The sequence below is a fragment of the Mercenaria mercenaria genome, chromosome 14 (genome assembly GCF_021730395.1).
Source record: "Mercenaria mercenaria strain notata chromosome 14, MADL_Memer_1, whole genome shotgun sequence".
In the NCBI taxonomy this organism is placed as follows: Eukaryota; Metazoa; Mollusca; class Bivalvia; order Venerida; family Veneridae; genus Mercenaria; species Mercenaria mercenaria.
This window is the reverse complement of record NC_069374.1, coordinates 50,438,934-50,511,022: the sequence shown is the minus strand read 5'-3', so window position 1 is coordinate 50,511,022 and position 72,089 is coordinate 50,438,934. Positions and strand designations below refer to the sequence as shown.

Here is a 72,089-nt window from a genome sequence, read left to right as displayed (position 1 = left end):
AATCTGTGACATTCGTTCGCTTACAGCTGTAGATCGCGATCCCTGTCTGGATAGAAAACTTCTGGACATCGAAACGCGTAAAATTGACGATCTTTCAGATGTGCACAGTTATCCAGCAAGAACACAAATTCGCCGAAGATCAACAATGCGTACACAGTCCACACACCCGCCTGGTTTTGGGGCTCAGTCTCCATTTGGACGCACGGGCAGTCGAATGTCTAGGCGTAAATGAATTGAAAATACAATGTCTAACATTCATTAAGTTCAACAATGAGAGACTTATTTTATTGTAGAAATGCTGTATATTTATTTAGGAAAGATAAAACAGTTCCCCTACAAATCTCAACATACTTTTGTCGTTTCAGTTGCAACTGGGATCACAACAATGATTGTTTATATAGAACTTTAAATCAAATTTCATTAATTTCCGTGAAGTCTTATTTAAGTCATAGTAAATCAAATGAAAAGGAACTGTTACAGTAGATATAAATCTTTCATAATTTATATTACAAAGTATGGAAACCAAAAAACAACTGCGTTATTTAACTTGTTTTATCTCCACAACAACAAAAATTCATATTGTTACGTTTTATGGCTAAGTCATATTTCAAATTCACACAAAGGAATATATTTGATACACATTTGAAACTCACTTGATTGAGATATTTTTGATTTTGTTGTAGAATTAGGTGTTTGTTCTATTTTATTCACTACCTTTTCATCCAGACAAAGGAAGCGAACTGTAAGCTAGCCGCTAATTACTGCCCGTTTTATCAGTCTGTGATTTCGTGTGTACTAAGTCACAAAAGCAAATTTTGATTATTGCTTCTATACAATTTTACCTACATTTGTTATTTTAATATTTTACAAGCATATATGTGATATAATGTTTGGTTTTGATGCTGCAGTGATACAAAAGTAGTTAGTGTTTTTCTTTTAAGCAAAGACAATTTCTATCATAAGACTCTTGTAGCAATAAGTTATAAATTTATTATCTTCATATTACATGAATTGTTTATTATAAAGTTTTTGTAGTTTTGAAAAAGATGGAATTTCAATAAAAATCTTCATTCAGAGATTGCCAAAATAGCAGAAGAATACATCATTGGCCCAATATTTCCATGTTATCTGGTCTATATCAAATAACTGACTTAGACCTAATTTGTTCTGCTGTCTGGTTTGCAAATGTATCTTTGAAAATGGCAAAATGTAATATATATAGTTGCAAAAATGAAACTTGCTTGTGTCACATTTATTTATTGCACACATGCAGCCTGTCGGAGATACAAACTTGTATAATGACCAAAAAGTGGATAAATGTTTCACAAACATAACAGTTTTGCAATGTCATGCATTAATCTGAATGTGATAATCATATAAACTGTGATATGGAGTTAAAAATTGTTTTTATTTTCTTTGCTTCTGTATAATGCACATTGAATTTATTACAACCACCTGTTAATACAGAGTTAATGGCCTTGGTAAAATCATCTTGAGATAATTATTGGCACAAATACGATCTTCCTGGTGAGGTCAGTTCTTTGCCAATGAAAGACTGAAGAATTTAAATTTTTGTTCCCAAGTAAATGTCTAAGGGGTCAAAGTTCTGGAGACCAGTCAAACATGATATACCATCTGATTGGCTGATCCTTTGCATGATGTTTGAAATTAACCAATGGCAAGCAAAGCTGCATTGTTATACTGGTCTTCAAACTTAGCAAAGTCTCAGTATTTCTGTTTAACATTAGATTGCTGACGAATGCTTAATAAGTAGAATTTCTAATAATCAAATTAAGGTATTGAAGCTAAAAAGCTTTTTTATGCAATAAGATGATATAAGTTTTGCATTGATCATTTACAAAATTTATATTGCTGAATATAGTGGAAAGTTGTAGACAAGATGAGCTATAGGTCCAGCTACAGTATTTTACTAGACAGCAAAGCATCCCATTGACCTAGACTTTTTTTGCCCGTGTGCTTTATGTTCATTCCAACCCACTGATTCAGAATAGTTCTCATGCTGATATTCCGTCCAAAAAATGGCTGCCATGATACAAAAAGGGGAACAAAATAAGCGAGCAACACTCTTTGGGAGACGCAGATATTGACCTCAGTTGAGAGGTTGTTTTTCTATAGAGGTTAAATTGATAGTAAATTTCAGCTATGGGAAATTTTGATGATGCTGTTGTGGAGAGGTTTTTGTTGTAGGTTGTAGAGAGGGCCGCTCTGTAGATGTTGCACTGTATATATATAACCGTGTTTGATTTAAAAGAAATATTTATTTTTTATACAGTGTACTGATAGTGTGCTAATTGTATGTTTCTTATATTAAAAAAAACAATTTTTGTTTTTACTGTTTATGTCAAAGTTTAAACTGTATGTTGTGTTGTTTTAGGTACTTGAATTCAATTTTAGACTGGCAGGGTTGGATAATGTGTAACTGAGTGTTTTATAATTGTATGATTTGACTGGAATACTTATTGCCTAGTCACAAGACTGGCCATCTTTAATATATAGTAAATGTAGATGTGATTGCATCAGAATTAGCACTGTTGTTTTCTTTGATATACGGTATTGCATACACATTTACTGATCTGAGCAGAAATATGATATAAGTTTTGACGGCATGACCTTCCGAAGATTTCCCGTAATTGTTCACAAATTGAAATAAAAAAGCCCTAATTGCTTTATGAATATTGTTTAAAGAATTAGACACAAGTTTTATAGAAATCATTTACCGGACACCTCAGGGATTTATTTATTTGAAGCTAGATCTATATGTATGAAAGTTAATAAGATTTTAAGCGAACTGCCTTATACTGATGATATACTTTTTTAAAAAGATTTTATCGGTAATTGTGTAGAAGTACAATATTACCCCACCCATATATTTACAAAGTTTGGTGTGTTCGTGTGGATCACTAATTAAAAAAACAATGCTCTTAGGTTTTAGTAATTGTCTTTTTTGTATCTTATATATTGTTTTTTCTCTTTCAAACTTTGCAGCCTATTTTGACTTGGAAGCAAACTTGTCTCACAGTTCTGATTAGAAACTATCTATATATTTTTTACATTTTATCTATTTTTAGAAAGTCATAGAAAGCCGCCCCTTTGTATTTTCTTTCTGATAAAATTTCTTTTAGTTTCGTTATTATCCATTATGAGTTACACTGTGTACTCCTCAATTCAAACCAGGAATAAAGTGTGTTTAATGTAGAATAGTATGTGTCTTTTGTTTTTGAAATACTCTCCCATCGTATTCTTAGCTCACCTGAGGGTGAGCTATTCTGATCACTCACCGTCGGGCGTCCGGCGTCCGTCAGTAAACTTTTGTTTTAAACGACATATCCTCATAAACCGCTAGGCCAATTTTATCTAAACTTCAAAGGAATGATCCTTGGGTGAAGCTCTACAAAAGTAGTTCAAAGAATTGAATTGCCATGGCAACCGAAAGGAAAAACTTTAAAAATCTTCTTTTCAAAAATCAGAAGCCCTAGAGGTTAGATATTTGGTGTGAAGCATTGTCTAGTGGACCTCTACCAAATTTTTGGAAGATTTTCCGATGTACAATCAAGTATCCCCTGGGGCTCGGCCAATTTTACCTCGGGTATCATGATTTGAACACAGTTTGTAAAAGTCTACTAGGCAATGTTACATATCAAATATCTAAGATTTAGGCCTTCTGGTTTATTTTTAGCAAATTTAAGAAGATTTCCTTTTGTACAATCAAGTAACCCCTGGGGCGGGGTCAATTTGACCCTGGGGGTCAAGATTTAAACAAATTTTATAGAGGTCTACTAGGTCATGCTACATGTCAAATATCTAAGCTCTATGCCTTCTGGTTTATTTTTAGAAAATTTTGAAGATTTTTCTATGTACAATCAAGAAACCCCATGAGGCGGGGTCAATTTGACCCCGGGGGTCATGAGTTAAATAAATTGTAGAAGTCTACTAGGCAACGCTACATGTCAAATATCTAAGATCTAGGCCTTCTGGTTTATTTATAGAAACAATTTGAAGATTTTCCTATGTTAAATCAAGTGACCCATAGGGCGTGGTCAATTTTGACCCCGGGGGTCATGTTTGAATAAATATTGTGGAGGTCTACAAGGCAATGCTACATGTGAAACATCTAAGCTCTAGGCCTTCTGGTTTATTTTTAGAAAAATTTTGAAGATTTTCTATGTAAAATCAAGTGACCCCTCAGGCGGGGTTCAATTTTGAACCCGGGGGTCATGATTTGAACAAATTTTGAGGTCTACTAGGCAATTTTAAGCCAACTGTGAAGGAAGTTCTAAAATTTATATTAATCACTTTCGACACCTCAATCCTGACGGAATCCATCGCCATGATGGTATGAGAGAAGAGGCCAGTTTCCCTTTTAATGTTGAGCACCAAGCAAGGGAGCTACTGGTACCATTTTTCACGTCTTTGATATGACACGGCCGAGGATCGAACCCACAACCACCCGCACTCGAAGCGGACGCTCTACCACAAAGCTTTCGAGGCGGTTTATGCGTAAGAGGCTGTAATTTTGTAAGTTTTGTAAGAATGATAACTTCAACAAAATCTAGGCAAAGTTCGAAAATGGGTCAGCTGGGTTCAAAATCAAAGAAAAACCTCGTACATGCAATAGAGACTGTATTTTTCAACTGAAATTCATGGAATTTTGTAAGATTAAATACCTTGATTAAATCTAGGCCAAATCCAAAAATGGGCCATCTGGGGTCGAAAGCTAGGACACTAGGTCAAATCAAAGAAAAACCTTGTGTATGTGATAGAGGCTGTATTTTTCAACTGATTTTCATGAAATTTAGTCAGAATTAGAGTATAAGAGAAGAAGAATAAGATTTGGACAAAATCTAAGTCAAGTTTGAATATGGGTCATCTGGGGTAAAAAGGTCGGTCACTACGTTTAATCAAAGAAAATCATTGTGTATGCGATAGAGGCTGTTTGTTTCAATTGATCCTGATGAAATTCTGTCAAAATGATTGTGTTAATGAAAGTCAGGCTTAATTCGAATATGGGTCATCTCGGGTCAAAAACTAGATCACTAGGTCAAATCAAAGAAAAAACATTGTGTATGCTATAGAAGATTTATTTTTCAATTTGGTTGATTGCCTTGAAAGAATCTAGGTTATGTTAGAATATAAGTTATCTGGAGTTAAAACTAGGTCAATACAGACTATAATTCAAATATAATAAAACCTGTATATGCCGTGGAGACTGAAGTTTTCAATTGATCTTCATAACATTTTATATCAGAATGATTGCCTTGATGAAATCTAGGTCAGATTATGGTCATCGGAGGTAAAAAACTAGGTCACTATGTCAAATCAAAGAAAAACCTTGTGTATGATATAGAGACTGTATTTTTTAATTGGTCTTCAAGAAATTTGGTCAAAATGATTGCCTTTATGAAGTCTAGCTAAGTTTGAATACGGGTCATCTGAGGTCCAAAACTAGGTCACTAGGTCAAATCAAAGAAAAACCAATTGTATGCCATAGAGGATGTTTGTTTCAATTGATCGTCATAAGATTTTAGGTCAGAATGATTGTCTTGATGAAATCTAGGTCGAGTTTGAATATGGGTTACCTGATGTTAAAAACAAGGTCACTAGGTCAAATCAAAGAAAAACCTTGTGTATGCTATAGATGCTGTATTTTTCATTTGGTCTTCATGAAATTGAATCAGAATGATTCCCTTGATGAAGTCTAGGTCGAATTTGAATATGGGTCACCTGAGGTCAAAAAGTAGGTCATTAGGTCAAATCAAAGAAAAGACCTGTATGCGAAAGAGACTGTAGTTTTCAATTGATCTTCATGAAATGTAATCAGAATGATTGCCTTGATAAAATCTAGGTCAAGTTCGAATATATGTTATCTGGTGTCAAAAACTGGGTAACTAGGTCATTTATAAGAAAAAAAAAACTTGTTTAACCTCCGGAGACCAAATTTTTGGTCCAATCTTCATGAAAATTTGTCAAAATCTTTGTTTCCATAAAATCACTAGGTCAAACTAGTTACCACCGTTATGGTGGGTTTCTCAGGTGAGCCACCTAGGGTCATATTGGCTCTCTTGTGTGCCAGATCCTCGCAGATGAAAAGCTAAAAGTCACTACGGAAGATACAGTATATAGCATAACTTGTTGTGTAACAGAGAGTTTTACCACGGGCTATTTATCAATTCAGGTGAGCTTGTTCTGGATTAATGATGAAACGTCAATGGAAGTCTATTCTGCAAGAGGCCGTCATGAAGCCGCTTTAAGCATTATATTTCAGACCTATGCAGATCTTTTAGCGTATTGATGACAGAGATATAAACACTCGAGGAATACCTACACATAATCGTCAAAGATAGGAAGTGTGGTAAGTAGAAGAAAACAAAGAATGGCACATGTCATAAGTTACCAAGAAGGGGCCTCCGTGGCCGAGATGTTATGGTCACTTGCCCCTCGCCGGTGTGGATTCGAGCCTCCCACTGGGCATTCGAGCCGCAGCCATCCAGCTGGCCTACGGAGGTCGATTTTTCTATCCTGGTTCCCGCGCGTGATGAAATAATGAACGGATTGGCACCTGGGGTCTTTTTCTAACATTAAAGCTGGAATGTCGACATATAATATGACCAATAATTGTGTCAGATCGATGTTGAACTCAACAAAAAATAACAGTTAGCCTGGGGAAATATACTGCCGCATTATCCATGGATCCAGAGGTGTTTTCTAAAACCATCGGCAGATTGCCAACTGCATTTCGGCCAAATGGACTCCTTTCAGCCAGTCCAGAATATACTATAACGTGGTACATTATCTAATATCATATTTGTTGTAAGCTTATTTATAGTCACCATCGGTTACCCATATGGCGAATCCTCCAGAAGACTGCTCATAATGTCTAGACCACAATCAATTGAATGGTGTGTCCGGAAATCAAGGTCGGTTTCATTTATAGAGGACTGAAGAGTGAATTTAGCTAAGATGTATAGAAAATGTTATCTGTATAAAATGAAAATTCAGGCATTTTTCTAGATATCTTAAATACAATTTTTCTTTTTAGGTACAAGAGAAAGATACGGTGGCATAGAGAGGACATAGGAAATACTTATATAATCATGTGCGCACGTGTTAGCTAACACGAGCGAACGTGTTAATTAACATGTGCGCACGTGATAACTATCACGTTCCCACGTGTTAGCTATCACATTCGCGCGTGGTTGTTAACACGTTCGGCACGTTCGAACGTGATAGCTTTCATGTTCGCTTTAGAAATATTTTATTTATCACGTCCGCACGTGTAAGCTACCACTTATTAATTACACGTTCGCACACGTGTTAGCTAACACGTGCGCACGTGATAAATAAAATATTTCCTATGTCCCCTGTATGCCACCGTAGAAAGAAAATATATTTTTGTTATCACTGGAAACTTTATTTTTAATTTCAAGTAGCAAATTTGCGCTAATGACTCGGACAGAATAATAGTGCATTTTCTTCCTTTGCTGTTGCTGCCCCTTCTAAACAAAATTTATGCAAAATAAAATAACATATAATTACTTTTTTTACAACAAGTGCTTAATATAAAATCGAAATGACTGTAAGATATTGCATTCTCTTGCACTTTGCACTTTGTTGCCGATAGTCTAGACTTATTCAAACCTTAAATGTCACCACATAAAGGTCAGTTCAGGTGAGGTCATTAAGGTTAAATTCAGGAGAGGTCACAGACGTCTAAAAATGTCTTTTTCGATCACCTTCCAGTTTAGGTCAAATCCTATTATTCTAAAATAATACAGTGCAAAATATCTAGCAATATGTCAATATCTTAAAGGTATGGTCGTGGGGGGTGGGGGGGGGGGGGGGGGGGGTGTTAAAGGTGAAAAGATCAAAAATAGTTTGAAATGTGCATTTTCATACCACTTATAACTTGTTAATTTAAACTCGATTTTACTTAAACTCAACTTGAAATATATAATACTTAAACATAGCTTACGTACATATCACAGCATTGTTGTGTGCTTGAAAGCGGCACCACAAAATAATTGTATTCTTTTGTGTTTCCATGATGATAATTTTTAGACATGCTTTGCATGGAGAAATGAGAAATTACAAGCATGTATTGTGCTATTTAATTGACTTGTCAAAACATGTTCCCGGCTTTCATGTTAATTTTATATAGGCTCGAACAGAATATAATAAAAGCCGGGTCCATTTTTTTGACAGGTCAAATAAATTGGACAATAGTTACAAATTGATAGTAACATATATAAGGCCAAGACAATTTGTTTAATGTCTTAACGTTTTATTGAATTAACGTCGGTGTATTTAGTTACATTTTAATCACATTTTGTTCCTACAGTGTGAGACATATTCATCTATATTCTTAAAACTATGCTGAAAAGAGATTGACTGAATAAGTTTGCACTTTAGGTTGTGAAAATACCTTTATTCAGGAAGGGCCTAATTTTCCACGTGAAAACTTGTAGTATAGTTGTATCATAAGAATGATTTTCAGCGAAAAAGGTATGCCACTAGGTCGATGTGAGTCTTTAAAGATTCACCCCGACCTAGTGGCATACCTTTTCACTCATAAAAACTTCATGAAAGTCATACTTGAAATACAGGTAATATACAGTTATACTACAAGTTTTCATGTGAAAAATTTAGGCCATTCCTGAATAAATGTGTTTGACAACTTTATCTGCAAACGTATTCAGTCAATCTCTTTTTAGCATTGTTTCTAAAACATAGATGAACAAGTGAATGAAGTATTACCATGCAATACAAAGTCCCCTACTGGAAGGCACATAATTTTCTCTACTGCAGTATAACATAATGAACTGATATCTGTCAATGATGTATAAACAATATTGTACTACATATACAATATGTTATAACAACACATTTGGATTAAAATGTGCATATATAAAAACCCACAGTTGTTTTCATATTGAATTTTTTTTGGCTGATTATAAAAATGTTATCATGTATGTTATTTATAGTAACAACAAAGGGAAATTAACCTTTAAAAAAAAATCTTTATAATGTAAGTCCACAAGAAACTCTTTACCAGGTAGAGATAGGTCAAAATACACCTAAAAATTGGATGTAACATGCATGCTGTACCACAGAAAAGTGGTCTCGATTTTTCTCTACCGCCAGTAATAAAAAAGTTACAATAAAATCTATTTATAGTAAAAACAAAGGGACGTAATTCTAAAAACAAGGGTGCCTCATGGTGCTGAACATTTGGTCCAAGTTACATCAAAATCCCTCCATGCATGAAGAAGAAATGTTCCGTACAAAGTCATTCTTGAATTTGACCTTTGACCTCTAAATATGACCTTGACCTTAGACCTAGGGACCTGGTTCTTGCGCATGACATGTTCTCCAGGGGAATATTTGTGCCAACTGATATCTAAATCCTGCTTTGCATGACAAAGTTATAGACCGGACAGGAAAAAACTCCTCTTGACCTTTGATCTCAAAGTGTGACATTGACCTTTAAGCTAGGGTACTGGGTGTTGCGCATGACACGTCGTCTCATCATGGGGAACATTTATGCCAAGTAATATTGTACTCCCTTGATGGATGACGGAGTTCTGGATCGGACAGGGAAAAAACCGTATTGACCTTTGACCTCCAATTGTAACCTTGACCTTTGAGCTCAGGGTCTGGGCTTTGCGCATGACATGCTGTCTCATCATGGGGAACATTTGTGCCAAGTAATATTAAAATCCCTTCATGGATGGCAGAGTTATTTCAACAGTATTTTCAACAGTATTTCAGTCATGTAACGGCGGACAGTTAATCTAACCAGTGTACCTGGATTCTGTACCAGTACAAACCTGTTCTCCGAAAGTAACTGCCAACTTCCCCACATGAATCAGAGGTGGAGGACTAATCATTTCAGACACAATGTCGTTTATCAAATAGTCACGGAGAACATACGCCCCGCCCGAGGTTCGAACTCGCGACCCCGAGATCCGTAGACCAACGCTCTTACCTACTGAGCTAAGCGGGCGGGCCGCGAATCATGTTTATTTAAGCATTCACATGTATAGTGGGTGTATGTGTATACACAGTATAGCATTATAAAATTAATAGTAATAATAATACTAACTTTATTTTCTGAAGGTTACATTATAGTTTACATACTTAGTGTACAAATACAAGTACTAAGTATTACACAGTATTGCATTCAATTAAATTGCATATACATTCACACAAGTACACATACAATCAATTCATAATTATACATTTATACAGAAATGCACGTATTAGAACTACTTTTTTTCCGACAAAATAGGCCTCGAATTATAGAAGCCTTAAATAAACATGATACATACAAATTATAAGTATAACAATAACTATCTTTAAAAAAAATATACCATGCGTCACAATTATTAATTCACGACAATTAAGATGTGCAAAAAGTCTGTCTAATGAAATAATATACATGTTCCAGATTTGGATAATAAGATGACTAATAATTATTATTGTTAACCGAATAATTCAACATTCAACATTCATGCTCATTTGGAAGCTTTGAAAGCGGACAGCATGGGTCCTGACCAGATTGTGCGGATCCATGCTGGTCGCAAAGACACTATGTTGGTTTTCTCATGGAGCGGCTCATTAATAACATTAAGTCAACAAAATTCTTGTTAAGGTTTAGCAGTATATCACAAAACAACAATTTTTTTAACGAATGAACAACAACTTGACACACAACTTACCTGTCTAATACATGTTTTACTGTTCTGTCTCACAGAGTTGGATATTTAAAATATTCTTAATGAGTTGTCCCCCTTTAAATAAAAATGCCATTTGTAACGAAATAAATGTAAACAATTGTCTAAAACGATGTTTTACCTAGTTATGTAAAGTTTAAACACTCGCATGATGTTGCAAATGCATCAAAACGAAGACGGGTACAACAGCTTTTAAAAACGATGAGTTTTTAAAGGCGCTGAACTGCCCAGAAGCGTGGCCCCTTTATGCAGTCCCTTTCCAGAATTCAATACATATTTCAGTAAATTGACAATGGCTTTGTAGAATAATTTAAATGTTTTATACGCTGTTAAATTTTCGTGTAAAACAATGCTTTCTTTCTATGATTTGATGAAGTTCGAACTTTTTTCTCCGAAACATGGACCTATAGCTAAATTCATGTAACTGAAGATGGCTAGGCAAAAGGGCGTTTTATTTTCTCCTTATGAGAAAGAAGTTTTTATAAAGCGTTTAAAGAACAATAAGATCATAGAATGCGGAAATATTGTTTCAGAAGAAGGGGACTTTGACGGGGATGGTAACATTATTTTTATAATATTGCTATATTTAAACTCTTTAAAGTTCCTCACATATATCCAGTGGGGTATCATGCCACGTGTCTACGGGGTGATATTCCATTGAGGCAGCACTATAAAGCTGGGCATTGTGCTTACTGCTATAAGTAGACACCGTCGTTTATATGACTGAAAATTATTGAAAAAGACGTTAAACCCGAACACACACACACGCACACACTGTTACTCAAGAAGGCGTTTCATGCAACCCGTTTGATCGGCGGATCATAATAGTTATCGCTCAAATCTAGCTTATAGTTGTCTTGCAACCGGCCATGTATGTGGTCGCATTTTTGATGCGGTCGCATTCGTTGTTTGACCACCAGTATTTGTCAAAAAAATCACCTTGACCTGTTCTCTGGTGGTATATCACACTTTACTCAGTAAACAAGGTAGCCCAAAGTGTAGAATAGAAAAAATCTGGCAATAGCAAATTCTCGCATACATTTCATTGTAATATAGTTAACTTAATTTGTGAATTACATTCGTAGGTCTGGCTAAATGCGTGGTCAAATTCGTGTGCCTTCCCCCAGCATCTGTTACAGGTCGCCTTGATCTGTTCTCTGGTGGTATAACAACTTAACAAAGAAGATATTCAAAAGTGTAAACCAGAAAAAAATCAGGCAATAGCGAATCGTCGAATACATTTCATTGTAATATAGGTAACTTAATTTTTGAATAACATTCGTAGGTCTGACTAAATGTCACATTCGTAATCCTACCCCCAGCGCCATAATCTGATCTCTTACACTTAACTAACAAGATATTCTAAAGTCTAAACCAGAAATAACCTGGCAATAGCGAATCGTCGCATACACTCCATGGTAATATAGTTCGTAGGTCTGACCAAATGCGTTGTCACATTCCTGTTCCGTCCACAAACATATTTTACAGGTCGCTTTGACATGTTCTCTGGTGGTATACCATACCTTACTAAAAAGATATTCGAAAGTGTAAACCAGAAAACATCTGGCAATAGCAAATCGTCGCATACATTCTACGGTTATATAGTTAAGTTAATTTCTGAATTACATTCGTAGGTCTGACTAAATGTGTGGTCATATTCGTGTTCTGTCCCCCTGCGCCACAACCTGTTCTCTCGTGGTATACCACATTTAACTAACAAGATACTCCAAAGTTTGAACCATAAAAATAACTGGCAATAACGAATCGTCGCATATATTCCATAGTAATACAGTTAATTACATTCGTTGGTCTGACAAACTGCGTGATGACATTCGTGTGCCGTCCCCCAGTATTTGTTTTGTGACCTGTTTTGTGGTGGTATACACTTTACTAACAAGATATTCCATAGTGTTAACCAGAAAATATCTGGCAATAACGAATGGTCGCATACATTCCAGGGTTATACTGTTAAGTTATCCTTTCGATAACATCCGTAGGTCTAAACGCGCGGTTACATTCATGTTCCGAACACAAGTCGCTTGGACCTTTTCTTTTGTAGTATACCACACTTTAGTAACGATGTATTCTAAAGTGTAGGTCACGAAAACACTGGCAATAGCAAATCGTTACGTACATTCCATTGTTATCTAGAGAAGTTGAATTATCATAGCACAAAAATGTCGTGTAGGCAAACTAATACTAGGATCTCTACAAGAAGATTGGGTCGATCCTGTTTTCTGTTTTTCTTATATAGTATCTCTCATGTCACAACTAAGTTATATCAAAGAGATATATAGTATGATTTTTTTTTTGGTAATTGTTGTCATCATTATTGGTAAGCATATTGACGCAGCAAGCTGTAGTTGTCTGGTTTTGCCTGCAAGGAGTAAGTGATCTATCCCGTCTCAGGTACCAAATGTAGTGTTTGACTTCTGAGCTGGTTTCGTGCTTTCGTGGCAATACATCGCGGGCTTAGTGCAAAACGATTGTAACTGACATTTTCTTTACAAAAATCACGTTTTTACACTTTTCAACCTATTTTGCATGTCTACATAGTCCTGTCAAATATTAGGTTTGAATGCTGAAAATTTATTTGTTATTTTAATTTTCTTTGCCAAAAGGTTGTAGGTTTGCAGGTGCGGTTTTGTTTATGTGCAAAACGGTTGTAACTGCCAGTAAATGTATTATAAACAAACAAGTAAAAAGGGAACTAAATTATATTGATGACATCACTAGTGACATCGTTCGTTTTGTTTGTGTGGTGGGTGTTAGAGGGGGTCCAATTAATATGTAATATATAATATATAATATTGGAAATATTACAATGTATTATAGCTGGGTTCATTGCACCTTATTAATTATATTCCTGTTTAGTTGTTAACAGTTTAGCGAAACATTGATGCAGAACAAAAGTTAATAAAATATGACATTGGAAACAGAATTCCACATAGCTTTCTACTGTAAAGATATCTCCTACTCCATAAATCTATATTCAAGATGTGGTAGCATCATAGTAAATACAAGGGCGTATCAATGGGGACGTGATCACACACACCACCCTTTTTTCAGCAAAGTTTGCATTTTTTACTTCCACATTTATGTACAATAAAACAGTTAGATATTATAAAATACAGAGCGGTGGTCTAGTGGATAAGTTGTCGTCTGCTTAATCCATCGGTCATGGGTTTGAGCCCAACTGGGGTCATGACCATGACTTCTCATATGACACCAGTACCTGTTTGCGCAGGAAGCGGACTCGAGAGTGGTGCAAATAAGCTTGAAGCTTTCATCACACTCGAGCTAAAACAAATTAGTATAAGTTAGAATACAGAAGTTCAAGAGGGGGTACATGTAGAGGTCAATTTAGGAGACCATTTGAATAATTTACAGGTACTGTCTGTAGCAATCACAATTAATGTTCAGATATTTTTACAAACATTTCACACTGTACCAAATTGTTACTCGTTTAAAAATGTTGTTCGGTGCAGTGGCAGCCGTGGAGGAGCTATGGCTCTCATACATAAATCAGAATTTACTTTTCCTGTTATTGCATCTACTTGCGACAAAGATTTTAAAGTTTTAATTTAACTCATGATTTGTAATTTGAGTATCAATGAATTTTCTGCACAAGTGACAGTGATATATAGGTCACCACCAATGAAACAAAATAATTTACAAACTTGTATGTTTCTGTAAGAAGAAAGGCATGCTTTCATAGGCAGATATGCTATCGTTGATAAAGATGTCATTATTGTTGGACAAATGAATTTCCATCTTGATATTCTATCAGATATAGATGTTGTCAGATTTACCAGTGTACTTCAGTCATGTGGTATGCATCAACGTGTGAATGGACCTACCCATGCTCATGGCCATACATTAGATGTTGTTATAACAAGGGATAGCAACAGAATAATATTTGGTGTCAAGTTCATCGATCCAGGTCTTTGTGACGATACTGGTAATACGGTTGGACCTGTGTCAGAATGGTATCTTTACATCTCTTGACAAAAAATCTAAGAATTATGTCTTTGTGCTACTTATCTGTCTACAGCTTTCGACACGAATGACCATCACACCCTGTTACACAGACTTGAATATCAATCTGGAGTCACCGACAAAGTCACAGACAAAGCATATGCATGGATGTCAGCATATCTAAGAGACACTATCAAACTGTGTGTGTTGATTCTGAGTATTTGATGCCTTTGATGATGAAGTATAGTGTGCCCAATGATCAGTACCTTTTCAGATAACTTACATAACTTTTTGATTTAACAATTCTTCTGGGGGAGGCCCCCCATACTCCAACACCTACCCCGCACATTGTTTCGCACCTCCTACTCATATCCACTTCCAGACATTTTAGGAAATACAGCCAGGATTTATCTAAAGGGTGCCGACTTTCGAGTTTGTTATATTGCAGATGAAGGTTTTCAACAGAAAAAAAATCCCTATATTCTTGAAAATGATCTACTTGCATTTTGTTGTTTCAAATATTGTATAAAAATAAACCATTATGTTGATTTAAAACAGCTGATTCAATATCAAATTGCATTGAAGTATTAATGCGATTATTGGACCCTTCCATCCTAATACATTCAATAAGTCCATTCGCATCTAAGTTATTTTTATCTTTGTCAAATGTAGCTTTTTCTATAGGAACAGTGTAGATCCTGATTACACACCACATTCTTTGTCAGCTGATCAGGTTATACATATTTGCAGATGCCTTTTTTGATGATGCTAGGCAAAAATGGGCTCTGGATAAATATACATTTAATTGGCTATTATATAACCATAATTATGTTAATATAATTAAGTTAAATCAATTATTACTGTAAATGTTTATTTCTGTTGCAAAGGTTGTTTCACAGCATTAAAATGCTTCCCAGCAGGCATACGACGTCGAATCGACATTGGATATTGGTTGAATTTAGGTTGCGACGTCGTCGACCTAAATGCAACGTCGAAAAAACGTTGAAACCCTGACGTCTAACAGACGTCGGTAGTAGACGTGGAATCGCCGTTGGATATTGGTTTGATTTAGGTCGCGACCTCGGAGACCTAAATGCAACGTCGAAAATACGTTGAAACCACGACGTCTAACAGACATTGGTAGTATACATTTAAGCGACGTTGGATACATGTCGGATATTTTTGATATTTCGCAGCAAAAACACAATTATATTTTCCAATGGTGAACTCGTTTCTTGAATGGGCACATTTGTGTTTAACACAAAATCATAATTTCAATCATATTTTACACGATGTAGCTGTTAAGTATATGTTAAACAGGCACTTCTATAAAACTATGTCTCAATAAATAACCAAAACATCCAACCTGTAACCGAGGGAATGAGTAGTTAGTATGCATTTAACAAACTAAATTGGTCTGGCGCAAGAAATTCGTTTTGGCTCAATTTTAAATTATGATGTCAAATGATATACCTGGATCAAAACGGGAACATTAGTTACGAAATCTTACCCAGCGTTGAACTTTACACATGTAGCTCACTTAGACACACGCAACTCGCAGAGATGTTTAAACATTCTCATACAGTGTTTTCCCACTGGCATTTAAAGTTGGGGGTAATAACTGAGTTTTTCTTGCATTTTTGCACCCCCTCACTATGAGATATATAACAGCTGTCTCCAAAACAGGGGGTGAAAAGTATAATTCTGGGGGTAAAATACATTCGCGAGAGTTTTGCAGACATTTAGAGCAACTGGATTAATATTCAAACTGATTTGTAGAAAGTAAGTATTTCAATATTTATTTCTTAATTATTTGACTTATCATATCAATTATTATCCGCCTTAGAAAATTCATACGAAAATTTAACTATAAAATAAAACTTATAAACATACTTGATAGATGAGTTAACATTGAATATAATGTTTAAAATTTAAACTTTCAGAATGTCTTTGAAGTAACTGAACATTCACATTTTATATATTTCAGATGAAGTTTGCACTGATAATTGTGATGATTTTGAGAGATTCAACAATCAAAGCAGAATGTTCTCCACTGACAACAACGAATTTATGTTGACCTTATTTATCATGACGATAGATGTCGATTGAAAAGAATTGTAATCTTATATTATCAATAAAAAGATTTATAAAGATGAAATGATTAATGTTGTTTCTTGAAAAGAAAACCGATATTATAAATACCAATAATATGACGTTTAAACAATGTCAAAAAACCGACGTTGAATCGACGTCAGACTTCGACGTCTAAAAACTTACATTTTCAACCAAAATGCAATATTGAATCGACGTCTGTATCCGACTTCGTATCAACGTCGTTACGACGTCGAATGCCCACTGGGTTAAGTTACAATATGATGTGTTTCATATTCATATTATTTAGTCAACAAAAACAGCACTAATTAGTAGTTAGGTAAGTAAATCTGAAATAAAAATAACTATTGATTAACCAGAATTAAAAATTCACAAAATTATTGAAAAAATCATTTTCATTCCAGATACAACCATTTTGCATTTAAATATTTTCCCAAAAGCTCTGCATTTTAAGTGCAAAACAGTTGTAACTGACCGATACAACCGTTTTGAATTGAAACATTTTCCCTAAATCTCTACATTTTAAGTGCAAAATGGTTGTAACTGACAGTTTAACAAATATCTCTTTCTTTTTTTAATGCTAAAACAGAGTTAGTGCTGATAATATGTTAACTGAAATGCAGAAATAGGTTTCCATGCAATAAACTTGGTTTGAATGATGAAAGTTTAAAAACAAATATTAAGTTTTATTGTCTTCCTGTAAAATTTTCAAAACTGCAGTTACAACCGTTTTGCGCTAAGCACGCGACATGGTCGCATTTTTTCTAGCCACATAATTCCCCTGTGAATCATAAAAAAAGAAACTCATTGTATCATATCTTGCAAAATGATACTGTGTATACACAGCATTACACAAGCTTCTTGACGGTGTTATACACATCATACAATATTGATGCACCACATACAGAGCCTCGCACATTTTTCATTTTATTTAACTCGTATAATAAATTCAATATGAAAAGATACTCATGAAATAGCCTCTATATAATCATTTTCTTCATAATTCGTTCATTACTTAAAAGAAAAAAGTACGGAACGGTATCTTGACTACTCATTAAAAGATCATTATTTACAATATAAAAACATTAAAATTACCAATCTTTTATATTATCTTGATACATTTTAATATTTCATTTATAATATGCGCATATAAATAATATAATCCAGAACCGTATAGAACTTGCATCAGTATCATTTTTTTAATTGTAAAATACATCTATTTTTTCTCTTTAATTCACAGAAACGGCTGGTGCGACAAAGAATAACTTTCTATTACTACATTTTCTTATTTTCCTAAACCATCGTAAAATTTCAAGTACTAAAGTGATTTAGCTTCTTTGAATTCAGCAAATGAGGATCAAATGAAACTTGTGAGTCTCAATGTTAACGGACTAAACAACGATTAGAGCACCCAGATTTTGTAGAATATATTGATTTACATGGTTTTTCTTGTATAGCAGAAACGCATACTGATGACTCTGATATTGTTGATATTGAGAACTTTGTATATTTTCCTAAGAAACGAAGTCAACCTTATTTCAGAAAATCAGGAGGTATTGGTTCCTATGCTAAAGAAAAATAATGTCAATATGTAAGCCCTATTTCTAATAATATAGATTATATTTTCTGGACTTCCTTAGATAAACGTATGTTTAATCTTGATGAGAATGTCATTTTAGGCATTATCTACTTGCCTTCAGAAGGTTCACGTTTTAAGAATGATACTAATTACAATATTTTTTGAAAATGAAATTATTTCCTAATTCAATTTAAATATATACGTTATCTTAGCAGGCGACCTAAACTCAAGACTTTATTTCGTCTGACCATTTCTTGAATGAGCATTTTAACATTAATGATGAATTGTTGTCCAGAATCCTTTATAACTTTAAATGATTGTCAAGTAATCGAAACCGACACATTGTTCTCAGATGGCATAGTGCTCTTTATTGGACACTGAACTATGTTAAAATTGGCTTAAAGCAAGATCCAAAGAAAACGTGAAACTTGAAAACCAACACTAAGCCGAAATGGTGTTATGAGTTAAGTAGTAATTTTCAAGCAAATGTCGACTCAAATCATTTACATTATATCAAGCAATTGTGTAATATTACCAATGTACAAAATGTTAATACTCGTATTGAACATATTATGCCACAGTCACACATACGGCGCAAATAGTTACGTCTATCTACGGATAGAAACGTAGTTACCCGTATCGATCCGTACCTGAGCCGTACGGATTGGTACGAACTGATACGGATTACTACTTTAAGGTACGTCTCAGGTACGTGTCAATACGGATAGATACAGATTACTACGTTTTTATCCGTGGCTAGACGTAGCTTTCCGCGCCGTATGTGTGACTGGGGTATAACAGAAAAAAATCAAAAGTTATTTGAAAATGCGTCTACTCAAACTTTTCCCGGACAGAACCGTACAGCATTAAAAATGTAAATAATAAACCATGGTTTGAGCCGAAATTTTACCGAGAATGTAACAATTATAATGAAGCCAAATCACTAAATAATACTTGTAAATCACATGATAATAAATTACGAATGAAAAATGCTAGTAAGGGTATAAACATTAATAATCATGACAATACTAAGAATTATGTAAATTGCAATAAAAACCCTACCAATACTGGAATTTCTTGAAAAGGCTTAAGCCGAAATCAAATACGAAGCCATCTCCGTCAATTAATGAGTTTTATGAACACTTTAAGACAATTAATAGTAAGCCAAATGATGACCAAGATATAATTTTTGATCAAACGTTTATTAATAATTCAAACATATTCATTAATAAAGAAATAACCCATGATGAAATTCTAAAATATATTAATAAACTCAACAACGGTAAAGCGTCAAGTCCAAAAGATAAGACTATATGGATGAATTCCAATTACTGAATGAAAGTCAAGCAGGCTTTAGAAGTAGCTTCTCATGTTCTGATCATTTATTTACCTTGTATTCATTAATTGAAATATTAAAAAAGCGTAAACAAAATCTTTTCTGTGGATTCATTGACTTTTTTTACTATGCTTTGATAAAATCTGGAGATTGGGATTATGAAATAAACTACTCCAACATTTTGTTGATGGTAAACTTTTCTAAGTCATACTTAACATGTACAATAATATTAAGTCTTGTGTTGTGCACCTAGGTGATAGCTCACCATTTTTCATTTCAGAAATCGGGGTACGTCAAGGGGTGAATTTGAGTCCGATTTTGTTCTACATATATCTTAATGATCTCCAAACATACATAGAATCAAACAGTGCCAATGGTGTAGAATTGAGAGACGTTACGAATAATGAAACGTGGCTAAAATTACTAGTACTTCTCTACGCTGATCACAATATAATAATGATTAATTCTGCAGAGGATTTTCAAAATTGTTTAACATCATTTAACTCATATTGCACTGAATGGAAACTCAAAGTAAATGTGGATAAAACCAAAATAGTTATCTTTGGTAGTAGGAATGCGAGAGATAAATTTAATTTTACTTTGGGTGACGAACCGATTGATTCTTATCATTATGATCTTGGTATGACGTTTACCATGGGCTATTTTTAACTTTGCGTAAACATGTGACACAACAAGCTAATAAGGCACCCTACTTGTTATATTCTAGATGTAGTAATGCTGACTTGCCTTTTGATCTCACACTAAAACTGTTTGATCACACAGTACTGCCTATCCTAACTTATGAGTCAGAAAGTATTGGATTTTAAAATTTAGACCTTTTGGAAAATGTTCATAATACATTTTTAAGGGGATTTACTTGGAAGATATCTAGTTTCTGTCACAATTAAAACCAGAATGATTTCTTTCTGGGTCAGGTTGTTATTAGGAAAACAGAGTAAAATCTCCTATATCCTATATCAATATATGCTTAATAACTATGACCAAAATTTTAAATGGATAAACAAAATTAAAGACATACTAAATTCGGTAGGCAGACCTGACTTATGGGTGAATCAAAATAGCTCTTTGAATAAAAGTACTCACTTACGTATTAAGATTAATCTAATTGATCAATATAAATAGCAATGGCATGATCAGATGCAACTTTCGAATAAAGTAAATGTTTATAATGGTTTTATAAAATCTTTTGGCTATGAAAAATATTTTAATATTCTACAACGAAACAACTTCTTGACATTTTTTAAGTTTAGAACTTGTAATACACGAATTCCGTCAGAAACAGGTCGTTATGATCTTGACAGAGTTTGCCCACTTTGTCAAACGGACTCTCCCGGAACAGAGAGCCATTACATTTTCAAATGTAGTTTTTAATAATCTTTAATAACAAAAGGAATGAACTCCTTTATAATCATAACTTGACAATGGAAAACAATAGTGCATTTGCAAACATTATGAACTCGATAAATGAGAGAGATCTAGTAAACTTATACAAATTCATTCGTGCAGTTTTGGCAAAATTCTAGTGTATTTTACAGCAATTAAAATAATACATTAAATCTGCTATTGCACTTACCAAAATATCATGTGTAATAATATAATAAAAACATAAATCCACAAGACAATGATTCATCATGCACGTCTTTACATTATTATGGCATTTCATTAAAATCACATAATCAGTGATCATTCATCATTCTTTTTTTGCAAAAATAGCGCAACAACTTTTAATAACTTTATTGATTTAGCACTACTTTTTATCATGAGAAAAAATAGCCCTAAATGTAAACATACATATACATGTATATTTTTATTCAAGTTAATTCATGCATGTAATTTGAATAAAATCATCTTGTTTGACAAATGACCATCTTAAACGTATTTCAGAATGTTGAAACTTCAATATGCTTGCTGCAATAAACACCAATCCCTTTTACTTTTTTTCTTTCTTTATAACCAATAATGACACCTTTATATGCAACTTTAATACATTGAATATTTATCAGAAAGAAAAAAAACACATGAATTCCCCCACCATCTGTATCAAATTTTGATCATGTATGACATTATTTACGCTTGAATTTGATATTGTTTAAACTTGTGCCTCTATCTTTATGTTTGCTACTGGATATATAATGTTGTGAATAACTTTATTAGAAACCCATATTGTGTATGTAAATTTATACTTGGGTTGTGATAAAGAAATCTGTCTGTCAGTCTGTCTGTCTCAATATGAATTAATAATACCAGTAGGAAGTTGGCAGTTAGCAGTTGCAGCAGTTACAGCAGTTAACTGCTAGAACTGCTGGAAGTTGTAGCAGTTAACTGCTACAAATGCCAACAGTTCTAGCAGTTAAACATTGCGAATGTATGAAATGTCAATAATTACAAAGCTGAAAAATATCAACGCTTTTAGTGAGAATGTAACATCTATATACTTTTGAAGTAGCATAAACCTACGGATCGCCGGAAGTTTGCACTGGAGTAGTACTTGCAATTGTGCTGCTTTTTTGTTTTAATAGCAGTAACAAAATTCTTTATTCTATTACTGTTGCAACAACAAACATTAAATTAACAGAATCCATGTTACTACTGTATTCCCAATTTTGAGGGCGAATCAAATGTTGCTACGTTTATTCTGGAAAAAAATATCTAGCATAAGCATATTTTAACATAAAAAATATACAAACAATATGCTGAGTATAGGGCCTACACCTGCGAAAGAGTCTTGTCCGAGTGAATTATCCACTCAGCGTGTAACTGACTAGTATTGTTTGGATAATCAAAACATTGTTCTGCTGTTTATTATTTTGATCGATTATAATATGTTATTCCTTATGTAAAACATAGATGGAAGAATGGGGAAGCACTAGTTCACGTCTCATTTAAGGTACCAAATATTGTAGGTGGAAGCGTCACCGTGCAACGTGTAATTGTGCTAACAACGCTGAACAAGAAATATCTTTAAAAAAGATGGTCAGCGTGATGTAATTGAAGCACAAGTTAAATATGGGCAGAAAATAGTATTTTAATTTTTTTGGCAATGTTGAAAGGGGCCTCTGTGAAGTTTTGTATAAATGAGGACAGTAAATCTGAAGAAGACTGTGTTTAGAAACTGTGGAGGGACACACGACGGACCCCAAACAATCACAAAAGCTCACTTTGAGCCTTTGATGCTTTAAAAGATGGTAACAGTAAGCAAACAATATTGAAATACGTTCTATACTTTATTTTTGGAATTGTTGGAAGCAAGATGAACCCTTACCCTACTTAAGCTTATTATCAAATTTGTTTATCATTCAGAATATGTATATACAGTACTGTTTTCAGAGGAAAGATTGATTTAAAATTTAGAGTCTAAATTTAAAAGTATCGGACATGTTGTTGTAGGTTACTAATTATTTGCACTGGTTAGAAATTGTTGCTGTAATGCAGGGTAAGAGTTAATGACTGCATAAAACAATTTTTTGTAAAAACAAAACTTAAGGAAATGAAACTTAACAAAACAGAAATAAGCAGATGAATATTTGGTTACACACACCTTTTCAAGTGGTACGCATACAACCCGATGGTGCTGTACTTATAGAGGTTATAGATGACGAACGCGTTGTCATTTCACTCAGTGTCACACATGACTCAGAGTGAAGCATTTTCAGCCTTTCCTCCAGTCAGCGCCACTCTTACTAAATCTCTCATTATGGCTGAAAATACCGAGAATACCTTACCAAGCAATCCGACTGGTACATTGTTCGGGCGACATCAGGTCATACGAGGTCATAAAAGCGTGCTTAATACGGCACGCCGAAAAAACTTAGGAGTGCGTAGAATGAGTTCTATCCAGCGTATCTAGTAATCCATACACTGTGCGTAAATTAGCTTTTAAGTGTAACAAGCCTTTCATATATGAAATAGAAGATTAACTGTATATATAGCAACACTCTTTATTCGTACCTGTTAAATGTTATTTTCATATTAGAGTCAAACTATCATGTATATTAATATTGCTTCACCAACGATTGTCAGTATGCCAGAAAATTAATTACAAAATGTGCACATATTTAATGCTCTGTTACTATACAGCACTAAAAAGCCTTTTATTTCAGAAACAGGTTGGTTCGTGTTAAAAAATGTTTACAGTTTCAAAGTGTTGCGACATCATCCATTTCTGTCAATTCAGCATACAACGCCACATCATATCTTTGGTACTGAATTAATAAAATTATTATCTAATATCTTTATACAGAATAAGACTTCTAGACATCAATATGTTTAAATTGTAGTTACAGTAATGTAACAGTTATGATATACGTAACTTATATCTTGTCGGAACAATCTGTCACCATTCTATTTACCTAGACTCATTTCATTTTATATCATTATTTTGTGTGTGTGTGTGTGTGTGTAGGGGGGGGGGGGGGGGGGGGGGGGAGGGAGAAGGAAATATATCAATCTACTAGGCTAATGCTATTTAGCGAGAGATACGCAAACATTAGAAATAAGCAAGTCAAAACAGGAGAGCGTCCGGCCAAACACTAAAGTCCACCCTTGCTCGGAAATCAGACCTTAACCAGGATGGCCACCACCCGGGCGTGTCGGGCGTCCACCCTCTCTACAACGACCACCCGGTGGCACCCTAGTTTCTTCTACCGTTGCGGGACTGGACCCCGACACCGAAACTCGCCATTTTACGTTCTGCCCAGACTTTGAAGCACGCTCACGAACAAACTAGACCTTAACCGGGATGGCCGCTATGCCGGGTTCGCATGCACGGACCCCCTCTACAACGCCCACCCGGTGGCACCCTAGTTTCTTCTACGGTTACGGCCAGGCAATCAACTGCTGGAGGCGAAATGGCGTTTTCGAGTGTTCCCGGCTAAACACCAAAGTCCACCCTTAACCAGACCTTAACCAGGATGGCCACCACCCGGGCGTGTCGGGCGTTTACCCTTTCTACAACGACCACCCGGTGGCACCCCAGTTTCTTCTACCGTTGCGGGACTGGACCCCGACACCGAAACTCGCCATTTTATGTTCTGCCCAGACTTTGAAGCACCCCGCTCATTTGTCTTCTTGTCATACATTGTGTTTATTCTTTACCTCTCCTTTGTTCAATTATAATGGTAAATAACTACTTGAATATAAATGCATGTAAAATGCATATACGTCTTATATCCTTTCCGCAGCCTTAACGTACTAAAATGTATAAGCGTCTGATGGCCCTTTCACGCTTCCGTACATACAACATTTATTATACAAAACTTATTTTGAAAATATTTCTGAAATGTCTAGGTCTGCAGCTCTCAAATACGGTTATATCTTACATCTGAGGCATACACTGACACTCTCAGACAACATCAAAAATGACATTTTGAGCGATTTGATGAAGTCCAAAATTATCAATGTACACTTGGTCTGTTACGGACCCCGTGTGGGATTTCTGTTTATCCAGAGCTAAAGTATGTTTTCGTAGATTAAAAGCTGACATGCTGTACTAAAGCCCAGATAATTTCAATTCGTAAAAAAGGACTGAAATTTGGCTCCCAAAGTGCAAAAAATAAAAAATAAAAAAAGAAGTCCACGCGCATACATTTAGACGATGTGACCCCTGCGCGTGACCCCTGACTATCTACGAATCAAAATGCTGCTTTCGTTAATAAGTTTGGCATTTCTACTTTCATTTTATTTTACTTTCGGAAATAGCTGAAGGTCGAGTGACGTTTTTTCTGTGTTGTCAGAAATACATATGCCTGGCGAGATACAATAAATAGGTGCTGGCCGTCCTAAGGATATATAAATTTAGTGCCCGGGACACATGAAAAACTATCAAAATCTTCCCACTTTAGTATTTGGAATTCCCTACTTTCGTTTTAGTAAAAGATAATTATAAGGAAAGGCGATTCCGAGGAATTCATTCTGATTAATTTCCCTTTGATGAACAATAACTTATGGGGGCAAGGGACAGTAAATTTGAAAACTCCACAACTCTGCGCTGATAGCAGTGCGAAAAAAACTCATAAAAAATCCAATTTCGACAAATTCAAAGCACTTTTTGAACGAATGTCTTGCATAGACATAGCACTTCGTTATGTGACATTTTCAGTCTGCGATTCTGTTGCTTCTTTGATAAAAACGAGTAAAATGCAGGTTTTAGGACACTAAATTTTTAGACAAAAATGGCCCAAAATGCAAACCTTACGCGAACTGTACCGTATTATCTGCAAATGACTGACCTAAAACACATGCATATTTCTAAAGCATGTGGCTAGACGAAAATAATGGTGGGAAGAAAAGTGTCTCATAACCGTTTACTTTTTCCGCAAATTTGAGCTGAAGCTGGACGGATAGATGACCGTTTCCAATTCGTTTGACTTCCGTTACCTCAGATAAAGTTTTAGACCCAACCGTCTACATCACGGAGCTAGAAAAATCGATACACGCGCATTACACAATAATCACTCGCACGCAGAAATCCTTAGTGCTATAAACGTCATGACTATATATGCCTGTAAAGTACATATGTCTAAATTATTTAAGAAACGTACCCGGGTCAATTGCGAAACTGGTCCCTGCCACTTTTAAACTGGTAATACGGGTAGCTGTAAACTGCTGCAACTGCCAGCAGTTGTAGAAGTTAACTGCTGTAACTGCCAGCAGTTGTAGCAGTTAACTGCTGTAAATGCTAGCAGTTCTAGCAGTTAACTGCTGTAACTGCTGCAACTGCTAACTGCTCACTTCACACCGATATTTATAATACTTATACTACTACTAATAATAATAACTGATAAAACGCAACTTAATTGTTTCTATTTTCTCTTCGTGTCACTGAATGCTGTTAAGAATAAATTGTGAGCCTATTTATGGCAATTTCTTGTAATTAGTTATCTGATTAAATTTGATTATACAACAATTGGTATTTTCCTGTTCGTTATGTCATTTCCGACTAATTGTTAGTTCTTCTTTCCAGACTGAAAAGACATTTACCATTGATATTTTGGTGACAATATCTTACAGATTGATCACTGTTTATACAATATATTTCTAACATGGTGTTCTTCTTTTCTCTTTTTTATTTCTTTTACAATTTTGAAAGAAAAAGTCTTGTGCAAGTGAGGAGAAAGTGCATTCTATATCAGGATTTGTTTAAGTAATGTGTAAAATGTGTTAAAAAGGGTTTTGTCATTTAACTATAAAACATTAAAAAGACATTAATCGAGGTTTTTGCCTCAAAACGCAAGAAAAACAATCTTAGACAGAAACATATATATAAATATATACTATTCTGTGTTAGTTCTGCATAAATGGTCTCTGAGATGGTTCTATAGTCAATTGAACAACATAACAGTCTGCCATTCAATAAAAATGAATATCTCATTTTTCCAAAGAAGAACAGAAAAGATAGAAATGGACTTCATCTTTTCGTCCGTAAGGATTATTTATCTTCTTCTACTCATACACTCTCTCCCCCACGCAGTATTTGGCTCTCTCTTTTCCCCTACACTCGGTCTTTCACTTCCCTACACTCGGTCTCTCACTTCCCTACATTCGGTCTCTCACTTCCCTACACTCGGTCTCTCACTTCCCTACACTCCCTACACTCGGTCTCTCACTTCCCTACACTCGGTCTCTCACTTCCATACACTCGGTCTTTCACTTCCCTACACTCGGTCTCTCACTTCCCTACACTCGGTCTCTCACTTCTCTCTTCACAAACATACTCTCCCCTCTTTACCCATAATATCTCAATCAGCGTCCCCATCCCACTCTCTCTCACACACACTTCGCCCTCACTTCTTCCTACGCCCCCCCCCCCCCCCTCCCCACTCTCTCTCCCTACAATGTCCCTCTCCCCACACACTATCTCTCCCTCACTTCTCCCCCCTCCCCCACGCTCTATCTCTTTCTCACCACTCTCTCTCCCACCCCTCTCCATCTCTCTCTTACACACCTCTTCCGACACACACTCTCTTTCTACGCTTTCTTTCTTTTCTGTTTCTTCCTTCCACTCTTTAGAAGCTATCAAAAATGATTGGAAAACAATGGTGGCCTTGCGACACAACGCGTACAAGAACAACCCCTTTCATGACGAAAAATGGTAACAATTTTATCAATCTATCTGAGCCCCTTTTAAGACACAGACCATCGATTAACAATGTTTGGGGCAATGATTTTCCGAACAGTTTAAATATAGTAGCTTTTTCAACAGTTCAATGGGAAATAGCGTCAATTTATGCTCAGTCTTGATGTTTAAAATCGAAAATATTTATATAATATATATTGGCAAATCTAAGGCAGCTGGATTTGTTTTTAAACTGATATTTTTAGAATTTCAATATTTCTAATAAAAGCGGAACGTCTTGAAAACGCTTTTTCATTGTCAAGATATATATTGTTATATGTATTGGTAGGATGTGTGGATAATCATTGCTTGAGGATACATTGTAATGCAACAGAATTACACATTCGTCTCATTGTTCATAGGCTGCGAGGAATAGTTCAAATTAGTGCGGTCGAAACTTTTTGTTAGTATATTTCTAAATATATCCTAATAAAACTTCTGTTTGTTCTTTTTCTGTATAAGACTTAGTGCAATTGAAAAAAATGAAATTCATCTTCAGATACATTACAAATACGGACTTTCTGTTCATATCAATTTATCAAACCTATATAATGGATCTCGTATTTACGTATTGAAAATTCATTTACCATATGCAATGTACATAAATGAGCCTCGTCATGAGAAACCAACAAGGTGCATTTGCGACCAGCATGAATCCAGATCAGCCCTCGCAGTCTTGTCAGCATCATTGCTGTTCGCTTTCAAAGCTTATTGCAAAATAGAGAAACCAATAGCGAACATATTTCTGAACTGTCAAATTAAATGATTCTTGCAAATTTAAACTAATCTGAAATAACGGCGCGGAAGCAACGAATCTGATGTGTTAGGACATTTACCGACATAGACAGACAGATGAACTGAAATATCGAAAGGTAGGGTTTCATAACTCATAAGCATGTCCTTTACTACAAACAACATTGGTTTAGAAAAGATAGCTGAAAAAAAAATTAAAAAAAAATTGTAAAATGTACAGTCAAACGTATTATCACATGATTTCTATATTTGGACAAATTCAAGGGCCGTTACTCTCATATATGTTTATCATTTTGATTTTCTAGCACCCAGACTGATTAATTACTTCCTCTGACATACATTTCGCATGACATTGTGGGCATTTATATTGCATTAATAAGTATATGGTAGGCTTTTTTATAGCAATATTTTTCATAAATGGTTTCAAGAGACATAATTATGATCATTACAATTCATTATAAAGAGGGTGGATAGAATAGGGTTCTACATCTAAAATGTTTCATCATATAAAATAGTACTTATCAGATAGAGAACTAAACTCTTCGACGAAGTACACAGTTCGAGCCTATTTTCTGTCTTATCACCCCCACTACATAGCACTAACGCATGCATGTATTTAAATTACATTTCTGTGATGAAATTCCATCAAAGCGAAGCTATTCTATTAATTAAAAGCTATATCTCGTAATTAAGACAAAAAACTTTAATTTATGTCGACATTAAATTGCAAGTAAGTGGCAATGTTTGAAGGTTTATTACTGATAATTGTAAGAGTTAAGCTATAAACTTCGTACGCCGTAACTTGCCAACAACTGTTTTATTGGGCTGTTGTATTATGCAGAAAAAATAACAAGAAGTATTCAAAGAGTCCGATACAATTTAATTCAAACCTTTATTGCATTAAGCATGTAAATACAATATCAATAGCATGAATTTAATACGGAACACTGAATGTACATGAATATTTTCAGAAGATACATTATACTGATTAACATAGTAATGTTTTTTTTTCTTTTTTTCTCAACTGTATTATTTTATTTTTGAAAAGCAATATGCAAAATCATTCAACTGGTGATAAATTTTATAATTTGAAAGAAAAAGTGTTTCTGGATTAAACCATACTAATAGCCTAATAACATCTAGACAAATCAAATTTAGTTTGTAATTTGAAACTAGATTAGGATATGTTGTAGGACCACATTCGTAACAGATCGCATTTGTAACAGATTTCGTACGTATGCGATCGCATTTGTAACAGGTAAAATGTGTTACGAATGTGTTTGTCCAACATGGGGGTTGACAATATAAGCACATATGTATCATGTTGAGTTTTATACTGCAAATGTTTAATTAGTTGGTTGTCATCGCAACATCATTAAACGACTGCCATAAGCACCATCACAAGTTAGCGTCGTCGTCGACGACGTCAATAACGTCATAAAATTATTTGAGCCGCATCATGAAAAAATGGGCCTTCGGGAACTTTCGAGGCTTTGCAACCAGTGTGGGCCCAGATCAGCCTGTGCATCCGCGCAGTCTGATCATAGCCCACACCGTTCGCTGTTATTTCAAAGAAGGTTTATTCTACCTGAATATGAAGTTTTCTGACCCTAATTCAGATGCATAAATGCACAGGTCAGCCATAATATAGAGTTTCCGGAAATTCACGAACATGTTCGAATGCCAATTTTCCCGTGATTTTGCTCAATTTTTATTATCATTTCTGCATCCACTGCCACTACCACTATAATATGATAACAACTTCAGCTACTTCTACTGTTACCTCGACTAGCTGAAATGTAGACCCACATGCTCACATGGTTCGAACCCGGTGGCGACATACATTTGTAGCTCACTTTCGTTATCCAGAGCTGTCTCAAGCTGGGTGACAAACAGGAAGTTGCTATGTCCTGGGACAAATTATATACAACTTGTCATGGGCGGAGTCGTAAGCCTTAAGTCTAGGAGGGCCCGACCTTGTGCATGCTGCGAATGTATGTCTATGAGATTTTAAGAAAATGAAATAGCGGAAATTGTGCGTTCGTGCAGTTATATATAGGTTCTTGTCCTTGGTATAACTTACTCATGCATTGTTAGATTTTTGAATTATTTGGTACAAATGATCAGCATGGATAGAAGGTTTGTTGCGATCATGATCCATGTTGCTATATCCGAGATCAAGGTCACAGCTTTGAACTTAGATTTGTTTTGTTATTTTGCTGTTATATATACGTTTGTGTCCGGATCATAACTCGCTTTAGTCAGATTTCCAAATACTTTGGTACAAATAACCACCATTTATTGACAATCTGTAGTGATCATATTACACATATTACTGCAAACGACTCAAATTTTGGCACCCTGTAGAATGGTTTTGATGAATATTATGTTTGTTTGTTGGATTCAGAGCGCCTGTTTTCAACAGTATTTAGGTAATACAGTTTAGGGCAGTTAATCTTAACATTGATCCTACAACGGACCAGTTCAAGATGATGATGATGATTTTGATGATGAAGATGATGATGATAATGATGATAAAAATGTCAAAAATATTAAAATTAGTACAACAGAATCTTTATGTTAGTAACAGACAACTTCCCATCTGGAAACAGCACGGATAGGCGAAAATCGCAACAGATACGAGTAGTTATCACCCGATCTCGAACGTGTATCCCTTGACACACTAGTCGATGGTTAGTGCCTTCCATTAGTATTAACTAAAATTATACTCTGGCTCATATTCGAGTTTACACTCATACAATCGTTTACGGGTCTGGTAAAACGCACCGATACACGTAAAGTCTTAACTGGGTGGATGAGAGACACAATAGCTCTGGAAATTCCGGCCCTGACTGGGAATTCAACAGGCTCCGCCGGTTTCGTAATCTGCAAAACTATCCACTGCACCACCCTCACCGATGGAGTTACTTTTGCCGTTCCTATAGAGATAAAAAAATAAGAGTATTTCCATACGAATGCAGACAACAGGCCAGGCAAGAAAACTCTCTTAGTAAATATAATCCAATAAAGTTCACGTCAGGGTTTTGAATAGGACATATTTCATTTGATGTATCCATTGCCGTCAGTATGCTTTTTTTTAATGTTTGATGTTCAAAGCAATGCGAATTGACAAAGATAAACAAAACAAAAACGAAAAACCTATCTTGCAGCGAACCCGCGCACGCCGACGACATCAGGATCAGAACAATAACATTGAGCAGTCTTCGAATAATCAAGCTAGTCACTATTTAAAAGTATACATAAATGTACATATACCCGGTGTTCTACGGAAACAAGCTTTTACAAGACTTTCTATGTTAGCTGAGACTGCCTTGATCTTGTTTTTAGTGCATTTTATTTGTTGTTGAAGCGATACAACCAGCGTGTTGCCGATTATAAAACTTGAACAGGGATTGCATGTGGTGTGCATCTTCCTCTTTAATCATACATATTCATTTATTCATGCATTCAGTAAAAATTTAATCTTACAGACCAAAACCGATATGGGAAATTTATAAGTGACATATACATGTAGTACCATGCTACTATGAACAGACCAGTCATGATAACGGTATTCTTTCCAAGTTTAATTGCCAGATAACAAACCAGTACCAAGATATTTATCTGACCGGAAATATCCCTCTAATCAACAAGAGGGTAGGCATGGCCCACTATCGCTAACATGAGTAATACTACACTAAACATGTTATTAAATCTGCGTTTTTTGCCATTTCAGGGGCCATAGCTCTAAGACAAATAGCGTGATGTGGCTACTCTTCGAGGAAAAAAAGCAAGATATTAATGATATATAAGTTCAATGCAAGTTTGGTCAAAATCTAATAATAAATGTGATCTATGTCATGTTTACAATGCTAAAGTCAGCAAATTTTGTCATTTTAGGGGCCATAACTCCAGGACAAATGGTGCTATATAGCTGGTTCTCGCAAGGAACTGAGATGGTATAGATGTATAACTTCTATACAAGTTTGGTCAAAATGAAATAATAAATATGGTCTCTATTGTGTTCACAAGACTAAAATAAGCAAATTTTGCCATTTCAGCCATTTCTCCGAGACAAATGGCGCGATATGGCTGTTTTTAAAGGAAGTGATATCCTTTATAAGTTATAAATCAAATAATAAATGTAGTCTCCATTGTGTTGACAAGGATAAAATCAGCATGTTTTTTTTTTCTTGTTTTTTTTTTAACCAATTCAAGGGCAGTAACTCCAAGTAAAATGGTGCAATACGGTTGTTTTTGAAAGGAACTGAGATCTTATAGATATATAAGTTGTGTGCAAGTTTAGTAAAATTAACAAAAATATGGTCTCTATCTCGTTCACAAGGCTAAAATCAGTAATTATTGCCATCTCTGGGGCAATAACTTCAAGACGAATAACGTGATATGGCTGGTTTTTAAAGGAACCGAGATATCATAGATATATACACGTTCTGTGCAAGTTTTGTCAAAATCAAATAATAAATGTTGTCTCTATCGTATTCACAAGAAAAATGTGAACGGACGTTCGGTCGGACGACGTACAAAGGATGATCACAATAGCTTAATGTGTTACTTCGCACAAGTAAGCTAAAACATGTTACAAATGTGTTTCAGATGTAAAAATGCACTTTTTTGTTCATTTTTCCGATTGAAAATGACATGTGACAAATGTGATCAGATGTCACATCAAAAATCGGCATCGATCACATCTGTCTCAAAAATTGTTACAAATGTGCTTGATTTCTGTTACATATGCGATCTCATTTGTAACACGTGTTACAGATGCGATCGCATTTGTAACACCTGTTACAAATGCGATCTGTTACGAATGTGGTCCTACATATGTCAATACACAAAGAAGTACTTACCTTCGGTATTATACATTGTTATGATAATAGAAAATACATCAATGATTGACTGTCTTTTTTTGCGATGTATTTTATAATGAAATATCTTGAGTCCACTGCAAATACACCCTTTGGTTTATCATCTCCACAAATATCTCTCTCCAAGCCTAATATAGCACCAAAAATCGCTACTAATGCACATATTTAAACGCCAAAACAATTTTTTATTTTTTTTTTAAAATTGTATTATATTTTTGAAATATACCAATATTTGACATAAATGACATCAACAGACAATATATGGTCTTGGAATAGTTGCTAAGTTTATAACCAAAGGCGTTTATAAAAGTATGTATAACTTTTTTATATATTATATTAAGCCAATTCTGGTCCATGTACATACATGTATATCAATATATTAACAGAATCACCGTATGTATTGGAATTTGTAAATTGAAATTTCCCCACTAACGTTGCACTCAAAAAAGATGTTTGAAAATTTGAATCCTTTTAAAAGTTCAAATATAACCGATATTTACTACCATTTGATATAATACTTTTTATTATTAATATAGCATTTATTTTTCCCAATTATCAAAACAAAGGAATAAATTAAGAAAAAAAAATCAGTCATAATAAATATAATCGTACCTAAAGCAAACTACTAATACACATTTTTCTGCCAACTTGGACTCTGTTTTAAGATGCCAGCTTATATTTTATATTCATGAATAATTCACTATCAAAATGTTCAGTTCAAATGTCGTTTAATTCGTATAATACATGCGGATTGTAAGTTTGATTCTTCCTGAATCGAGACTGTGACTCATGTTGTTTTCGGTGTTTGGGATTTTGGAATAGGCTTTATGATATGAATGGAAAATTTGAAAACTTCATTGCCAAGTTAACGTTATTTGCTCACATAGTACATACTTACTAATTTGTTTTTCTGCCACTGTTCTATACTGATCTAGCTAAATTTTGTTGTGAGATATGTGATTTTAGTTCTTTTTCGAAAAGCACAATAAACACGTATCACTTAGTAAGTCATAGTTACATGATGCACAGGAACGCCCGTAAACCAAAAAGACATTATGATGTTTTAGATGCGTACAAGATAAATATTGTTTTGTTTAAAACATCATCTGAAGCAACACTGTGCATGTCTTTTGAATATCATATAACTAATGGATTCTTAATAAAAGCGCTTCAGGTGATCTAGGTTCGGCAATATCCGCTCGAGCCGAATAAAACAACCCAGATCTTGCTAATTTTATATAGAGAATAACAGGCTATTGTTTGTTTGTTTGTTTTGGGTTTAATGCCGTTTTTCAACAGTAGTCTTTTGATATCAATATTATAAGGTCGAGGTTAATATGGGCTGGAAGGGACGAGGGTTCACCGAAATATTTATATCAGCTAATGTTTGCACGTAAGTAAATGTCATAAGTTTGTGAAATTTCGTGACAAATCAGTTATAACAGAAGAATATTTGCTTGTACAATGCAGGACTGTTTACACCAACACGGAAATGACTACTCAGTGATAAACTGTGAGTTAGTCCTAAACGTAGTCTATTGTTTTGATGAAATATGGTATATCGAGTTTTATAAGGATGTGACAGTTATATCTTTTGGTTTAGTTTCAGTACTGAATGTATTGAGAAAAGATCTAGAACACATTCATTGCGTGTTTCAAAGTATTGATTTTATTCACGGAATATTTTCTCTAGAATAAATTAAATAATATAATATTGAATAATCTGTGGCTTAATCGTGTTCATTTGGTTACAAATTTTCGACAGATGGCAAGGAGATTCATGAATATGATGTACTTAAACGAGATGAACGTATAAGTGAGTTTTAGAAAACTTGAAAACGGGTCAATAGATATTTGTTGGTGCATTGTACTTATAATGTTTTTTGTTACCTGTTAACCTTATAAGATAAATTTGCTGATGTATCAAAATGATATGTAAGTCAGCAACTGGGCTTGGTGTTACCATATTTGACTTTCCGAATCAGAGATAAACTTTTCAATATCTTTATCACTTTTAATGTCAAGTGCTGTCGTTATCTTAAAAGTGGTCATAGACAGATGTACTTACATGAAATATATCATTTCACTCTCCCGGAGCAATAACTTCCCTTGAAAAATATTGAATTATGTAAAATTGTTTAAGAATTGTGTAAGAATTTAATCACTGTTGATGTTCCTGGTAGGCTGTACTGTAGTATATTCCTGGATTTCGCGACAAGGGAGGGCCTACCGGTCATACAGTCCCAAGTCCCACTCTACTGAACGGAGGGGTTATCTACAGTTAAGAACGGTACTACTTTAACTGAAAACAAATCAACCAGAATGATTTGGTAGTCTTTGTTTAATGTTTAACACCGTTTTAACAGTATTTCAGTCACAGAAATAATGGTACATGTACTAATTTACAAGTTGGGTGGTTAATTGCATCCTCAGACATAGTCCATTTTTTGTTATGTCACAATTCACATTTCCGAATTTATCCGAATATGGTAGTGCATTCAAGGCATTAATACACGTTTGAGACTATTCATGTAAAGCCTGCAAAATCTATTATTGTTTTGAGTTTTGCTTGGAATTCCATGCATTAACTATAAAATTTATATACCGTGACGTTTAGATTTCATGTTGATTTGAGTATAACTTTCAATGTCCCTTCAATCACAGTACATGTACTGTAGAAATTGTGAAACACATTCATCGGTTTTCTGTTGAATGTTTATGGAACGCGTCGAATTCCGTGAAATGGGAACTCCTGTGTTCCTTTCAAAATAAAAAATAGCCTCGTACATGTAACAAATTGCTCCTTCTTTTTTGTATCAGAATTATTTACTCACAATTTATTCAGACTGCCTATTTGAAAGAAAAAATCATCTGCAAATAATGTTTCCCAGTTTTTTTAAACACATGCACTTATATAGATCTTAGTTAAGGGGAAAATACATTTCATTAATTCAAAGTGAAAAATATTCCATATATATGTCTTCTTGCACTAAATGCGAAGATTTTTGGGCATATTCATGTACAGTGTAGCAAAACGGTTATTGAACTAATTAATCACAAAAACAGTATATTGTCAAGCAGGTAAACAAATGACCCATGCATATGTCCTCAGCAGTCAATTCGCTCCCGCTGTAGGATTTCAACTACGCTTTTAATGAAAAATTGTCCTAATCCGCATCAGGATAATTGGTACAAGAAAGTGTTTCCTTGTACATATACACGTTTAAATAAAAAGAACAAAAACATTTTATACACATGCCATGAATTGAAATGACTCCAGTATTTGTTTCCGAATTGTCACAAAATTTCTGTGATCCCCCTCATTGGTTAGCATACTATTTTTGAAATAAACTCACAACTAATAGCAACACGAAAATCCAGGGCTAGTCCAATATTATGAAGGAGAGAAAGACGACAAAAGCCAAATCATGCAAAAAAGTGCGTAAAATGGTCACGAGGGTCCTATGAGTATTTCAAAATCATACAGCAACTCGGTTATTATATAAGTAAATAAAACTGAATTTATGATAGTTTTACGTCAAACGTTCTTTTGTAGTTTTTTATTGGTGATGTCATAAAAACACTGTTTTGAGTAAGTCTTAAACGATCCAATATGTAAAATACTGGGCGGTATTCAGCGCCGACGCGCTTCAGACAGTTTTAGTTGTAGTAGGAGTTGTATATGAATTTGATGATGGGAATTTGTTTATGAACAATTGTTAAGTTGTTTAACAGTACATGTAACAAAATCGATGAAAAGATGGTTTGCAAGTTTAAAGCGCAAAACAAGACATAATAGCATAGTATCAGTTATTCATCATGGCACTTGTGCCAATATTCTCTGAAATGGTCATGCCCGGCAATCGGCAGGCATCTAATAATGTTTCATGTGTTTTATTTTTGCTGTCTTGAACCCAAACTTTGAAATATGAATCAGTCTAAAGAATTATTCCAAATTCGTGTGTTTTAGGGAATTCATATGTGTTCCTTCACTGTATTTTTATCGAACATAGTCGGTAAAAATGGCATTTTCTTACAAAAATTTACAAATTTTAATAGTATGCAAGTGTTGAATAAGAATATTACTAGGTATTCCTTTATGGATTTAATCTTAACCATAGGAATCAGCAATATTTGCAGCTTCCCCTGAAGAAGGGACTCACACAGACTGCACAGGACAAACACACAGTGCATATTAACAAACAATAGACTTACAGTATTAGCGACACTGAAAACGACCCACCGTATGTACTTAATTTTAATATAATTTTGTGTTTAATTTCATAATTTATTGACTAATGTTTTAACTTAAAACTCTGATAGAAATCATTACACTACTGTTTATGTGACCTTTCCTAAGACATGATATACATCAATTCTTTTGTTAGATGTTTGCATAAACAAACATGTATATCATATAGTCTATTTGTTAATAGTTGTACATCTATTGGTCATTAGATTGTATATGGCTACCTGGTGCATTTTTCAGATGTTGCGAGAATTGCATTGTATTAGAGTGGAGGAGCCTAATATTTCCTCCCGTTAGTTTGTCGCTACTTTGTTTCTGAATATGATGATACGGCAGGATAATATCCCTGGTTGGTAGGATAGTTTGTCCCTTGGTTAACCCCATACATTGGCTGGCTGTAACCTTGTTGGCTTGAAGCAGTGGTCGCAATGTTTGTTGCTGTTGCAACAGGATATGGAGATTGGCTAGGGTTGTAAGGTGATCCTTGGTTAATCCCGTACATTGGCTGGCTGTATACTTGCTGGTTATGAGTTGAGTATGCTACTGCTGGCATCCCAGTAGTCTGTAAATACAAGCAACTACAGAATTATTTTTTCTATCATAGCGAATAAATCTGTTAAAGTGCTTCATTTGCATTGTGACACTGTTAGAATGGAAATAAACGTGTTTACCTTTAAGACATGAAAACCGGAATTAAATACAAATCACTTGGGTAACTCTCATGAAGAACTGAATTAGAACAAAAAGAATATAATGTTGCGAATAAGTAAGTATAGCTATATTAATACATGCTTTCAATGAAAAATTTACGGGATATAACTTAAGAAATGTTATATATTTGAAGAAAAAAACATAACACTGAAAAAGTTTTTTCGTAGGATAATTTTAGACATTGGGCTTACATTTGTATACTGTTTACTAGTATCTTGATTTGTATGACAATGCCAGTAACCTCAGTACTAGTATGTTACATAATAAAAATATTATGTTGTCTACCATTTGCATGTCAGTATTAGGTCATACGTTTTTTAAAGTAAGTAAAGATTTTAGAAGCCATTCTTTGTACTATTCTGGAAGAAAGGAATAAAATACAAAACCAACAGACTTTCTTCAATTTAAGGGCTCTAATTACATGGACATGTTCGATGTAATATATATAAATTAAGATTGAGTTTTTATTAAAATCATTATGCACTTAGCATAAAAAGATGATCAGTCAATGTACCAGAATTTCGTAAATTTTGCAAAAACAAACCTTGATGACTTTAAGTACAAGGGCGATAGTGACTCAAACATATAGTTTGTGTTGGTTTTGGCGTCACAGCGACACAGTTTAAGTCAACCAGCGTCTTTTTAAGCTTTCGATGCTGACCTTCCAAGCATGCTTCAGCCATAGACAGGTGCCTAGATAGGACCACCGACCTTTCGTAAAGCAGATGGATTGCTTTCTCATATGAAGATTTTTACACCCAAAGCGAGGCTTCGAATCAACTTCTGTGAGAAGCATGTTATTCAACGTAACATGTATTTCGTCCTCAACACACGACTTACAGTTAAAACAAGTTCCACATTTGATATCCACCAGTTAGTTTTAATTAAAACTGATGCTATACAGTGGACAGAAACCTATTAGGAAAAGGGAACTACACTTCTTTTTAGCATTCCGTACGTATGAAAAGTTATTTCTACCACCCCTGTCTTTCAGCATTGACCATTTTCCTTCAGTGATAATAAAAAAGACAATCCACGAAAACTACTTTATCTATGCTGGAACACTCTATGTCATAAATCATTTTGCTCATTGAAAAATGTTAGTTTTACATCTGGCAGAGCAAATTTGCCGTACACGTGCAACTATTGTTTTATTTACGAAAACCTTTACCTGGACCGTTCCTTGTGTGGCGGCTCTTCTACGTCTTGTGGCGCAAATACAGCATATTACCACACTGATAATCAACGCTAACCCAGCAAGACCACCTATTACTATACCGATTATAGCTGCCGTGCTAAGGAAACAACCGGAACCATCCCCGCATGAGTCATACCCATTGCACGCGAGATCTTGGTTTATGCATCGTGAGTTGGCACATTTGTAGGCATAGCTTGGACACGAACCTGAAATAAGGTTGTTTTAGTCACATGTTTTTAGTTTTAGACGAAAAAAAAGATATTTTTCTTAGGAACTGCCATTTCAGGAGGAAAAGTATTATCAATTAAAACAACCAAACAATTTCTTTTTTCCGTACATTGTTTCTAGGGAAATTTAGACCAGCCAATGTTTTCACATGAGTTAAGAAGATAATTTTAAGAATTTGTTTTTGTATGAATAATAACATATCAATATTCGCCTGTACAATGTTTACAACTGTTTACACTTAATCGGAAGTGACTACTCAGTGATATTGTGAAATATTTTAGAAATATAGTAGCACGTTTCGTGACATATGGTATAATGAGTTATATAAAGATGTGGCAGTTAGCTTTGCTGATTGTATTGAGAAGAGAGCCAGGCCACTTTCATCCTGAATTTCCAGGTTTAAATTTTAAGACGATAAAATTTTAGATACACCACTATGGACCTTTACATCTCATACATATTTTCCATTTGAAAAGACCTCTAAAAATCTAAAACGAATCATGAAGTACTTAAATATAATGTATAATGACATCAAACCGACCTACAAGTTTCAGCCGGGGCAAAAAAGAAATCTATAGTTTATCATCCTTTCCGACTCCCTTATTGTTTTTCGATTGATTCATAACCAAAATATTGGCAATCTTTTCATTCAAAATACACTTCTTATGATTAATGTTCTATCTATGAAAAGAAATCTACCATATTTTGTTGGAATACAAGTCAAGTTGGCATTTTAGAAAAAAGAGATGCTAATATTTAACAGCAATAAAAGCCTTTTTTGATTGCCGTAACCTAATTCGAAATTTCTAGTATAGAATACAAATTTCAAACTGAATGTACGTACACATTAATAGTAAATAGTAAGTCGTGCTTGACGTTGATACACATTCTGGTTTATCTTATTTCTTTCGAAGATAAGAATGAATCAGGTATGTGATAAGAAACAAACTCCTACCTGAAAACAGATCTGTTCCCTTGCTATGCCATTCAGCTACAATAGGATTTTACACACGAAGTTTATTGAGCAAAGTATTTTCTATGACGATTGCCTCTTAGACAAAATAATTGAGCCGCATCATTAGAAAATCAATATAGTGCGATCTGCATGGATCCAGACCGCGCAGTCTGGTCAGGATCAATGCTGTTCGCTTTCAAAGCCTATTGCAATTAGAGAAACCATTAGCAAACAGCATGTATCCTGACTAGACTGCGTGGATGCGCAGGCTTGTCTGGATCCATGCTGGTAGCAAATGCATTATGTTGGTTTTATTATGCTGTGGCTCGATTATTTTCTCTGACAAGAAAGATCAACCAGAACGTGTATCAATTTCAAGCATCACTTTTTAACCCATTGTGCATAGCTCCACAACACTGTGCATATTTGACATTAAGTCTTTGAAAGAATTGTTTAATACAAAAGCAATAAAAAATATTTGTCCTTTATCATAAAATCTGAACATCTAAATAAATAAATTTTTACTTAATTATTTTAACGATTTCATTTAGCTTACGTTTTCAATTACACTTTCTTTTTTGCCAATAATCCGTAAAATCTAACCCATGCTTATATGTCATATAACACTTTAATATTACTTTTTGTATTTGGTAAGAAGACATTTTGTACTAATTGTCTTTTCATATCACAGGAATGCTCTTAAGTATTAGAATGAGCCCTCAAGATGAACTGAAGAAGGAATAGTTTTAGTATAATGTAGCATGTCTGCACGCTTTTACAAGCTGCTTACGCTTACATTTAAAGATCTGTAAGTAATATGATTGAATTTACCAGCATAACAAATACACTGAGGAGTGTGCAACTGTTTATCATTCCATTAAGTGTATTTAAGTCTTTTTTGTCTTCTACTTAATGTGCATAAGATCGCACAGGGTTACTTGAAGAATGCTCATATCATCAATTGATATCATCAATTGAATTTTTAACTGATGAAATATAAATGAGAACGTAAAGTGTGATAAAAATGTAGTTCATTACTGGGATACGACCAGTGATCATAAATAGGTTTTATGTGTGTAAATCAGAACGTTTAGTGTAATGAAAGGTAGCATATTACTAGGATACGTACGACCAGTGATTATGAATAGGTTGTATGTGTGTAAATCAGAACGTTTAGTGTAATGAAAGGCATATTACTAGGATACGTACGACCAGTGATTATGAATAGGTTGTATGTGTGTAAATCAGAACGTTTAGTGTAATGAAAGGCATATTACTAGGATACGTACGACCAGTGATTATGAATAGGTTGTATGTGTGTAAATCAGAACGTTTAGTGTAATGAAAGGCATATTACTAGGATACGTACGACCATTGATTATGAATAGGTTGTATGTGTGTAAATCATAACGTGAAGTGTGATCAAAGGTAATATATTACTGGGATACCATCGGTGATTATAAATTGGTTGTATGTGTATTAGGTATGCTATCTGAACGCTGTTACCCAATAACCTACTTTTTCCCATTTTGTTTGCACAAGAAAAATAATAACGTTGCTCCATATTCGTGTGTGGTGATAGCTTTGTTTAATTGGTTTTTCTTTAAACATTCGCTTTATCAGTAAATACTTGTGTGTGTGCCAAAGTTATTGAATGCATAGATGTAATCCAAAACATACTTAATCTATGTAGATTGCATATACATATCACCTAGAAGGTAAGTAAAGTGTTCCATAAGTCTTTACAACAACTCAGTCTAATAACGAGTTTCATATATTTGCTAAGCATTTCTCATTTAGTCAGCTGCGTGATTAGGTACATTTCTTTCAAGACAGACACCTTATGTGCAGCACGGATATTAGTTTTAGACGGAACAGTTGATGTAACAACTGACAAATTACTTAGTTACATACGTTGTGATGCTAATTGAACTTGCCTTATCTCCTACTTATTTCTAATTGTTAAATTGACGTCACGTTAAAAGCAAACTTACGGTCTGCAATGATAATGGAAATACTAATTTCTAATTGGCCTGTTGTCGTCACGTGAAGAGTGTACTTACTGTCCTCATAAGTTGTGATGATAATGGAAAAGATATCACTGATGTATTGGCTTCTTTTTGGGACGTATTTTATTCGGAAATACCTTTCTTCTACTGTAAATACACCACGTGGTTTATCTTTTCCACAAACGTCTCTCTCTAAGCCTAAAACAGATGCATCAAGTTCTAGTTTATCACTGCTTGAAGTATCTTTACCATCTGTAAAATTCTGATAAAATTATAAAGATTTTACACAATACAAAAATATAAGCAGACTTGTACAAACATCTAGACACTAAAAGAAAGCAAACAACATCAAAGCAGCATAAATGATTTTAAGACAGATTTATAAGTCAGGTGTTTATAGGTAAAGACTAAGACTCAAAACCGACTGGAAGAGTTATATAGATTTGATATTTTTCCTTCTTCATTGAAAGTAAAGCTCGAACGGTACAAAACAATGGCTTCAGTAGTCAGTCATCAGCAAATAATAGTAGTAGTAAAAATAATAATAATGATAATGATGATGATGATGATGATGATGATGACTTTATTCAGTCAGGTTAAACACATCTTCCAACCGAGAACAGAAAACCACAAAGGTGTATTGATCATACAACACTCATCATCTATCAAGAAAATTCCCCTGACTTACCCGATACTCTAATTCCAGTGTTCTGACCGATGTAGAATTCGAGATGGCCTTTATCACAATCAAGGTCTAGATCTTCAAAGTAAAACATGAATTTTGGGTAACGTGTGTACCAAGCCTCAAAAGTAGTCTGACAGTATCTTTTTCTGTTAGATGTATAGTCACCAATGCTATCATAGATCAAGTTGTCAGCTAGTTCAAGCTTAATCTGGTCTTTGCTCTTCGTGATGAAGCTAAATTCTTGATTGCAGTAGCGCTCCATGTCATCTAAATCAAATTCAAAGTAACCTTAACAAAATATTGACTATGGCTTAAATTTAAAGTAGATCTACCTAGAAATATTCAAGTAAAAAGGTATTTTTAACCAAGTGTGAGACTCATTTCGATCAATCTTCAAAATAAGATATCAGAAAATATCATTCTTTCCTGTTGTTTTCAACATGTTCAAAGTTATTATTACAACACGTCAGTGTTACAAAGCTTGCGACCTGAGTCACGCAAATCATAGTAAAATCCATTTTTTCCCAATAAATATTTTTTTTGGTTTCATTTCACAAAAAACAAGGGCGTTACTAAAATGTTTGATTTGATTTTGACTGTTTCCCTTCTCTACGTCTCACAATCAGTCGGGAAACAGACTACATTCCCTTTTAACTTTAACATATATTAATATACCTGCAGGAAATATGAACTGGGATTTTTACTGAATTTATTCTAAAACCTCTTGTTACTTTAAAGATATATTAATGCACCTACAAGAATTTTGTTTTCATTAGATATACATATATAATTGAATTTATTCTAAAACTCACTTTCTTTTGGCAGGAATATTAACTGATATTAAAAATATTTGGACAACATTCCAGGACCGCAAACTCACTCTTAGTAATAACTTTGTTTTCTCTGTTGGGTAACTGTGTTGTTTTATTGTTGAATAAGACTTCAAATGTAAATTACTTGAGAAGAAAGTAAGCCTTTCTATTAACGAAAAAATATAATGATCTTACACTCTTCGGATGCAGCTACAAAAGTGAACAACAATATTCCAATTGTTAGTAATTTTACATAATTCCAAAATATTTTCGTAAAATTCACAGCTTTAGTCTCCATTTTAAAACCTCAGATTTAAACGACCATAACCAACCCGTTATCTGAAAATCCTGTAATGTTGACCTTTATTAAACATATTGATATCGTATCCCATTATGCTTTGGATGTTCTACTTAACAGTACCGCTTATCTATGGCCTGGTCAATATATGTTTGGATATAGAATAAACATGATAAAACCGACATGAATTTCGTTGACGGATGTCATGATAAATATTGATTAATGTTAACTAGTACATACATTTACAACTCACTCATTCCTTGCGAAAACGAACCCTCCTCTGGTTGTCAGTAATACAGAATTATGTACGAGGCTTTTTCCGTTTTAGGACAAAATATTATATATACAGAACTTAGCTGAGAATATGTGTGAAAACCTTTATGTATATATTTTTCAGTTTCAGCATCGCTTTATCTAACAAGTCAGATACTAGTAAATTTCTTTGCGCGGATGAATCAGCTGGCTGCATTGTTTTATGGTCTATATATATATCCTTGTATTTGTCGCTGTTGACATTTAATGTAAAATGTAACATCTTGCATGGGAGGAACTCACCGACTGAAACAGTACTACGCCTATAGCTTTTAATGAACTCAAGATTTTTTTATTTAAGTGACTTGGTTTATATAATGTGTAGTTAGAATGTTTTAAGGCCTTTACTCATTGCAATATAAACTCTTATAATTATGTAATATAACATAATGGAAAAAAGAATATAAATATAACGTCAAGATTGTTCCCTTTTAAATTCGCTTCACCTTTATTTGATAAATGATTTGCTTCTTTATTTTTCTTACTATTTCAATTCACTTAGTTTTGCATTAGAAAACGTTAAAAAAGAAACATCCTCTTCAAACAATAATTTCGAATACCCACTTCATGATTTGCGGCCACAGCACTAAAGTGGTGCTAAAATAACATATAAAATGGTGAGAAACTCGCGCACGACCATTTCTACAATGTAATTTGTGGCCAAAACGTTTTTCACAAAAATATATACTCACACCAATACTGAATGTTATGCATGGTGCAAAGTTAGATTTTATTAATAAGACACAAATTCCATCCAAATCCTACAAATAAGGCAGTAGAAAAAGTCTGGACAAATATTACTCAAAAGTGTGTTTTAGAGGGCCAAAATACAGCAAAAATGTTCGAAATTTTCCGAACGGCACATGCCGACGACATGCACTACTAGATTTCACATACATCACTCATTTGAATTTTCATTGAAATCCAGTCAGAGATTTTTTTAGAACACCACAGACAAGCTAAACGCCGACGGTGGACTCACTGATGGACAGACTGATTGATTACAGTGGTTACAACATCCAATAGAAATGAGCCGCACCATGAGAAACCCCCACAGTGCATTTGCGACTAGCATGGATCCAGACCAGCCTGCGCATCAGGATCCATACTATTCGATTACAAACCCTATTGCAATTAGAATCAAAGTACCGAGAGGACTGATGGGGGCAATGCTTTGCAGTTTCAATACTTTATGTAACCCATTCATGTCAGGGAAGTACATGCAGGCATTATGTAATGCACTTGTGTGTGGCAAGAAATGGAGTGGTCACAACTTTAACAGTGCACAACAATAAAATTTATTAACTTTGTGTTCAATACACTTCTATATTTTGTTCAAAAGGTAAAGATAAAAATTCTAGACTTGTTCAATAGCAGTTGTTCATCGACAAACAAAAACCTTTCATTGCCAGGTTTGATAAAATGAAAAAGATAAAGCTATACAATGTATTTCAATTTCTTGAATACTTCTGTTTGCACTCTATGTCCTGACAACATGTGTTCTTCACAGTCTAACAGAAACAGGCAAACTTTGTAACACTTTATGAAAGTTTGGAAAGAAAGTCAAAATATTCCGATATGTGAAAGTTTAAAGGAACAGGATTTCCTTGAACTGACATTGAAAAAATCTAGGCTATGTTTTCTAATGTGTACAATACTTATCAATTAAAAAGGTCAGGAATGTGTTTTGTTACAAATAAGCATCATTTTAATAAGGAGTCGTCATTAGTTAACACACAAACACCCGTAAAAAATATTTTTTACAGATCTACCTTATTTCCATTCCAACTATTGCTAAAATTCAGTAACTGTTTTCTTAAAAACATACATGATATATGATGATATTATTATTCATATTGTTTGTTATGTTTGTTGATCAAAATAACATTGTCTGTTTCAATTTTAGGTTATTTAATATACACCTGTATTTCAAACTATCATTTCATAATATAAGAAATACATTAAACACTATGAAAACCGTGATTCGTCGTATCAGTGAACCTACCGAACTGGCGTATACAGTTAGGTTCGAGTAAATTAGGATACGAAACGCCCTTGGAAAAAGAACAAGATTTCTGGTGGTTCTGTCTTCGAATATCACCATCAGAAACCATTTGCACCCTCAGATAGATGAAATACATTAAACTGATAACATAAATGTACATCTGCAGGAATAAGTATCAAGAAAATGAGGCCAAAATATAATGGGGACTTGCGGCAAGTTATCATCGCGGAATGGTGGATTACCTCCCATAGCAAAAATTACTCGGTCTGAAAAATGATGAAATACGTATATGTACACGCAATTATAACAGTATTTAGCGCACGTTTTACGATAAACGATAATTTTCCTGCAGATAAATACCAGTTTGATCAGCGTATATGGCGTTTTTTTAATATAAAAATCTCGGAATGAATTTTTTCTTCGGTCCTTTTTCAAGGATTTCCCTAACATTATATATTAAACACGTCATATATATAATGTTCTGATCTTTAGACTAAAGAATCGGGCACATGTTCAGTTTGGGAAATGCTGTACTTTTCCAGAATATGCAAGTTTTTATTGGCCCTATAGTGAGGTCGGATTTCAGGAAAAAGTAAAAAACATATCTCCCCTGATTTGCGGTGGCGTGGTGGTTGCTACTGAAATTACTGCATGCCCGCAATATTCTGATGCCATAACTTTTGACAACATCTCCATGGATTCAAACCTGCCCTACTGATGGCATGTATATTCAGGATGCTCTCTCCAATTCACAGTACATATCCATATCGACGCACTCTGCGAAACCTGCTATATCGGCGGTTTCTTTGCGTTGGCACCGGCTATTTTTGCTATAAACAGTGCCCAGGTTGGTATGGGAGGCGAAAAATCGAACTGCCATCCATGATCATAGGTATGCTGCTCAAAAATAAGTAGAGCACGGAACATAAGATTGTCTTTTCTATGTTTTATAGTGTTTACTTTTTAATTACCAGCGATTTTGCTCGCAACTCGATGAAATTCGTACAGTCTTTAACCAGTTTTTGCTTTGAAATCGTACATATCAAGCGCACTATTTGTATTCATTTATCAATATTCTTCCAAATAATAAAGATAAATAGGCCGAAATGTAAATGGAATTTTTCAAAACCACTTACTTTCGGTTTTGTCGTGGCACCGGCTGTCTCTCTGCATATCAGTTTTTTTTTTCTTTTTTTTTTTTTTTTTTTTTTTTATGCACAGGCAGGCTCTCTGCATTACGCACAGAGAAGCTCTAGGCTAATGACTATCTGGAAACATTATAGCTTAATTAATTTGGTGTGTTTATCTGACTTTTTATAACTGCCAACCTGTTTATAGCAAAGAGTCGCCGGTGCTGACGCAAGAAACCGCCGATAAAGCATATTTCGCAAAGAGTCCGCCGATATGGATATGCACCGTGCAATTGTGTATTACATTTTTGTAACTAAATTGTTGTGTATTTGAAATTCAATTCATTTTTCTGCAACTTCTGTGGACAAGACATTTTGATTAAAGATTTACAGCTGATTTCGAGATCAAAATATATAATTATACATGATATACAATCATGAATAAGGACGGTCCGACCAAGTACATATATATGCCTTTAAGCTAAAAATGTTCTTAATAGTTGGTGTAAAACAGAAGTAATCTGTTCATAGTTGATTTAACGAATTCGGACAATGAGAGAAAAAATCTACTCACTATTATTAGATTAGATAATAATTACAAAAAAATCAAACTGTCAAATTAATTCCCCCCTCCCCACCCCCGAACCACATAAGTCATAAATTCAAACTGACGAATTAATTTTTTCTACCTATTCTATTTCAAGTAAAACACTGTTTCTTATTTTATTTTTTATTATTATTTTTTTTATATAGTATTAATTTTTATAAATAACATATCTCTTGAAAATATTTTCTTGGACATGCGAAAAGTATTTCATTTCAGCACTGTATTTTCTGAAATAATATTTTAGAAATAACACCTGCACAGAAAAGATATTTTAACAGATTGCGAATCGGGATCTATAGGATGTTGCCGCATATTTATAGATTCGCCTACTGATAAACCCGACAATAATAAAAGGTACTGATCGCCGCAAACTGACAAAGTTTCTCCATAATACACATCCTAACACCTGCACAGAAAAGATATTTTAACAGATTGCGAATCGGGATCTATAGGATGTTGCCGCATATTTATATATTCGCCTACTGATAAACCCGACAATAATAAAAGGTTCTGATCGCGGCAAACTGATAAAGTTTCTCCATAATACACATCGGCAAGGCGATGAAAAAATCAATAATCTATCGGCTTATCAGTGGCGTTGCAATTCCTTAGTAGTTGCTATTTTCATGCAGAATCATGAACACATTTTATGAGCGTATTGAAACTAGTTATTGGATTTCAGAATAGGTCACATGATCAAAACAAGTGTCGGTTTCAGAATCGATCACGTGATCAAATCAAGCGTCTTTATTATTCCTACGCTTAAGAAGATATTATAATTTATATTTATAATGCAGTTTAGTTTTCCTCACATACTGTTGTTAATATAAAATGTGTAGATCTATTTAATCATATCTGGATCAAAAATATTATTGCAAAATGCAATATGAAAGTTATGTTTGGTAAATACTTTGGAACTTGTTTTCTGTGTGTAGTCAGTTTGGTCATAAGCTCGACAAGAAAATTGAAAGACGGTTTGTTAAATCTGGGGGCATTGCCCCCAAAAACCGTTAGCGAACAGTCTGGATCCATGCTGGTTGCAAATGCATTATGTTGGTTTACTCATGGTGCGGCTCAAATGGTCTCATCATGCTTTATATGAGATATAAGAAATGTAAAATGTTAAATATGTTGGATGTTTTACGACCTGAAATAAAATGAGTATTTTCGTTCAAGCCCTTTGTAGGATTAGCAAAGATGTTAATATATTATAATAAAAGATACGCATTAATATCTTTTATCATTTAACGTCAACAGTGGTTTATTCTTTTGCCTTTTTAGAAATAAATATAACTGTTTTTACAAAACGTGTATCTAACTAATTTTGCACCAAAATGTGACTATAAAAGCAATCTGCTATTGATTCAATTCATAACGCTTGCCAAATTGAAATAATCTATAGGCAGTCTGAGGGATAGGTCCATTAGTGTTTATGACGTCCCGACATGTGGCGCTGTATCCGAGGAATTGCCACTTATAACATTAAATAAATTGATGTTTATCTATACTTCTACTTGTTTTAAAGTATGAAACATTAAATTTTAAGATACAATTATGAAGGTAGACAGATTGTCAATTCTACGATTCTTGTTTGATAATTACTAATACAATCAAATTTGTGTTTCAACGTTTAAGACATTATGAAATGTTAAATATTTGTTTCATTTATCAAAAAAATGATGTTATTAGCCTAAATGCCTCATCATATTGTAGTACATTATTTCAAAATTATGACAAATACCCAATACATTTATATTGTATCACTTGTGTAGATATAACAATTTTCAATTGACAAAACTGCTTCTTATCAAGAAAATTGTTAAAAAATATGTCAAATTGTAAAAATATAAATCTGAGTTTATGTGTATATGTACAATCATCTATTTATGTAATAGATACAGTATGAGTTTTTCTTCAAAAGTGTCCTCTTACAGACGTAAGAAGCCGTTTCGCTACGACGAACACCAATATTGTCCGAGGCGAAGCCGAGGATAAAACTGGAGGAAAAACGAGTAACTGTATCTGACTTATACGACGATAATTATACAGAATATATTAATGAATGAATACATAAATGAATAGAATTATTTTTTCGAAAGATAAACATTAAATAATTCTAAATAATGCCTTTCTAAATATATTGTATCAACTAGTGGTAGAACCCGAAATTTTCGTGCATTCAAATTTCAAACGGATGGCTGTACATGTGTTTGTACATTGGTATACATCACTACATGATATACAAGTTCTTAAAAATGACAGACGCTTTTTTGACGAGTAAAAGGAACGAACAGGACGAAATCCTAGACCTCTTAGTACCATTCTTGACTGGTTACATTGAGGCATCGGAGCTCCGTTGCTGGATGTGTCATTTTGTAATGTAGGTACGATATATTTTATCTGTTTATAAATAATACGTTTTAACAGTTTAATTGAGGTTAGTTGTGAATTTAATCTTTGACTTCGTAAAAGGGGTCTATAATATCTGTTAGCAATACACTTGCCTTAATGTTTTAAAAACAGCCTGTTAAACGGAAAAAGGCCACAAGAGGTAAAGTGAGCTATTTATGCTCACAAAGTGAATGGTTACTAAGCTCCACTGAGGGCATAATGCTCTTTAAAGATCGATGACTGCATGCTCCGTGTTAATATTGATTACCTTGCTAAATCATTGTGTATCTAACTTGAACACAATACTCCAACAAATATCACCAGGCAGAGTGTTATTTATAAACAAATAACAAATTGTTTACTTTTCTCGTGAGAAATTAAAAATATTTAGGGCCTAATATAAATAATATTTGATTAGGTCTAGAAAACAGTCGTTTTCACTCATCGTTTGGTAATCTGTGTTCCTTCAATAAAGTTCGGTTATGTTCTTATAAATTTACGTTACACAAGATTATTAGTAATTCTAATATGCTTGTTTCTTACGGAAGGTCGGTGGTTCTATCCAGGTGCCCGCTCGTGATGAAATAATGCACGGAGGGGCACCTGTGGTCTTCCTCCACCATTAAAAACCTGGAAAGTCGCCATATGACCTAGCATGTGTCGGTGCGACGTTAAATCCAACAACACACTGTTAAAACAAGTTTACGCTAGAATGACATCACGTTAACGTGTGGTGACGTCAAAGTTTTTGTTGCCACCAAAAAAGAGCGCTACTACATCTTATCTATTGTTAAGGGCATATTAGAATCGAAATAATATATAGCAAACCGTGTTTTAACACTATTTATACACTCGGGCGGTAATACGTCGTACAAATAAGTTCTACGCATGATTGACAGGACGGCAACAGTACGATGGTGAAGAACGAAGATGCGATGGCAGAGCGCGACAGTACGATAGATTGTCACCATCATACTGTCGCGCTCCACCATCGGACTGTCGTGTTAGCGTCATCGTACTGTCGCGCTTCGTCATCGTACAATCGTACCTTCGCCTTCATAGGGAGCAGTCGCTGGCCTTAACGGAACACCGTAGTTTTCACATGGCGCGGACCACTTAATTTTTAATTTGTAAGGTATAGCAGTGCGGTCTAAAGCTATCATTGCCGTTCTGTTTATAAGTTGAAATTAATAATTCTTTCTTGTGTTGTTTAAAAAGCTTTATTTGCATTGCAATTCTAACTTATTGATACCTTCAACAGAAGATAGTCAAAAATTAATTCACCTTGAAAAGGGACATTCTTACATCAGGCACAGTTTATGACTTTGTTCACGATTTTCACGTGCAGGTAGTTAACTGATAGAGTGCGTTAATACAGGACAGTTCTATTTATAAAGTGTCCGCTTACAACCGTAAGAAGACATTTTTACAATAGCTCTCCTGGGGGTATAATTGTATAATACATCGTCATTGACATTTCTATTCCAATGGTATATGATTATATGCTGTAGATGTTAACTCATGGGATTGTGACCTTTTGTTATCTATCTATCTATCTATCTATCTATCTATCTACCGATCCATCCATACATCCATACATCCATGTATGTATGTATGTATGTATGTATCCATCCATCCATAACATAGACAGTATGTAAGGTGTTCCATAAGTCTCTACAGCAACTCCGTGTAATACCGAGTTTCATATATTTGCTGTGCAGTTATTTTAGTATTTTTACACTTCTATTGGAATACATTTCGTTATTCATTACCAGCTGGAAAGCAGGAAGCTAATTGGACACCTTACTCCATTAAATCCAGGTATCAAAATAGCAATAAATTGAACACCACGAACATTGCAATATAACAGCGATAAAAATAAATTTTAGAAATGAAATATTTTTACAATCGTGATACAATGCAAATAGTCTTACTATACACAAGGAAAGTTAAAACAGAATTGAGGCAAGTCAATAGTGTATTTTTATGACATGTGATAAAAAATATTCATGTTTAGAGTTGTGGCGCTGTAATTGTTTAAAGATCCACATATTTGTACATAACAAACAAACCGACTGGTAAATTTTTATAAGATTTCTTTCATTGTTTCCCATGAATATTAATTATCAACATGTGAAGTTGTATACCCCCATCCGGTCATCCCCCATCCCCTAGCCTCTCCCTAAAATTGTTTTTAACTTTTTGGTTTAAACTTTTTCGTTTCTTTTAAACCTTAAACCTTACATGAATATTTACCAACGTGCACAGTTGTACCCTCCCCCGCCTCGCTTCTCCATCCAGTCACACCCCAGCATATCAATCATGCACCCCATCCCCCCGAACATTTTGTTTTCATTTTTTAAATTTTCAATCAATATTATTATGCTCAGGTTCGTACCTCGTATTTCTTTTTTTTAATTTTTCAAACCTTCTATAAATATTTATCAACATGTGAAGTTGTAAATTTCCCACCCACCTTCATACGAACATACACACGCACGCACACACCCGTCACCACCCATGTTCCAGATATCTTACATGTACCTAATTGTGCTGTAATTGTTTTAAGTTTAAATGTAATGAAATTATTTGCTTCTTAGTAACATTCTTAACTTTTTGCCAATTATATTACTTTGCCACCCATTTGGCGGCGGTTACCATTTCATCGACTTTGCTTGTTTGGTACTAAATATAGTATGTTGTACTATTAAAACAATCTGCTAATTTGATAATGCTAGCCAAATAAGGGTCATCAGCGACAAACTCTTAAAGATATGTCCATTTTCCTGTTCCTCACGGAGACCGTAAATGATTTTCCAGTTCCGACTATTTGATTGTTTGATTGTCGAGGACGTCCAAACATGTGGAACTGTGACGGAGGAATAAAACTTTAAAAGATAAAATCAACCGATGTCAATTCACAATTCTACTTGTTTTAGAAGATATGGAACACTAAACTTAAAATAAAATCATAACAGTAGAAATATTATGAAAGCTAAGATACTTATTTGATACCAATAAAACATCGTTTGTGTTTTAACGTTTAAGATACTATAGAATATAGACGACATCGATTACAACATGCTGATCCTGCCCAGGACGTAATGTTAAATATTTGTTTCATTTAAGAGATGTTATTGGCCTAAATGCCTCATAACAATGTAGTATATTATTTCAAAATAATAATTTAATACTTTTATATCGTTAGTATGACTTGTGATCAAATAAGATAAAATAAGTTTTAGCATTCTCTTATTTCTTTTTGAAAGGTTGTGTCTCTCAGAAAGTTGCTGTGGTGTGCAATTTATTTCGAAATATAACAGGTCAACGAAGCTATAAAATAGAATGAAAAATGTGAATACTATTTAATATTTGTTTTCTGAATTTCTATCGAATAGCTAATCATACGGATGTATTCACATTACCTTACTGACAGACAGTAATCCCTACATGTAATTTGGTTGCTAAATTTTGAAAAGATTTGCTAAACAAAAGTCTTCAAAAAGAGGCTAATGTTACGGAACAGAGCTCTGCATTTTCTTATACTTGTCTCTTTTGGTGCAATGTTATATAGATAGAGATAAGAATTTATTTCGAGCGTTGGGATCGTTCGAGAGTTAGTCCAAATAAGCTTTATTCACAAGTATCTGCTTGAATGTGAAACGAGGTATTAGTATTTTGGATTCAAGTTGTCTTGGTAGCACCATTACATGTATATACTTGATTTTTTTTCTAACTCGAATACGATTTGTATTCTTCTAACATTTGCTCTTTTGTTTTTGTTGTAGCTATATCAAATGTATATTCCATCTTACTGAGGTCATAGCTAAATGTATTGACTAAAGTTCTTTAACTCATCGGCCACAGGAGGCCTTAGAGCATTTAAAAACTGTTAAGATATGTTTTCATTTGCAATGTTTGTGGAAGAACGCGGATATTTATGTAGCATATTTGTCTTTTTCACAAATATTTGTCAGAAATACATATTCATGAAATTTTAATGCTACTCCTGAAGAAAGAAACCCAGAAATCAAGGAAAAAACGGTTTAGCAGTTAAGCACCAAACCATAGATATAGTTGGTAAAATAAACGTCATCTTTAACAACAATCTACCCGTCAAACATGTTTTACCGTACTATCCCGTATCAATGCATATTTAAAAGATTCTCAAAAAAATTATCACCCCTTTAAAAATAAATGTCCTTTGAAAACAATTTTAGATAGCACTTAAGCATCATTTAGAAATCTTCTTGTAAATATTGGTAAACTTTCTTAAAACGTTCTTTTCAAACCAAGATGTTTTCAATTATTTACGGACGGAAAAATTCATTTGTTTTGTGCCATAAATAGGACATATTTAAAAACAAAACAAAAATGATATTCTTCTACTCTCGGAGACCGCGAGAATGCTGTTTAGTTCATATATGGATCTTGCAAAATAAATAACAAGATTTGTAAGAAAATCCTTTGGATCCATAGAACGCAACCGTGTAAAATAATGGCAAACTCGGTTTAACTGAGTCTATTCATGAGATGTAATGAAACATGAAACACAAAGTGGAACTCTTATAACATAGACATTAAATGGACTCCATGATCAGAAAGGACTATAACATATAACAATACTTAGTCAAACGTACGGTGAGACTTTAACAGAACCGCTAAAACAACACTTAAAAACTGCTTTGCGACAGTCAAAAAAATCTGTAAAATATTTGTCTTTTTCACAAATATTTGTCAGAAATACATATTCATGAAATTTTAATGCTACTCTGAAGAAAGAACCCAGAAATCAAGGAAAAAACGGTTTAGCAGTTAAGCACCAAACCATAGATATAGTTGGTAAAATAAACGTCATCTTTAACAACAATCTACCCGTCAAACATGTTTTACCGTACTATCCGTATCAATGCATATTTAAAAGATTCTCAAAAAATTATCACCCCTTTAAAAATAAATGTCCTTTGAAAACAATTTTAGATAGCACTTAAGCATCATTTAGAAATCTTCTTGTAAATATTGGTAAACTTTCTTAAAACGTTCTTTTCAAACCAAGATGTTTTCAATTATTTACGGACGGAAAAATTCATTTGTTTTGTGCCATAAATAGGACATATTTAAAAACAAAACAAAAATGATATTCTTCTACTCACGGAGACCGCGAGAATGCTGTTTAGTTCATATATGGATCTTGCAAAATAAATAACAAGATTTGTATGAAAATCCTTTGGATCCATAGAACGCAACCGTGTAAAATAATGGCAAACTCGGTTTAACTGAGTCTATTCATGAGATGTAATGAAACATGAAACACAAAGTGGAACTCTTATAACATAGACATTAAATGGACTCCATGATCAGAAAGGACTATAACATATAACAATACTTAGTCAAACGTACGGTGAGACTTTAACAGAACCGCTAAAACAACACTTAAAAACTGCTTTGCGACAGTCAAAAAATCTGTAAAATATTTGTCTTTTTCACAAATATTTGTCAGAAATACATATTCATGAAATTTTAATGCTACTCCTGAAGAAAGAAACCCAGAAATCAAGGAAAAAACGGTTTAGCAGTTAAGCACCAAACCATAGATATAGTTGGTAAAATAAACGTCATCTTTAACAACAATCTACCCGTCAAACATGTTTTACCGTACTATCCCGTATCAATGCATATTTAAAAGATTCTCAAAAAAATTATCACCCCTTTAAAAATAAATGTCCTTTGAAAACAATTTTAGATAGCACTTAAGCATCATTTAGAAATCTTCTTGTAAATATTGGTAAACTTTCTTAAAACGTTCTTTTCAAACCAAGATGTTTTCAATTATTTACGGACGGAAAAATTCATTTGTTTTGTGCCATAAATAGGACATATTTAAAAACAAAACAAAAATGATATTCTTCTACTCACGGAGACCGCGAGAATGCTGTTTAGTTCATATATGGATCTTGCAAAATAAATAACAAGATTTGTATGAAAATCCTTTGGATCCATAGAACGCAACCGTGTAAAATAATGGCAAACTCGGTTTAACTGAGTCTATTCATGAGATGTAATGAAACATGAAACACAAAGTGGAACTCTATTAACATAGACATTAAATGGACTCCATGATCAGAAAGGACTATAACATATAACAATACTTAGTCAAACGTACGGTGAGACTTTAAAAGAACCGCCAAAACAACACTTAAAAATTGCTTTGCGACAGTCAAAAAATCTGTAAAATGATCCTTTTTGAGGCATGGAAAAAAACATGTAAAAACCTAGCAGACTGGGTTTGATTGGTTCTGTTAATGTGCAACAACCTACACGCCCTCTAGCTCTACATTAATATAGACATTGGTGGACACCATGTTTCTAGATGATCAGAAAATTTAACAACAAAGCCGCTATTTACTAAATACTTTGTCATGGATAAGGTTGATCAAACAATTGCATCTGTACTTGCGGAAAAACTTGAGCGAGTTATTTGAATTTCAAGAATGATTTAAAGAGTTTCAATCAGATTTTAGTCGTCTGGGTAATACAGTAAACAACCATATGCTTGTCTCTATTCGAATTAGCTGCAAATTAGTTATATATTTTCGATCCCCTTTCATTTCGTTTAGTCGTATGAATAACAGAGCGGACTGTTAACGTTTTATTTTCCACACAAGCACGGAAATTAACAAAATTGAATTAGGCACAGAACACGAGGGAAAGCCTCTACAGATTAAAAGCCTAACTCTTTCGACAGAAATTTATAATAATGTCAATATATAAGTTTAAATATACATACCAAATGCCATGTACACGATCTTTGTTTTGACTCTAGTATATTTTTGTAAAACGGAATATATCAATGCATATGTTATTTTTGCATTCAAGTTGTATGTCAGAGCTATTTGTTTTTTGTTCTAAAATTGATTATAACCAAATTAATTATGAGATACATGATTTTGTCTGCTCTGTCGGAAAGAATTCACTTGCGCATACGGTTGTGTCTACTGTAAACCTTATGTTTTTAACTACGGCTGTTGTATGCTTTGTTCGGAATTTGCAAAGATTTCACTGTATTGTGGTGGGGGATCGCTATATTTGTTGACGTCTGGTTGTTGTTGGTTTGTATCTGAATTTGATGACACAGTATATGCCTGGTTCGTGCCTTGATTAAAACCGTAAATCGGGCGAATGTACATGTTTCCCTGTTGGCTTGGATCAGTAGTACTTAGCACTGGTTGGTTGGCAAGAGGACATGGAGACTGGCTGGGGTTGTAAGGTGAACCCTGGTTAACCCCATACATTGGCTGGTTGTATACTTGTGACGTATAACCTGGATGTGTTGCCGGCGTGCTCTGTAAATATAAACAAGCAAATTCAATGAATTGGTATCCCCCGCCGAGCGGGATTGTGGTGAGGAATGGCAAAGAAATAAATCCGACAAAAGTGAAGGATGTTATTAGGAAGGAAAGAATTCCATTCATTTCATTATTTTTGAACATTGTTTTTGTTTGGGGTTGGATGGTGGTTTGGTGTCCGGGTGAGGGTAAAAATCTTAACATGTTGAATATAGATATTGATAGGAAAAAAGGAAATAAAGGGGGTGGGTGCATGATCAGGGTGGTGGGGATGACTGGGCGGAGGAGCTAGGTGGGGATGGGGAAGGGTACAACTTTGCATGTTGATAAATATTTATAGTACCCTATATAGTTAACACAAGAAACTACTAAGGGCCATAACTTTGGTGTTATTTAGACAATCTGACAGAAACGTAATTGGCCGCATGTCCTTACAGAGTTGAAAATGTGTATGAAGTATCATTAAAATATTCCAAACCACTTCCTAAATATAGCTCCTGAATAACTTGCGAACAGTTATAACCCAAGGTTTTGCGGAAGACTTTTTCAGGCTTTGGCTTGTTTGGTATTCTTAAAACAACTGGTGATAGGTTAAATTCGGTAAACGTAGACTTTGTAAATGGCTTTGTGCTGGTTACTACTAAGAGACCATGTATTGCGCCCCCGCCCCCCCCCCCACCCCCTGAGCGCAAACGGCATTTTTTTATACGTTTCGTAAAGTATTTTATTTGCTGTCTGACACCATAACTTGTTCTGAAAAGGGAAATACTGTCATATTTATACTTTGTACTAGATTTGTGTACGTTTTTGTTAAAGTTTACATCAAACATTTTCAGAATGGGGTGTAAGTCTGAATCACACAATGTGCCACATATTATCGTGCGTTCCAGAGTAAGGACACTTTAAGAAGCGAAATGAAGTTTTTGGGACATGACTTTTACAGAATTTAATCTTACATTCCTCTATTAGAAGCGAAAAAGTTGCTTTCAAAGGATTAAATAGAAAACTGTTTAATCAATTTTCAAGATAAATAGTAACATCTGACTCGTGTTTACGCTAACATCTTCTTGATGAGAAACGTAAGCTATTATTTTAGTCACGGTGTTACTTGGACCGTCCGTTGAGCATTGGATTTAATGAATATGTGCTAATGACAATGTAGTCACTCAAGACCGAGAGAGAGAGAGGGGAAGAGAGAGAGGGGGGGGGGATAGAGAGAAAGAGTTGACTGCTTCATAAGTTGAAAAATTTGGGCAGTATGATACACTTTGGTAGGTGGTGGAACTCCCACATTGGACACAAAAATGACTCAATTGAAGCAATTTTGAGCATCTGAATATTGTTTGGTTACCCGTCAAAAATGTACAGACAAAATAATCATGTTAAAACAATACTACCTGCCACTGCTTAGAGTGCCCTTAAACTACCGCGACATCATTATACTTCAATCTATAGGTTGTTTTTATTTTGTTTTAGCATTATGTAACTATTTATACATCGGGTTGTGAATAGTAATAAAAGTAGTCCTGGCGAACCATCTTGATTTCTATCAGTTTGCAAATGTTTGAGAAATAGAAGCCGTATTGTTATAGAATATTATAGAATATAATTTATTATAATGCAATATAAAACCACAATTCAACGTAAAACCTTGTTTCGGATTAGGTGCACCGAACCCTCCAATATTAATATTACTACAGTTATATACTATATATTTGAATCCATCACGAAAATATATTAGTAAAAAGCTGCAAGAAGATCCTTTGGACGCATACAACGCAAACAAGAGGGTCATGATGACCCTTGATCGCTCACCAGAGTAATATGAGCTACATGTTTCAAATGTCAAACTGATGATTTTTAGAATTTTTTGAAAGATTTTTTCCGATGTACAATCAAGTAACCCCTGGGGCGGGGCCAATTTTATCCCGGGGTCAGGATTTGAACAAATTTTGTAGAAGTCTACTAGGCAATGCCACATGTCAAATATCTAAGATCTAGGCCTTCTGGTTTATTTTCAGAATTTTTTTAAGATTTTCCTATATAAAATCAAGTGACCCCTGGGGCGGGGTCAATTTTGACCCCTGGGGTCAGGATTTGAACAAAGTTTGCAGAGGTCCACTAGGCAATGCTACATGTGAAATATCTAAGCTCTAGGCTTTCTGTTTATTTTTAGAAAATTTTTGAAGGTTTTCCTATGTAAAATCAAGTGACCCCTGGGGCGGGGTCAAATTTGACCCCGGGGGTCATGATTTGAACGAATTTTGTAGAGGCCCTTTAGGCAATGCTACATGTGAAATATCTAAGCTCTAGGCCTTCTGGTTTATTTTTAGAAATTTTGAAGATTTTTCTATGTACAATCAAATAACCCCATGGGGCGGGGTCAATTTGACCCTGGGGATCATGATTTGAATAAATTTTGTAGAAGTCTACTAGGCAATGCTACATGTCAAATATCTAAGATATAGGCCTTCTGGTTTATTTTCAGAAAATTTTTGAAGATTTTCCTATGTAAAATCAAATGACCCTGGGGCGGGGTCAATTTTGATACCAGGGTCATGATTTGAATAAATTTTGTAGAGGTCTACTAGGCAATGCCACATGTGAAATATCTAAGCTGTGGGCCTTCTGGTTTATTTTTTTAGAAAATTTTTGAAGATTTTTCTATGTAAAATCAAATGACCCCTGGGGCGGGGTCAATTTTAACCCGGGGTGTCATGATTTGAATAAATTTTGTAGAGATCGATTATTTTGGGTTAAATTTAAAACAAAGTATCTTTGTAATTTTTATGAACTATTGTTTTTTTTTAACAACAATTTTTTTAAAATTCCTTTACATTTTTTAACATTAACTTCTTTTTTATAAATTTAAAATACATTTTACTTTTAATCCAAAAATTTCAAAAAGGGAATGCCGGCAGCTTCTCTTAAATTTTCCAATTACTTTTTTATTTTTTAAAAAAATTTAAAATTTGTTTTTATAACACTATTATCAAAAAATCTTTGCCCTTATAAAAATCCTCATATGCATCTTTGGTTTTTTATTTCATAAAATAATGAATCAGTTCATAAAATAATTTACAATTACCCTCGTTTTTTTTCCCTTAAATTTAATTATAAAAAATCATACATTAAATTTTTTGATAAATCTAAATGCACATTCCAACAAAAACAAGGCTGTTTAATAACAAACTTTTTTTTATTCATGAATACCAAAAAAATTCTTGTAAACATTTTTTGAACTAAAAAATGAAGGTTTGCTATGTATTTTAAAAAATATTTTCATCATGTTTTAAATTTAATATTAACCCTTTTTGCGTAAATTCTCCATCGTCTTACCGAATACAAAATTTGTTCATTAATTTAAAAAAGTCCTTTTCAAATGATTTTTTGCTTTAGCTTTTTGAGTATTAAAATAATAACTTTTTTAAAACCCGGCTTTCATCAAAAGTTAATTTTATGTATTTTTTTTACTTTTAACCCTAATTGTGTATTAGTTCAAGATTTTTTTTAAAAAGAACTCATATTTTGTTTTTTTATTTAAAATTGGAACTAACTTCTTACATTATTTTTCCTATTTCCAAATTCTGTTTAAAATTTTACATAATCAGAAAGCCTTGTCTGGTATTTTTAATTTTTCAGGGCTAAAGGGTAATCTTTGTGGGTTTTTTGTAAATTTTTTTGGTTTTCAAGATAATTTAATATAAAGTTTTGTTTTCCTTTTGCAATTAATTTTTTAAATTGTTTTTTGGATATAAAATTTTAAAATTTCCAAAAGGGGAAAGGTTTTACACATACCAACCCTAAAGATTATTGGGGATTCATAAGTATTTGCTTTCTTTTTTTTAAATTAAAATTTTTCATATATTTATTGTTTGCTTTACTGTATCTGTTTAAAAATAAAACTTTTTCCCTCCTTCATTTCCTTTTTTCCAAAAAAAAACATATCAATACGTTTTAAAATCTCCCCTTTATTCCGGGTCTTTTTTAAACCTTTGGGCCACCCCAAAAAAAACCCAGGCAAACTAAAATAATGAAAGGATCTAATTGTTACTCAAAAACATAGTTTTCAAAAAATTTTCGAAACATAAGCTAAAAGAAAATAAAACCCTTTTTTTAAATTAGAATAAAATCTTCTCCCTTGGGTTTTAATTTTAAATTTTTCCCAAAATTTTTTAGCATGTTCGTTTTCTTTATCAGATTGTGTGTTTCTTTTAAAAATTGAAAAAAAAATCTTCTTTAAAAGGGTTTAATTTTGTTTTCTTTGAATTTTTTAAAGAATCCATGTAACCCTTAGGGAAAAAAAAACCCCTTTTTTTTTTTTAATAATTTTTTATTTTTTTATTAAATTCTTGAGAAAAAATTTTAAATTCTGGAATTTTTTTACAATTTTTCCCAATGATTGAGACATAAATTGGAATAAAATCAATAAAGCCCAAGCCCCAAAATCTAACCCATTTTCTTTCCATATTTTTAGGAAAAACTTTAAATTTTTTTTTTAAAATTCCCTATTTGTTGCATAATAAAATAAACCCGCCCAAAAACCTCTTTAAATTAAAAAAAAATAACAGGAATTTTATGTTTTTAGTTTAAAATTATTTTAAACATTCGAGGGCGATTTCCCTCTAAATTTTTTCGGGTTAAAAATACAATGACCCCCCGGACAGGTTTTCTTTTTCCCCTTATTTTTTTTCCCCAAATTTATGACAAAACTTTTTTTTTTTTTAAATTATTTTAAAATCTTTTTTGGGACTTCTCAAATCTTTTTTTAAAAAGGTTCTTTAAAATTTTTTCTTTCCCAAAATTTTTCCTCTTCCTAAAAAGCATTTTTTCAAAAATTAAAAACTGCTTTAGGACCTCTTAAATCGGGGTTTTGGTTTATTTTTTTATCGTAAAAAACAAACCAAAAAACTTTATGGGCCGTAACCACAATCTATATGTTTTGATATGGTTTAAAGTAAATGAAGTTTCATTTGTTTGGTAAAGAGTTAAAAACTTTTTTATTTTTTGTTTCAAAATCGCAAAAATTTAAAAAGGTACTGCAAAACCCTTTAAAAAATTTTTTTAAAATTGCTTTTATTTTTCCCTCTTTTGGCTTTTTAAAAACCCCTTTGGAACCTTTAAATTAGCTAAACTTTTGGTAGGTTCATTTACAAATTTTTCATATGTAAATGTTGTAAGAAAATTTTTACAAAATTTTTTTTTATGTTGATATTTTTTTTTTTGAAAAATTAAATCTATTAAAAGTCTTTTTTTTTTCCAAAATAAATTTGGGCGTTACAGTTCTTGGGGGTTTTTCAGTCATCACATTATTTTATTATTTATTTTATCTTTTTTTTTATCATTTATTTTTTTTAATTAGTATTAGAAATTTGTCACAGTGTTCTTCGTATTGATATTTTGATAGGTACAATGGAAAAAATACTATTTTTTTTCATACCCAAAATATATTAAATGATTTTTCATTTAAAAACTTCTTTTTTTAGGTATTTGATTTAATGAAAACGGGAAATTTTAAATTCCAGTTAATCAACCCGTTTATTGTTTTTTATATTTTAAAAATTTTTTGAGGGTCTTTTTCAACAAAAATTTTTTAAGCAAAAGGGCACCATCAAAAACATTCTTTTTCATCTTTCCCTTTTATATTTATTAATCTTTAAATTGGGATTTTTGTAAGGGGTTTTGGTAATTTAAATAACTTGAACCCAATGGACTATATTATATCTATTTTTTAAAATTACATAAACGGGACTCTATTCCCCACCCACTTCCTTCAAAAATCGAATTCCCAAATTCTATTTTTTAAATTTTCTTTCCAAAAAGTTGATGAAAATTTTTTTTTTTATTTCTTTTTTTTTTTAAATTTTCTTTCTAAACCCTTTGATTAAAAATAAGTGATTTATATATTGTATTTTTTTTACCCTTTTTAAAAAAATTTTTTTAAAACAATTTTTATTTTTATCCCTTTTTAATTTTTTTAAATTTTCAGATTTAAGTATTCTAAGAGTCGTTTATTTTAAATAAATTTGGATTTTTTGGATCTTGTTTTTTGGGAAATTTTTTTAATTTCAAATTTTTTATAATATTGTTTTGTAACTCTCGATTTCCATCTATAAAATTTTATTTAAAAAAAAAATCTTCAAGCAAAAAAAGAATTAAAAAAAAAATTAAAAAAATAATTAAAAAAAAAAATTTTAAAAATTTAAAATAAAAAAAATTTTTAAAATTATTTTTAAAGAAGAAAAAAAATTTTTAAATTTATATTTTTTTCCCTTTAACTTTTGTTTATTCCAAAATTTTTACCCCCCGGTTTTTGCCCCTTTCCCACAAAATTTTTTTTTAACCCCAGCTTAAAACCCAAAATTCTTTAGATCCCTTTGAAAGTGCTTTTATTGTTTTTTTTTTTTCCATTAGTATCACAGTCGGTTACAATTACTTTTTAGGATTGTTTCGAAAATTATTTGGTCGGGGAAAAAATCACATAATCTTTGGGCCAATTTTTTTTTCCCGGGTTAATAGCCCAACCACAGTTCCATTCAAATAAATTTTTTTTTTTTTAAAAGTTTAAGGACCCTATAAACATTTTTTTATTTATCAAAAACATGATTTTTATATTCATCGAACTATTGATAAATTTTTGATTTAATAACATTTTTCTTTTAAAAAAAATTTTCTTATATAAATTTTTTGTCTGGATTCATTTTTTTCTCCTAAAATTTGGTTTAGATAATTTTGACATAATCATTCTACCCAACCTTTATTTTCCATCTAAAAAATAAAAATTCTTATAGAAAAAAAACTTTAAAAAAACGACCTAAAGAAAATTTAAAAAATAGTTTTATTTTCTATTTCTTTTGAATAAATTTTAAAAAAATTTATTTTTTTTAATTTTTTTCAAAATTTTAAAATTTTAAAACCTTTTTTGAAAAATTCTGTTTTTAAACCCTTCTTTCGTGTAATTTGTGTATTTTTTTTAAAAAATCTAAACCAACTTTGTTTTCCCCCGTTCTGTTTTCTTTTTTTGAAGCTTTTAAAAAAAATTTTTGGGTCGGTTTTAAATAAACAAAACCCTCAAATTGGTTTTTTTTTCCCCCCTATGGTTTTATAATAGATCAGGTTTTAAAAAAAGATTTTTTACGCCCCCCGGGGGTCATTTATAACACCATTGGGCGTGATGTTGTTTTGGGAAAAAAAGGTTTTCCCCGTTAATTAAATAACAACGTTTAAGGACAAAAACCAAACCCTCAAACGTTTACAGAAGATAACATTTTTTATGACTGTTTTTAAAATTTTTTAGTGAAAAGGAAATTTAAAAATTTTGGGAAAGGGGCTTGACAGCCAAATTCAAAAAAGGTTTTATGAAATTTTAATTTGCGAACTGGAACCTTGGTTGCACGTGGATTTTCCCTAACCAAATTTTTTCCCTTCGTGAATTGGTTTGGAATTTATATTTTAAAATTTGGATTTATTCTTTAAAAAATAAAACTAAAAAAGTACTTTTTCCCGATGCCAAAAAAATTCCTTCAACTGAAATTTTTTCCCCAAATTTTTTTTAAAAAAACTTATAGAAAAAAACTTTAATAAATTTTTTAATAAATCTTTAATAAACTTTTTTAACCTTTAAAAACAAATCTTCTTCTTTTTTACTTTTTTTAATTTCCCTTAAGGGTTTAAAAAATTTCCTCATTTTACTTTCCCAAAGGGCCCCTTGAATTTTTTTTTTTCCGAAAATTTTTAAAAGTATTTTAAATATATCCGAAAACTTGTTTCCTTCTTCTTTTTTACCCTTTTCCAATCCCGGGGCTTTTGTTATAAGTTGTTTTAAATTTTTTGATGATGTGCTTTTTAAAAAAATTTCTTTTTCTTCAAGTTTTATTCCTTTTTAGTAAAAAATGGGGAATTACCCGAGGAACAGCGGGCCCCAAACTGCCCACAAATTGGGAAAAGCTGGAACAAGTGCTAATGCAGTGAAAACCCCAAAAAAACCTGCTGTAAAATTTTTAATCCGGGGACTTTTCTCTCCCACAAAATTTATAACTTTTTTTGTAAGCAGCAGCTAGTTTGGGTTTGTGAAAGGAAAATTTAATGTCTAAAAGTTTCTATTCCATTATTAGAAATTAAAAAATTTTTTTGGGCCCTTTATTAATATATATTTTAATTAAATTTCTTCAATGCACTAAATGGTAACCCCCCCCATTAAATTTTTACTATAACCCTTTTCCCCTTTTTCTAAAGCTTGTTTTTTTTTTTATAGCTCTTTTTAATAACTTTTTTTTATTCTAAAAAATTCTTTTGTAATAGGTAAAAGTTTTGTTTATAAAATGAACCTTGAATTATTTCATTTTTTTAAAACTTTAAGGAAAAGTTCGGGGTTTTGTTTTTAATTTTTTAAATTATAATTTTTTCCTCTGTCCAGTTTGGGGGTTTTTTATCCTTTTTTAAAAGTCCTTTTTTTTTTTGCTTTTAAACAACCCCCATCACCCAAATTTTTAAAATTTTTTTTTACTTTTTGGTTTTCTTTAATCACCCTATAAATTTAAGTAACAATTTCCTTTATTTTTAAATTTTTACTAGCTTCGGGGGGTGTCATTTTTTTTTTAAATAATTTTTTTGTTTTGTTATATTTATCAACCATATCCCGCCCCAAATTTCTAAAAAGGGATAAGTTTATTTGCTTTAAATTTTTTCCACCCTATTCTTTTTAAACCCTTTTTTAAATCTTTCCCATTAATAAAAACCTTTCCTTCATTAAATGTATGGGGACATAAACCCTTTTTTTTTATTTAAAAATGATTCAAATTTTTTTTTTTATAAAACTTTCCTTTTATTTTACCCCTAAATTTATGGTTTAAACTCCTTAAAAATTTTTTTTTTCAAAGGGTTCAGTTTAAAAGATTCTCCAGTTTTATTCTTTAATGGAATAACCCAAACTATTTACTTAAAAATATAATAACGTTTAACAAGTACTTTACTCCCTTTATTATATTTTGAAAAAGCTTGCATGTCAACTAAATCAGCTGACCAAGTATCATCAATATCATTAACTATCACTCTTCGTTTCCTAAATTTTCTTTTAATTGGTTTGTGTAATTCTTCTGCTAATTCATCGCTCCATGTGATTCCGGGGGTATACTCTACCCCCTTTTCCCGTTTTTTGATTTTTGTCCGAGACCAAGTGTGTATTTCGTTTTGATAGCTGGTTTACAACTAAATGTTTTGCAATCTTTTCTCCAAATGTTTTTGATTTAGTTTTATTTAAATTGGAAAGCATTTGCTTATCACATGTACCTTTTTTACACCACTGTCATAGCAAAAATCATGGTCCATTACATACTGCATGCATCCAGTTCATTGACAGGGGTCCATTATCTAGGGGATTTCCTGGCCCACAATAATTATATCCTGGAAGTGTTAAACCTTTCTTAGGTAATAAAGGTAACATTGCTTTGTGAATATCTAAATTACCCCCTGTACTTTTAACAAACTTTGATTTTATTTTTCCACAAGATGAACAAGTAGCCTTTATCATTTTTCTCCCGTTTTTTGTTATAACATAATGAGGATTTATATTATCAGTAAATCTTCTTTCTTTCAAACAATATATTTTATTCTGTAAACTCATCTATATCATATGTATTTAAAACTTTTTAGTTGGTTTAAAACCTGTGGGTTTTTAATTGTCCAGCATTGGTCAGTCCGGACCAAAGATTAAATCTTTTTTTTTGGTTAAACCAAAGGTTTTCATTCGGTTTAACTAAAGATTTAAAAATTTTTTAGGGTATTAAGAGTACCAAATTAGTATTCTAAGTTTAGGGCAAGGTTAAAGTGCACTTATAGAATAGGGACAAGGGGTCAGGGGGGTCATATGAGGTCAAAACGCCAAAAACGCTATATTTAATACTACTGACTTGAGATTTCTTTATTTAGGACAATGAAAAGAAAAGCATACCAACGAAACTGTGGTAAAAATAACCTGTTAAAAAAATGTTCCTTTTAAAGTTTATAAAAGTATGAAATCGCGTAAGCAGGGTTAGGGATATTTTGATGCCATGCCCGAAACACTGTCCACGCAATGTGCAAAGCCAGATGAATTCAGAGAAAGACTCTTAAAACGTCTTGTTTTTAGTCATACTTGCGGTCTCTGTGTGCTTTTGATTTTCATGTGGTTGACTACTGGCTCCCATATTTCCTTTGACAGTGACTTAATGTCTCAGCAGTTGGAATTCGACTAACAAACGTGTCGAAATACTTTTTAAGTTGTTTACGTTTCTGTTTTTTTTTATCATAGTCACCGAGTTACAGTGTGCGCAAGACCTAACCAATCAGATCATGGAAAGTGATGCTTAAAGTACAGATGTATGTTTTTTTTTAAGCTGCAGCAATTGAGGGGTTCTCAGCAAGTACATCACGGATTTCATACATTAAATTATCTTTATCACCTCCATACACTTGAAGCAACACACAAACTAAATGATATTTTTTTGTTATCTCATTTTATACCTGAAAAAGTCTGCCTGTCCGCGGACACACAGAATGAAAAATGCACTTGTCCGTCCGCAAAAAATCACGAGTTGGACAAGTTGGATATAGGAATCCAACATCCCTGCAGGATGGATGGGTCAAAGAACTTCGAGCATCTATAGGTTAATATAAGTTCGTATTTATCCAGCACTGTTTCCTTTACCAGTCATGAATTATCCGCAAATCTATACCCACCTCATAATCAATACAGTTTTTAAGCTATAAAATAAATTTCAAACTTTGATACTGTTAAACATTGTCAAAGAGATGTTTATTGAACTAATACAGTTGATAAGTAAGGTCTTATTGCAATATCTGGTACTTTAAAACAGTTAGAGACATAAAACATGTTCATTTTGAAGACTTCTTTGAGCACATTTTAATGAATTCCAGCCACATAATGTGACTTGTCGTTTGAAATATTTAGTACACAAAACATGTTATCAATACAGGCTATTATGGCTATCAAAAATTTTACGCTAACATTGTATAACATAAAAAAAATCATGAAAAAAGACAAGGACATTAACTACATACATCGACTTTCTGTCAGCCATGTTGGCACTGAGTTAGGGTCGCTGAACAGAGTTAGGATTATCCAGGTACATAGTGTGTTAGAATCAACCGATAATCACAAAAGTTTATGCGGGTGAAAAATAATAATGTAGTTTATTTCTTCATATCAAAATGTAAAAATAATCTTTCGTATATTTACAATATCAGTTTTTTTTGGTAAAATGTTAACTTTATCAGTTTTATACTCAAGACAGTAAAACTGTGACTCCGAATATTATCAAACATACCTATCATATAAATTAAAATAACATACTGGAGTTAAGTAATGTGTGATGTCATATATTAAACTTATGATTATGAAGTAATTGTTTTCGTTATATACCATATGATTTGTTGTCATATATCTGTAGTAAATCTGCATTTCAGATTATTGACATGGAAGAGGATGTCGTGGTTGAGATGAGTTTGCGAAACGGATACATCCAAAGAAATGCCCGGATAACCGAAAAAAATCGTAATATTCGTAAAGAATTAGACATTGTTGAACGAGAGCAGACCATGGACAGGCGAAAGCTTGAAAGTGATCTTGAAAATGTATACTAAAGTCGCTCATACACACGACCTTATCATTCAGGCAAGTAACTGGACCAAACAAGACGTTGTAACGAAATTCTATAAACAGTCGCCATATCTCATTCCTCGAAAGGAACTGGACCAAATTTAGACTAGACGCATAGAAACAACATAGTTATATATTTGCCTGACGGAAATGTAACAGTTCAAGTATACATTAGAATATTAAAAAGATACTCTATGGCTCTGGGAACAAACATAGAAGAGTACGATTATATGATGTGTCTATAAATATAATTTCATATAAGGTGTGGGGTCAATGTGTTTTGTTATTTACAGCAATTATTGTTATATTGCAACTTCCTAAGATAGGGTGCATCATTATTATAATTGTAATTGCAATGGGGTAGTTGTAATAGAGCTTGATCTGGAATGTTGAATTCGGCTCGAGACCTAGATCACTGGCGCGCAACTTGATCCAAGATTAAGCTCTGTCGTGATGACCATTTTATTATATACCTTCGTATATACCCAAACAATACACTGTAACGATGCAGATCATATTTCTTGCACATCGGACTGGCTTTTGCCGTTGATTTTATCCATGCCGGCAAAATCCATCTGGAACCCCCATGCCAGATGACTCTCGTCCTGTTAATGACAACTAGTTGTTCATGCACTGATAATATACTGTTTATGTAAAATACGAAGAAAGCAGGTACTTTGATAGTTGCTCTCCGTTCCTTAAAGTATATTTCTCGTTTCGAAATACGTTAGTTTACCGTAAAAACCTAACGTTACGCTGCAAACTATAAAACAAAAATTGTGGGTAACGCGAATCCACATGACGTCAAGTCTGCTTACGGACGTTAATTTCCCGCGCTTTGTGTTTATTCTCTACTATAAGAAAGAGTGCTAACAAGAAAGTATTTCTAAATTTAGAAATTTAAAATAGGGTATGCAAGAAAAATAATCTGCCAGCATAAATATTTTATATGTATACGATATGCAAGAAAAATATCAGTCATGTGTTTACGAATCGGATGAAAATATCCGTCCCTCGGCCACGTGCGCATGCTTAATTACCGCCCAATACGCAGGTGCCCTCGGGACGGATATTTCTATCCTATTCGTAAACACATGCCAGATACTATTATTAAATGGTATCACTTTCATTTAGAACATACAGGCCTCATGTTTCCAAAACATATTTATAGAACCGGGTCATGAATATTAATGAAAGAAGCCCGGACGCACGCAGTCTTAACACCACCTTTCCACAAAAGACAACATCAACAACAAATACTTACAGCAAGGGCGAAACGCTGCATTTATTCACCGTGAAGAGAGATGCATACAGAGTATACGTACAACCAACATGTATATACAAATACAATCCAATATACACAAACCAAGTGTTTACATTATAAAAAACTACAAACCCTCTAATCATAATAATCATAACATGATTTCTTAATTTTCATTGAAGGTTGTATGTAGTAAATGCCAATCTATATCCGTCCTGGAAGCACCAAAGCCGCACAGTAATAACGCCATCCTTTTTGGGGGTAAAAACTGTACCCGTAGCATGATATTTATCTTTATTATTATTATTATTATCTTTTTTGCTAAGCTGCCTCTCTGGATAAAAGGTGACGGGATATTCACACCTTAGGCCCTCTGTATGACCTCGTTAAATTTAAAATACAAGTACATAAAGACGAATGTAAATAAAATTATTCACGTTTTTCATCGTCTGCTAACTATTTTGTCTCCAGTTCCCGGTAGTTATTTTACCGCGTTTTCTGCTTGCAATTCACGATTTTCTCATGTTTTCAGTGCACTATATAAGTGATTGTTAATTGATATTCTTCACTCGAGGTTGAATATTTGACAGTATAACAATTATTTTGATTATTTGTTTATTCTCGTAAGAAAACTTGACAAACCCTTCTGAGACGAATATTCAGTTTTTGGACATCATTTGCATCTGGAAATGAACACGCAACGTAAT

At 33.4% G+C, this 72,089-nt stretch overlaps 2 protein-coding genes across 2 annotated transcripts in view; one reads left to right on the top strand and one right to left on the bottom strand.

Moving 5' to 3' along the window:
* The window catches only part of LOC128548494 (uncharacterized), a 4,911-nt gene extending 1,692 nt beyond the window's left edge, over positions 1-3,219 (top strand). Inside the window, exon 2 of the mRNA XM_053523463.1 lies at positions 1-3,219. This exon is cut by the window's left edge and continues 83 nt beyond it. Coding sequence (XP_053379438.1) covers positions 1-232 — 232 coding nt within the window. The 3' untranslated portion in view covers positions 233-3,219.
* Positions 3,220-37,774: 34,555 nt separating this feature from the next.
* Positions 37,775-44,864, bottom strand: LOC128548493 (uncharacterized). Its single transcript, XM_053523461.1, has 5 exons — positions 44,572-44,864; positions 43,568-43,831; positions 42,934-43,077; positions 39,661-39,893; positions 37,775-38,340 (listed from the first exon to the last, which is right to left on the bottom strand). Exons 1-5 carry the CDS (start codon positions 44,672-44,674, stop codon positions 38,083-38,085), a joined length of 1,002 nt encoding a protein of 333 aa, XP_053379436.1. The 5' UTR covers positions 44,675-44,864; the 3' UTR covers positions 37,775-38,082.
* Positions 44,865-72,089: the final 27,225 nt, after the last annotated feature.

Coding starts and splice junctions, on each gene's coding strand:
- LOC128548493 (XM_053523461.1), bottom strand. CDS start 44,674: ATGGAGACTAAAGCTGTGAATTTTACGAAAATATTTTGGAATTATGTA. Junction 43,078..43,567: donor CACTGGAATTAGAGTATCGG/GTAAGTCAGGGG, acceptor CATCTGTTTTAG/GCTTAGAGAGAGACGTTTGT. Junction 38,341..39,660: donor CCACACAAGGAACGGTCCAG/GTAAAGGTTTTC, acceptor TTGTATTTACAG/ACTACTGGGATGCCAGCAGT.